This window comes from Leucopleurus acutus (genome assembly GCF_964270905.1).
Source record: "Leucopleurus acutus genome assembly, chromosome: 11".
Classification (NCBI taxonomy): Eukaryota; Metazoa; Chordata; class Mammalia; order Artiodactyla; family Delphinidae; genus Leucopleurus; species Leucopleurus acutus.
The window spans coordinates 97,263,736-97,333,764 of NC_139152.1; the positions used below are offsets into that span (position 1 = coordinate 97,263,736).

A 70,029-nucleotide genomic window follows, 5' to 3' on the forward strand; every position below is an offset into this window, starting at 1 on the left:
CACTAGATTCACCTGTCCCATACTCTCCCCCCCACCCCCCGCCACCGCCTTCCCTCCTCCATTCATTCCCTTGCCTGATGCTGTGAGGCCACTGGGAGCCACAAAGGGGCAGGGGGAGGCAGATCCGGGGGTCCCGATCCAGGGCCTCCTGACACCCCACCCCCAGGTTTCATCTGCGCTCCCCCCCCGCCCCCCGCACCATCCTGGCGCCCTTCCTCCTCCCTGAGGCAGAAGTGGAAGGAGAGAAGGAGCAGGGCTCCGGGCTTGGACCAGACCCGGCTGGAGTCCCCTCAGCCGATGACCAGCGCGTGTCTGGACACCAAGCTGGCTCTGCCCCTCACAGGTGAAATGGAGATGCCCCAGGCTTCAGCGGGGACAGAGCAGGCGCTGGGCGGACCTGCCTGAGAGGCTCGACATCAACCTCTGGTTTTCCTCTAGGGCTCAGTTCAGTTACTGCCTCCCCAGCTCCCTTTGCCACCTCAGCTGCAGAAGCTGAGGCTGGGGTTTGGGCTTCCCCCAGGGCGCCTCTGGCCCGGGGAAGCGGCTGAGGCCGGCGGCGGCGAGCGGGGTCCCAGCCCCAGCGCGGCGCCTCCGTCGGCACGCGGACCCTCCGTCCGCGCCGCGCGCTCCTGCAAACTTTCCGCGTCTGCCACCCGCCCGCGTGTACACCTGCTCGTGGTTCTGCGGCGCGGGTCCACACAGCCTCACCTGCCCCCGGGTCGCTGGAAGGTGCCTCAGTCATAGTCCGAGTCTCCAGGCTCGCCCGCCGCGAGTTACGAGGACCGTCAACCCCAGCCTTCGGGATCAGTCTCCACTACCTCGGGATTTCGGGGGTGCCTCAGCCCGCTCACCTGCGCTCGTCTACACCGCCTCGGCAGCCCCCAGGTCACTGAACACGTCTCATGAGGCTCAGAGGCCGCGTCCACACCGCCTCGGAGATGCCTCATCTCTGGGGCCGCGTCCACACTGCTCAAGCCTCACGAGACCCTTCAGAGCGCGGACCGGGACACAGACCCCGCGACAGCCACTCAGCGTGGAAGGTGGTGCCCCGATCTTCTCCGGGCGCCCCGCACGCCCGGAGACGCCCGCGGGGGGCTGCTTACCTTGCCCGCGGCCTCACGCTCCTGTCCAGGCGATACCGTCTCTTTCATACATTGGTGCAAGATTGTCGATGGTGAAAGAAAATGTTGTATATCCTCTGCCGGTCACTTGGCAGTTCCCCACCCTCCCCCCTTTCCTCTTTTTTCGGCCCTTAAGACAATACTGGGCCCCAGCGGCCGGCCGCCGGCCAGGGAACTCCGGGCAGGCGCGGCTGACCGCGGCGGGGCGGGCCTTAGGCGGGGAGTGGGCGGGGAGTGGGCGGGGCCGGGAGGGGCGGGGCACGCGGGCTCCGGCCGCCCTCCCTGGGGAAGCCTTGGTCTGCGACTCGAGCTCCTGTTCCGGCTCCTGATTAGTCGGCAGGCCGGCGATGCTGGCGCCTGATTGGCTAAGGCAAAGAAGGGGTGCAGACAGTGGGGGTGTGGGGTTGCGGGATCCATTCTTTGCCTTTTCTTTTCCCCTGTGTCCGCCACTACTCTTTTGGGTCCTCCTGAGATCTGTATCCTTTTCCTCACTGCTTCTGTACACCCCATCATAACACTTAACTACCTCGAGGGTAATGCGTTTCTTTGTCTTTTTCTACAAAATAGGTAGCACCTTGAAGTCAGGACACCGGGTTTGTGCCGCTCACCGCTGTATCCCCAGGACCTGGCACCCAGGAAGCGCTCAGAACATGTTGATTGAATTCATGGAAAATGTACATACAGGTTTTTAGAGCTGTCTTTAAGGCTGGTAACATCCCTAGAGGGTGGTATTACTATTCTCCTTCTAGAATGGGGAGACTGAGGTGCAGAGAAACGCTGTCACTTGGGACATGCTTACATCACTGGACCTCAGATCCCTACACAGCGATGCCCAGTGGAGTGTCCGGGCCTGAGTTTCCCATCTATCAAAAGGGAGTGGATTAGATCAGATGGGTTAGAAGGTGAATCGTTTCAATGAACAGGCTGCACCGAGCGCTGTGTTTGGCAGTACAAGTGAGACGGCCCTGCCTTCGTGTTAAAATCCTGGTAGCCTGCAGCGCCCTCTCCCTCTCTGACCACCCCCTCCCCCCCCAATCACAGCGGAAGTTAAAAGCACTCTGCCCAAACCAGTGTACCTTGCCCGCTTCTGAGGGTTTTGCGGGCATGTGGGAGGATTTTCCCGGGGGAACCACAGGGGTTATCATTAAGCAAACTGACTTGAGCAGGCACGCTGTTCTGGGGGGAGGGCAGTACTTGGGAACCTCCACCTCCCAAGAGAGTCGTTTTGATTGCAGGGTGGTCTCTGATATGGGATAGGGGAGAGAGCTTCCTCTGACAGAGGAGGATGTAGGAGCTGCTCCTGGAGTTGGGTGGGGGAGGGTTAATCGACTAAAGAAATGCTGAGATCCTGGGCAGTCAGATCCAGGTGTGCAGAGGAGCCAGCTTGGTGGCACAGTGAGTTCTCCCTGTGTCTCTGTCTTCACATGCCCTTCTCACAGGATGCCAGTCATTGGATTTAGGGCCCACTCTAATCCAGTATGACCTCATCTCAAAGTCATTACATCAGCAAAGACCCTATTTCCAAATCAGGTTACATTCACAGGTACTGGTGGTTACGGTTCCAACATACCTTTTTTGGGGTCACAATGCAACCCACAACCAGACCCAATATGGAAAGACCATTCTGGTCAGAGGGAAGCAGAGCAGGGGCCCTGAAGCTGCACAGGGTAGGTTACCCTCCTAGCTGCCCACTGCTCTTTTGGGACTTCTCTCCAGCTCATCTCAGTTCCTGGTACCTGGCAGCTACCTAAACAGAGCCAGGAGGGAGCTGACCCCCTGGATATCAAGCCTCTCCTTCCAGCAGACCCTGCTCAGCCTGGGACCCTGAGGAGAGCCCAGCCTGCCTTCCCTCCTCCCCCTGCCTGCCTGGCCCCCACCCCCACCCCCACCTGCATCCTACATGCAAGATGGACAAGGACAATAAAAGCTGTTTCACCAGCAGGTGGTGATTAATTGCCAAGTTAATTAAAGAGGCAGTAATTACTCTTGGATTTCAGAGGAAGGAGTGATGTCTTAGGCAGGGGTGGGTGGTCAGCATTCAGGTCTCCCTGAAGAGGTGGGGACAGAAGATAGAATTTGAAAAGCCAGGAAGAATAAACAAACAACATTTTAAAAAACAAGTAACATTTAAAAGCTTCAGTCTTAGCTATATAGCTATGGTTTTATTTGACAGAATCAGGTGATGGGCTTAGATGTTTAAGCCTGTCTCCGTACTTTCCCATCTTTGAAATATTTCATTAACAACAACCAAAAAAAAAGGCCGCGGGGAAGTTAAATATTTCTAAACTCCAGTTTGGGATTTATAAATGTCCTCAAATACACATTGCCTCAGTTTACACAATGGAGAGGACCTTAAAATTATGTGTAAATCAAATCCCGTTTGCCCACCCTGTACATCTTAACGCAAGTGATGCTCTATCTTCATTTCTGATTGATTTTCCCTGGCAGAGGCGCAGAATTCTTTGCTTTAAGTGTCAGGCTCTCTCTGTCAAGTAGTTAATGACCTATAAAGCACTTAAAACGTACTGGAGGAGATGCTATTTGGAGGCACCCCGTGGTGTACCCTCTCCTATTGTCAGTAATCACCCCTCATTTATTTGTGCTTATTGGTTTGGAATTTGCTATCAGGTTTCCCTAAAGTGGAGCCCACCAGGAAAGGTCCAATTCCATATGGACCCAGATGAGTGCTGGGGTTGGCACCCAGGGGCAGCAGCAGCAGCTGAGGAGGGAAAGAGACCTTTCCTTAAGAGCCTTTCACCACGGGTGCCCTGGTCACCTCTCAGCACACCTTCCCTGATTACCTCATTCCTCCTGCCGCTGTGGCCACCACAGCCTTCCCAGTTTCTCCCCATCCTCTGTCTGCAGCCTCAACCTATCTCCTGAGTCCTGACCCATTCTCTCGGCTGCCTTCGGGACACCTCCCCCTGGTTGCCACCTGGATTTCCCCCCATGTTGCCTCTCTACTCCTGTACATCTGGTTCTGTTTACTGAAACCAGCCTCTGTCCACTGGATGGGGGCATGGACATCCCTTCACCCTTATGCCTTGAGGCCAGTAGGTCACCAGGTCTTGTTGTCCCCTCTCCAAAGTGGCTCTAGAGTCTGCTTCCCTGCCCCAACCTCTACCTCCTCGGTCTCAGTCCGAGCCCCAAAGCTTTTGCTTTTGGAGGCAGCAGCCTCCAAATGGAACAGGCCACCCTCCCCAGAGCCACTCAGTCGAGTTGCCTCCTAAAGAATGATGTAGGGGATTTCGCTCTCCTGTTGCCCAAGCTCTGTGGGCTCCTCAGCCTCAGCCTGGTATCCAAGGCCCTTCATGACCTGGGCCTGGTGTCATCTCTCCAGGCTCCTCCCAGTGCTTCACCTTTCCTGCCATCTCACTCCTTCCATCTTCAGGCCTTTGCTCATAATATTCTCTACCTGGAGTGCCCTCATCCTTCAAGGGCACCTCTTCCAGGAAGCCTTCCTTGGTTTGCTCAGGCACTGTTACCACCCTCCTTGAAGATCCCATAGACCTTCCCATGATGTGTTTTCCGTGGGTTACTGTGTCTGCCTGTCTTGTCACTCACTCAGGGACATTTACCAAGTGTCCACCAGGAGAGTTGTTGGGAACACGAGCCCTGCTATCAGACAGGCCCAAATTCAAATCCAGCTTTGCCCCTTGCCAGCTAAGTGACCTCAGGCATTCACTGCTCCTCTCTGGGCCTCAGTTTCCTTCTCTGCCATGCCCTAGAGCTGGTGCATGTCCTTGGGCAACTGGAGGATGACGCCAACCTGGCAAGGTCAGTGCTGGGAGTGAGAGGAGAGGCCAAGGCTAGGGTGAGCGAAGAAGCTGTGGCTGCAGCAACCTCCAGGGTCAGAGCCGTGAGGAGGCAGCCGTGTGCTCCAGCAGCACAAGGAGCACAGAGTGGGAGTGAGCCACTGACCGGGGGTGGTGGTGGGGGGGGTGACTAGGAGGCTGAATCGGCTCTTTCAGGAGGAAAAGTATATCCGACTCCTAGATTGCTATAACCAGTTGCCACAAGCTCGGTGGCTCAAAACAATATCCACTTTTCCTCTTACAGTTCTGGAGGCCAGAAATCCAAAATCAGTTTCAGTGGGCTGAAATCAGGGTGTCTGCAGGGCCATGCCACTGCACAGGCTTTGAGGAGAGCCTGTTTCGTTGCCCTTTCCAGCTTCTAGAGCTGCATTCCTTGGCTCAGGGCCCCTACGTCCAGCTTCAAAGCCTGCAAGGTAGCATCTTCAAATCTCTTTCTCTCCTTCCATCATCACATTGCCTTCCGCCTTCTGTCTGTAATCTCCCTCTGCATCCCTCTTATAAAGACACTTGTGATTGTACTAATCCAGGATAATCTCCCCATTTTAAAATCCTTAATCACAAGTACAAAGTCTTTGCCATATAAGGTAATATTCACAGGTTCCAGGAATTAGGAGGTGGACATCTTGTCGGGGGGGCATTATTCAGCCTATCACAGAAGGCAACCAAGCGAAGAGGTTCAGATCACTGACTCTGAAGCCATTTCTGGGGGCTTGAACTCAGCGGCACCATTTGCCAGCTTCCTGGCTTTGGGCAAGTTGCTACATCTCTGATACTGTTTCCTCGTCTATAAAACGGGAACAGTGCCTAGCTCCAGACAAGAATTCAGTAGGCATTTAAGTATCTGTTGGGCTGAGGGAGCTGCATGTACCAGGGCCTGGAGGTTAAGAGAGACCCCGGAAGGGCCCTTCTGTAGAAAGAAGGGACGAAGGGCAGGAAAGGGAGCAAGGCAGGGCAGGCTGGGGTGGAGGAATGAGGGTGGAGCCGGGCCATGTCCCAGGGAGGAGGGAGAGAGAGAGCGAGAGAGAGCGAGAGAGAGCGAGAGAGAGCGAGAGAGAGCGAGAGAGAGAGAGAGAGAGAGAGAGAGAGAGAGAGAGAGAGAGAGAGAGAGAGAGAGGGAGAGGGAGAGAGCGAGAGAGAGAGAGAGAGAGAGAGAGAGAGAGAGAGAGAGAGAGAGAGGGAGAGGGAGAGAGCGAGAGAGAGAGAGAGAGAGAGAGAGAGAGCGAGAGAGAGAGAGAGAGAGAGAGAGAGAGAGAGAGAGAGAGAGTGTGTGTGTGTGTGTGTGTGTGTGTGTGTGTGTGTGTGTGTGTGTGTGCAGGGCAGTTTTAGGATGGAGCATCGTAAGGCTCTCTTTAGTCTCCAACTCTGGGCTTGAACCCAGAAAGAAGACAACAGCGTCCTGAAACACTGAGATGTGGGGTAGGAGTGCAGGCCAAGGGGCCAGATTAAACCTGGGGTCAACTCCCTCCTCGGCCCCTCCCAGCTTCCTGCCCTTATCCAGAGAAGCTGGGCTTACCCGCGGGCACAGGCTGAGGGAGGCTGAGGCATGGGAGCTCAGGGCTTGCTTTGTATCGCTACAGTTACCATTTTTCTTTCTGGACCTGGGCACTCGGCTCCAGAATCTCCCTCCCCTGGGGACTCACTGCACAGACTTGTTCTAACAGATCCAAGGGGGCTACCAGCAATCTTGGCCCCGCCCCCCAAAAGGCACCCCCCCCCCATAGGAAGCAGTAGGCTGTGGGGCTGCAGGAGGAAGGTGGGGGGCATTTGAAGCTGGGTCTTAACTGGTTCCCAGGAAGCCAGAGTAGGGGACCTTCTAAAGGCCTGAGCACCCTGAGCCTTCCTTACCAAGCCAGCCGCTCTCAGGGTGATTGTGACCTAGCCTGGACACTAGGGACCCACAGGGCTTTGTCAGTGTTCCCACCCCGCACTCCCCACTGGGCTCAGTCCTGCTGGCTGCTTGGAAGGTCCCAGGCCCCGCATGGTCAGGGCTGTCTGGCCTGGCCTACAAGCCCCTGAGGCAGGACATTGCTGAGTCGGCTGAGACATCCCCCTGGCAGTGACAGAGGCTTCTGGGATCAGTTAGCAGGACCACCCTAACAGGGCTCACGGGCCCTGATGTGTGCTCCACAGGCACGCAGCAGCAGCATCGACTGATCGGAGCCCCTAACAGCCTCCACGGCCCGGAGGGTGAAGCGAGGGGCCGCCGCTGGCCTGTCTGATGCGCCTGGGCTTGGCCTCCAACAATCCAGCACAGAGCTTGCCCCTTCCCATCAGGCGACAGGGGGCTACCTTTTCACCACGTGCACTTTCATGGCCCTGCCTATCCTGGTGGTGCGGATGCAGCTACACGTCTTCCTCAATTTTCACATACGTAAAATGGGTCACCTACTAATTAGCGATCGCTTTCTGGAAATCTGGGAGAAAAATCATTCTCCCTTTTTCAGCAAGAACCAGCACTAAATCACCAGCAAAGGAATAGCTGAATTTATTCTTTAAACAAATGGCTCTTGGGTCCCTGCTATGAGTCAGACAGAAAGAGAGACGAGTAAGGTATCTGCCATGCTCAGAGAGCTCAGACCCTCCTGGGGATGTGTGTGAACTGATTCAATGCAAGGAGGTCAGAGCAGTCAGAGAGATGAAGAAACTGCTTGGTGGGGGGAGGGAGTTTTAGGGAAGGCTTCGTGGAGGAGGTGGCATTTGAGCAGGAATTCCTGCTCAGGTTCAGAGGTGGGGAGTTTGGCCCCAGGGGGAACAGCAGCCATGATTGGAACATGGACAGGACTTGGGGTGACTCTGGGCCAGTGGGAGCTGGTCAGAAAGGAGGTTGATGGACTCCATGAGGACAGAACTGTCTGTCTCTTATCCCAGCCCCAGCACGGGGCCTGGCACATAGGCGGAGCTGAACAAATGTTGAAAGAATGAAGGGATTGTAAGAGCCCTGTATACAGGTCTGAGGGGTCAAGCCTCCAACCTGTGGACAGTGGAAGCCACTATGAGGTTTTGTACAGGTTGTAAGGTAGGGGTCCTGCTTCATCCTTTTGCATGTGGATGTCCATTTCTCCCAGCGCTATTAGTTGAAAAGACTGTTTTTCCCCATTGAATTATCTTGGCCTGTTTATTGAAACGAATTGACCATAAATGTAAAACTACTGCAGGGTTTTGAGAGGGGAGTAACATGGTCAGATCTGTGCTATAGGAAGATCAATTTGGTGGCAGAAACTGGGAAGGGCTGGAAAGAGGAGGGGTTGGAGACTAGATGGGTGGGCTCGAGGGAGGAAGGAAGGGGGAACTAGGGAGAAAAGCAGTCCCCAGATCAGCAGGGGCGCATGGTGGGGAGCCAGGTACAGGGCTGTGCCGGAATGTGACCTGCGGAGGGGCCTGTGGCACTCACTGGGGAAGTGGGATGGGGCGGGTAAGGGGGTGACAGAGAAAAAGCCTGTGCTCCTCAGCCCCTCAATGTCCCAGAGTGGGAAAATTAAACCCTCTCTAGATATGCCAATGCGAGTAGGTTTTCAGGTAACGAGAGGATTGTAAATGCAAAACAATGCCAATTACAGCAGCGTGACCCCAGATTATAAAGCGTCTAAGCAGCTCACACCCCCAGGCGTGCTGTGCCTGGAAATTTCCAGGGGAGGCTGGGGATCTAAACATCCAGGCTGCCTGAGGCCAGGCCCCACAGCGGGTGTGGGCAGCTGGGCAGGCCTGGCCCCGTCACTCCTACTGACCTGCCTTCATTTCCCCAAGGAAATAGACCACTGACAGGCAAGAGGACACCCCCGGGTCCCCACAATTCTGAGCAATATTCTTAAGGAAATTTGTCCCTTCATGGGCCCCCCAGCCGGGGGGTGGGGCACAGAGTCCCTCCATGGCTCTTTCTGCCTCCCCCCCCCCCCCCCCCGCTACCCTTTGCCTGCACACAGTTGGAACCAGCCCAGCGCTGCCCCTTCTGTGCTACAATGACCTTTAGCCGGTCAGCTTTCCTGAATCGCAGTCTCTGCTTTGGTAAAATGCAGAGACAAGCCCACACACACACACAGACACACACACACACACTTCGCAGTGTGTTTTCAGGATTAAATGAGATCTTGTAGATAAAGAGTCTGAACAACAGAAACCAGTGCAACCTCCATGCACCACGATTTGGCAGTGTCCGTTAAAATAGTAAATGTCCACGCCCTGGGCCCCAGCGATTTCTTCTCGCCATTTCCTGCAGAGAAAGTTTTGCAGATGCGTCCAAGGGTGTTCCCTGCAGCACCTTCTGTGAGGTTAGAAAATCATAAACAACTGAAAGGGGCATTAACAGGGGCCTGATTAAATTAGGATCCATCAGTCCTGTGGAATCCTTTGCTGTAATTAAAGAGTCTGGCAGTTCCTGTGTGCTGTCACCGGCAGATCCCCACCACGTGGGACTCCATGAACAAAGCAAGAGCAAATAACACCTACAGATGATTCCATTTAAGCTTTGCAGAACCCCACACAAACACTAGATATTTTATGTTTGTCTATGTGCATATATGTATGTAGATGCAATAAGAACAGCCCGGAAGAAAATATGCCCCAATGACCCAGGGTTGCCTCTGGGGAGGGGATTGGGATGGAGGCTGGGAGGTGGCAGGAACATCAAAGAGAATTTCGCTTTGCTGTAGTGTCTACGTGTTTTACTGCAGTACATGCCTGTGTCCCCTGCAGAGATACACACATACAAAACACACGCCAACACCAAGTGCAGAGAATAGTAACGGTTAGCCTGACCCACGCACCATCAAGGTCCAGAGGCCACAATTCTGACTGCCGGTCAAGGAGGGCACCTAGGAAGGAAGGTGTCTCAGTGCCTCCTGCCACTGTCCGCAGCTCTTACAGTCTGGATTCGGGTCTGGGGAAGCCCCTCAGGTGGGCCAATGACATCCCCTGGCGTGCGGGAGGGACGCACTCTGTTAGCCTGGCTGGGCCAAGGCCCCAGCCCGCCTCTCCTGGCTGGGCGTTCTGCCAAGAAAACTCTTGAACTACATAAAAATCCATCCTGGAAATCCGAGAGGCATCCTTAGAACGGAGCGTAGCCTTTCAATTCGAATGGGGAAAAAAAGGCAGATTTGCCTGTAAGTTGATTTCAGGTGAGTGAGGCCCGGTGGCCAAAATGCAACGACTGCATCTGGCCGTGGCCCTCACGCCAAGGTCCTGCCATGTGCTGTGAAGGGGACCCCAGCCCCACCAAGGTTTCCAGTGTAACCAGCACGTGTTCCCATGGAAACTCTGCTTTGCAGAATCCTTTGGAAATTGTTTCCGAGGAGGGGGAACCGCTTCCCACACCCGCTTTGCATTCCTGGGTTTGGTTTCCAGGGATGATTTTCTCCAAGTGCTGAGAGGGGCAGGAGCAGGAGGGAGGGCTGGAGGCTGAAACCTGCCCGAAGGGGCAGAATGGCCATTTCTAAGCCGCTACCCTGGAGAGGCCAGTGGAGGCTGAGGGTGTCAGCAGTGGGTGAGATGTTTCAGATGCCCAGAGGCCTGGAAGAGGGTGGCAGGGGTGTGACCTAGAGATGGTAGGGAATCCCAGGTCAGAGCTAGGGCAGGTCAGGCAGAAAGAAGCATAGGCTGAGACCATGACATACATGTCCGCCCCCCTGTGGTGAGGCTGGGGCGGGGTCCGGACAGGAGGAAGCAGTGCCCAAGGCCTGGCTATCAGGGGCTGCCAGGGGCTTCTGCTACAAGCTCCAGGGCCAGGGGTCCACCCTCAGGATGGCTGCCATCCACCCTGCTGGTCTAAGGCTCCCCTTCACCTGGGTCTCACCTATTGCTCCTCAGCCTGCAGGGGGCCAAAGAAGGGGGTCCCCACCTCCAGGGAGGCCTGCCCCTCGTTTAGCAGATTCCCTCCGCACTGCCCAGTGGCAGCCTGTTTTTCCTGAAGGATGAGTGGAGAAGGAAATACACACCCGCTGAGCCTCTGCAGGGCAGGGAGTTCCCCATCTGTCCTCTCTGAGTAACACTCAGCGACTTGATTGTTACTGAAGCCAAGGCTCGGGTGGACATGGCTTCTGGGAGGTGGAGCTGGGATTCGAGAGAGGCCAGCGGCCACCCAGCCCCCGATGACCCCCAAGGGCGGTTCCTCTCTCTTCTCTCCTCTGCCCACTCAGAGTCCACGCGAACCTGCCCTCCAGGAGCTCAGTCCGAGCCCCCTCTGCCGCCTCCTCCTCTCTCGTGGCCACCTGCGCCCCCTGCAGTCGTCTGCCACCCCTCAGCCCTGCGCCAGCCCATCTCCGCAGGCTCCCAGTCCCGGGGGCTGGGGGAGGAGGGGTGCTTAGCCTTCCTGGCTCCGTGCCGGGCTCCCAGGACGCTCTCCTCGGGGCCCCCCGCCTTGACCCTCCTCCCTGCCTCTCTCCTTGCTCGCGGAAGACCCCAGCGCCTGCCCAGCCTTGCCCTGAACTGAGCTCGGCCACCACACTTGACAACGTCTGTGTCCACAAGAGGGGCGATGAGTTGGTCCCTGAGGGCCTCGCAGGCCGCAGGGAAGAGGTGGGATTTTGTTCCAAGTGAGATGGGAACAGTGGGGGGTTTTGCACACGGGGAGACCATGGTCCTGTGTAGGTCTCACCAGGATCCTTTGCTTCGTGGAGAGGGGACTGCAGGGGGCTGGGCCAGGGCGGGGGGCGCAGTCTCTCCAGGCTCCCCGCGCTACCCCAGGGGCCAACTGGAAAAGGCTGATTCCCAGCCTGAGGGTCCGGGGCCAGGGGCTGAGGACGCTCTGGGGCCCAGCGAGGCGGCCTCCTCCTGTCTTGCTGCCTTTGGTCTTCCCTGGAGAGGCTCCGCTGCACGCTGAGCGGCCTGCCTCCCTCACCCGGCCCCCAGTCCCGGCCTCTGCCTCAGGCTGACGGAGTCAGGGGCCTGGAAGGCAGCTTCGCCTCCCTAAACAGGCTAGGAGTTCGTTAAACTGCCTTCTGGCGAGCGGGGGCCTCTCCCCGCAGCCCCGTGTTCCCGCTCAGAGCCCTCCTTGCCGTGTGCTCCAAGGCCAGGCTCAGAACCAAGCTGAGATGCTGTGAACCGTGCCACAGGCCCAAGGGGGCCACACACAGCCCTAGCGGAGGGGCTGGGGCTTCTTCCTGACGTCAGCCCAGGCCCACCCTGCCGGCCCCAGCCCTTACCCTGCGGGGGGGCCAACCTGCAGGGCTGAAGGTGCTACCCACAAACCAGCCGGGGGTCCGGCCGGGGCCTGCGCCTCGGGCCACCACCCTCCTGGGCACATTGGGGTTTGTGTGAGAGGGCACCTGAGGGACCTCTGGGGACAGCACTGGGTGTGTGTGGAGGGAGGACTGGCCTGCCCATTGCACGAATGACCAAATAGTGGAAAGCAAGGGAGGGATGGGGGACAGCAGGGGAGGGAGGGCTCAGAGCCTGACAGCCTGGGTGAGCCCACCCTTAGCCCTGGTCTGCCTGTGAGGTAGGTTACAGTGCGGGGCTGCCGTGAGGTGAAATGAGGGGTAACGTGAACACTCGAGCAGCAGAAATGGCTCAGGGTCAGACACTGAGGGGCCATGGGGCCTGAGCTTCTGCAGCACAAAGGGACCCCTCTGCCCACCCCAGGGGAAGGCCCAAGAACAGAGCTATGCAGCTGGACCACGACAGAGAGGGCTGGCCTCCAGGCAGCTGGGACCGGGCCCGGGGCAAGGAGGGAAGGGGCCGGGCTGGCCTCGATCCCCAGGGGCCGGGGCTGGGGCATAAGGCAGACAAAGACAGAGGAGGTGGGAGGGGTCGAGATAGGCCAGGTGGAGGGGCTCTGGGGAACTGGGCTGTAGGTAGACCAGGAGCAGCGAGGCCCTGAGGCTGGGGAAGGTTTGAGGTGGTGGTGAGCAGGGCGTGGTGAGGAAGCAGTTGGCACACAGAGCGTAGGCGGCCAGGCTGATGGGAAACAACCTTGGGGTCCTTGCTGGGGGAGGCAGAGAGCTCCCTGCATGTGCCCGGACCCTCACAGTCCCAGGCCCCCACTGAGCCGCCTCCCCGGCCTCCAGCTCTGTTCCTGGGCCCAGCCCAGCCTCTGCATGGTTTATTCTTGCCCACGCCCCATATCCCCCACGCCATCCCCCGATCTACTTTGTGTGGTCGGCTCGTGCCTTTGGCCTAGTTGGGTGGGGGGCGGGGAGACGGGGGCCCTTTGCCTAGTTGCTCCTTTATTCACCTACGCTGGGACCCCTGTGCACACAGTGCTGACGAGGGTCCCTGGCGGGAACCTCCTGGTGGTTCAGGCTGGTGCAAGAGGGCCCGTGTGTCTAGAGAGGGTAAGAAGGGCTCTGGGTGGCGTTCAGGAGAGCCCTTGGGGAGGGAGGGAGGGCCCGCCTGGCAGAGGGAGCAGGTCGGGCAAAGGTCCGGAGATGTGGCACACTCGGCGGGTGTGGCCGGGCTGCAGAATGGGGGGGGGGGCAGCCAAGGCAAGAGGGCAAGTGAGGTGATGGGGCACCCCTGGGGCCTCGCTCCTGCTACAGATCGAGTCCTTTGGAGGGAGAGGCTGCCCCAGGGCCTCTGATCCAGGGCAAGACCCAGGGGCAGGCAGAGCTTGTCCTAGAGATTTTCATAGACCAGGTTAAATTCACCGTCACCCTCAAATCCATGTTGTTTCTCCTGGAAAAAAAGAAAAAGAAAAAAAGAAATAAAAAACAGTAGGGGGCTTCCCTGGTGGCGCAGTGGTTGAGAGTCTGCCTGCTGATGCAGGGGACACAGGTTCGTGCCCCGGTCCGGGAAGATCCCACATGCCGCGGAGCGGCTGGGCCCGTGAGCCATGGCCGCTGAGCCTGCGCGTCCGGAGCCTGTGCTCCGCAACGGGAGAGGCCACAACAGTGAGAGGCCCGCGTACCACAAAAAAAAAAAAAAAAAAAAAAACAGTAGGGAGGGAAAAGAACAAACTTGCACAACTTTAGTTTTAGGCAGAGGCAGACAAACAGATGGCTTCCCAAGCAGCTTTGACAGGGAGACCTGTCCTTGCGCCCAAGCCCACCGCACCAGCCTCTTCTCCCATCATTCCAGCCCATGCCCGCTCTCTGCCCTCCAACTCCACAGACCTCTTCTCTCCTGCCTTGGGCCTCCCCGGGTGCTCTTCCCTCTGCCTGGCATGCTCCCTCCATCCTACCTGTTCCCTGGCTACCTCCTCCTCATTCTGCACCCCCGAGAGCCCCCTTCCCAGCTCTGGCCTAGTCCCTCCCCAGAGCCCACCCTTCACAGGGGGCTACAAATGTCTCTGTGTGTTTGTAAGATCAGGGACCCTGTTCCTGCAGACCCAAGGATCCTGGAGGGCCGGAACATTTCTAGTCATCCTGCCAGGACTTCAGGGCCTGGCACATGGTGGGCACTGCCTGGGATGGCCCAGACATCCTTGGGGAAGCCCTGCCTCCAATCAGAGCCTAGTTCAGGGATGAGTATACAAAGGGCTTTGAGAATAGGAGATTCAACAAACAGAGTCAGCCTGGGCCAGCGGGGCCAAGCACTTGCTCCCCTCACTTCCTGATGGCTTTTCCAAGGTGCCTACCCACAGCCCTTGAGCTCCTGAATCCAACCTTGCACTTGATGGCGTCCAAAGCTCTGGTGTAGATGCTACTTAACTTGGAACTCATTTGAATTCAGGGGCAGTTGATTTTGCAGTAAAGTGTCACTCATCCACTTTACAGATGAGCAGACTGAGGTTTAAGAGAGAATCATGATCGGGGCTTCCCTGCTGGCTCAGTGGTTAAGAATCCGCCGGCCAGTGCAGGGGACACGGGTGTGAGCCCTGGTCCGGGAACATCCTACATGCTGCAGAGTAACTAAGCCCGTGAGCCACAACTGCTGAAGCCCGCGCTCCTGGAGCCCGTGCTCCGCAACAGGAGAAGCCACCGCAGTGAGAAGCCCGCGCACCGCAATGAAGAGTAGCCCCCGCTCGCTGCAACTAGAGAAAGCCCGTGTGCAGCAACGAAGACCCATCGCATCCATAAATAAATAGATAAATGTATTAAAAAGAGAGAGAGAGAGAGAGAGAGAATCATGATCAAGTGATATGCCTTAGTTCCCATCGTGATAATAACGAAGCCCTGTCCAGACCCTCCCAGGTTGGCATCAGTGTAGACTCCAGCTCCCGGCTTTAGCCACCTTCAGCCTGGGGAGAGCTAGGAGCCAAACACCCCTGCTTTACTGGCCAGTGTAGACACTATACCGTGCGCAGTGGCAGTTGCGATTGCTCATCTTGCACGGCGCCTACGGGGTCCCAGTACGACATTTGATCCTCATGGCAAATCTAGGAGGTGAGTGCTGTCAGGCTCCTCAGTTTACAGCCGAGGAGAAGCAGGCACAGAAGAGACCCTTGGCCAGGGCTGCACAGCTGGTAAGGGGTGGAGCAGGGGTTCGAATCCACCAGACCTCCTAACCACTAGGCCAGCTGCCTCGCAGAGAGGGCTCTGATTCGGCAGCAGGTGGCTCCCTCCTCTGGTCCTATGTACCCATTTCCCAGATGAGGAACAGGACAAACGGAGTAAGATGAGGCTCGCTGCCCAGCCCCTGCGTACCTGGGAGAGCAGGTCCTGGTTGGAGGGCGGGCTGCTGGCCTCACTCTGGATGCAGTCGTAGACCTCGGTCTCTCGGCGCTGCAGGTCCTGCAAGAGACGTGGGAAGGTCAGAGAAAGGTGAACAGAGGGGCAGGGCCCCGGCCGCAGCGGCCTGCTATACCTCCCCGCCGCCCGAGGGAGCCTAGGGGCCGGGCAGACCTGTGAGGGGACACCCACCACCCCCAGCCTCGCCACTCGCGATGACACGGCTTCACCTCTGCACCTGCCGTTCCCTCTCGGAACCATCTTACCCCTCCCCCGCTAGTACAGTGCCACTCCTCTCTGTGCCCCTTGCCAGCCCCTCACATCACCTCAAGGCTCTAGCAGAGCCTGTGCTCAGCCCGGTGGGCTCTCCAGGCCCCCAGGTAGCTGGCAAGAGGAAGGGCCCAGGCCCCCTCCCACCGTCCCTGCCTGTCCTTAGGTCCTTTGGTGCAGCCAGCAGCCCCCAGATGTGACTCCCACGGCCAAGGCTTCAATAGGGTGCTCTCCTGGCATCCCCCCCTCACTCCCCTGGGCCAAAGCCCTGTCCCTGTGAGGGTCCCACCCACGCATCCACCCCTGTAGGTCTCCCTTCACCCCTCACCCCAGCCTGTGCTCACAGATGACCTAGGTACCCACTGGAGTCACACTCGTTCCCACAGCTGTGCTGGGTTTGTTGCTGGGTCACTGTAGCTGTGGTTGGCACACTTGGAGAACACCACCAAATGAGCTATGATGACGGGGCTCCTCGCTCAGCTAGATGTGTGTCTTAGGGCCACACTCACTCTTGGCCCAGCTATGAACAGCCTGACCAGAGGCCTCAGGATGGTAGAAAGAGATGGAGCTTTGAAATCAGACAAGCTTAGGTTCAACTCTCAGCTCTGACACCTGCCAGCTATGGGCAACCCCGGAACCTCCCTGTGCCTCAGTTTCCTCATCTGTAAAATGGGAATAATTGTATCTCTCTTTCAGGCTCAATGGATGATTAAATGAGATATTGTACATAAAGGGCCCAACAGAGGGTCTGGCGAATCACAGGTGCTTAATAACTGTTGAATGGTCATCAAGGGAGGCTTGATGCCTCCCTCCCCTCTCTGCGGTCACAGCCTGGACCCTTCCTCAGACCCTGATGGGCACCGGGGTCCCAGGCAAGGGGCAGATGCTGCTCCTTGGGGGATGTCGGAACAGAGCTACTAACAGCCTAAGCAAGAGGCAGGAACCTTTCCTTCCCACGTGTACATGTCATATGGATGCCGGCTGCTTGCCAAGGAGGTGGTTTCCCTGGCAACAGGCAAGCAGGGGTTGCCGAGGCAGGCTGCAGAGACAGGTGGTGCTCTGAGGCAAGAGCAGGGAGGGGAGGTGGGGTGGGGGGAAGGAGGCTCCGAGAGGTAGTGGGGCATGAAAACCTGTGTAATAAACCATTTGGCACTTGGGAGACCCTCACTTCAAGGGCATCACACACAGGGATGGCAAGGCTGCCCTAGGGATCTCTGCGTCAGAAAGAGGGAGGGTCAGGACTTCTGTGGTGGCGTAGTGGTTAAGAATGCACCTGCCAGTACAGGGGACACGGGTTCGAGCCCTGGTCCGGGAAGATCCCACATGCTGCGGAGCAACAAAGCCCGTGCGCCACAACTACTGAGCCTGCGCTCTAGAGCCCACAAACCACAACTACTGAGCCCGCGTGCCTAGAGCCTGTGCTCCGCAACAAGAGAAGCCACCGCAACGAGAAGCCTGCGCACCACAACCAAGAGTAGCCCCTGCTCGCCGCAACTAGAGAAAAAGCCTGCACGCAGCAATGAAGACCCAACGCAGCCAAAAATAAATAAAAATTTAAAAAAAAGAAAAAGAAAGAGGGAGGGTCTTGGAAGGTGTGCTTCCAACCTGCCTCTGGGTAAGGAAGGGGGCAAGGCTGTCCCAGGGAGGAGCCCAAATTCCGGTGAAAGGCATTTTCCAAGGCCTGCTCTGGCCTGTTGGGCTTTCATGCCTGCCCAGGGCACCAACCACTGCCGGCAAGCCTGGCACACGGGATGGGAATCTGCTCCTCAGCAGCCCTGGGCCTCCACCGCCTGTCTGCCCAGACCTGGATCCACAGATCTGACAGCCCCCCAAGCTGGATGCTTCTGGTCACAGAGTGAAGGGAGAAAAAGGGCCTCCTGGCTGACATGTCAGCAGGAGAGCAGATCTCGGGTCCCACAGATGGTTCCCTTCTCCCTCGTGTCCAGTCCACGCAGGCTGCCCACCACGCATTAGCCCAGAGAGGCCCAGAGATGTCTCAGGTCACACAGCCCCTCCCGCCCTTCGCTCCATGTGCTCCCACTGGCCTGGGCACACAGCTAAGTGATTTCCCAGCCAGAGAAGAGCATCCTGACCTGGGACCCCACAGGCCTGGGCCCCACACTGCAGGGGTCATGCTGTGGGTGGGAGCAGCTGCAGGGCTGAGGGCAGGGGAGGCCGCAGAGGTTGCTGCCAATTAGCAGCTGCTGAGTGAAGCCTCTGACAAGCCCTGACCTGCTGGGCTGCGTTTGCATGCAGGGAGTGACCGGCATCACTAGGCTGTGAAATGCAGGGCAGCCTTGTCAACAGGATACCTCCTTGGCCTTGCTTGCTGGTGATGGGGACTGCCTCCCACAGGGCACGCCCGCGGGGAGAAGGCCAGGCCTCTGAACGGGCTGGGCTGGGCTGTACTGGGATACGGGTCTGGGATCCAGGCCCTCTGAGCCCTTTGCCTCCTGCTGCCCAGTATGAGCAGTGATGCTGGGCCGAGTGGTCACCAGCCCTGGCAGAGGCGTGAAGTCCGTGCCAAGGCTTTTGTCCAGGTGGGCTGAGGCCAGAGCTGAAGTCAGCTGCCCTGGGCCAGGACCTAATCTGAGGGTCTGGGGCATTGGTCCCCCTGTAATACCCTCCCCTGTCACCAAGGAAACACAAGAGCTGTGGTCTCACGGACACCTGCATGTTGAGGTTTGCATGGTGCCCTCTGCAGGGCAGACGGCTGAGACCTGGGGGCCTTGTTCAGCAAGGAGTGGTACTCAGGAGAGACGGAGCACCTCTGCTCTAGGTCAAGGTCCTGGCGTGTGTGAAGTAAACGGCCCACGGCAGCGACAGGAGTCTGGTAAGGCAGGGCTGGGTTTGGCCTCCAATGAAGGCCTCTCGTGCCAGGCTGAGGAGCTGGCAATGGGGAGCCCCTGGGGGTTTCTGAGTGGGAAGCGACAGCATCAGTGGTGTGTCGGAAAGGCCCCTCCTGCTGCCGTGAGGCGTGGGAGGGCTGGAGGCTGACAGCAAGAACGAGGCGCTGGGCCAGGCAGAGGCTGGAACACAGCTGGGTGGGGGGCGGCGTCCAGATGCTTCTGGGGAGCGTGAAACTACAAGGCTGATGCCCCACATTCGCCACGGAGCACCTACTCTGTACCCAGCACCGAGCCCCAGGGAACCCCAGCCAGCTGGGAGCTAAGAACAGGCCTCCACTCAGCTGTCGCTGAATACCTACTACGTGCCAGGCACTGGGCTGGTGCGGGGGAGGGCGCCAGGCAGACCACGATCAGAAAGAAATCGGTGGCCGAAAGGGCCACGGAGAGACCCAGAGAAGGAGGATGGGGATGTTGGCTCATGGAGAGGGTGGGGAGGTCAGAAAGGCCTCCTGCAAAGGTGCCCTCTGAGCAGAGAGCTGGGGAGTGACAGCAGCCCCTGGACGGCTCCAGAAAGGACACTGCGGAGGGGAGGGTGCAGCCAACACCAAGGCCCCCCTGCGGGGTGGGCATGGGGGGCAAGCCTGGTGCATCTGGAGAACATCAAGGAGGCCAGTGGCCTGGTGCATCTGGAGAACATCAAGGAGGCCAGTGTGCCTGGAGCGAGTGAGTGAGGGGAGAGACGGTGGGAGGGCCTGTGGGCAGAGCTCTCAGAGACCACTGTCAGGGCTCCGGTGTTGACTCTGAGTGAGACAGAATCTATCTCACTAGACGGCCGAGGTGGTCATGAGAACGTGATCCGCAGACCTCCAACTCCAGGGATCAGCATCGACCCGGGGCCCCAGCTGCTGGGCTCTAAAACCCATCATTGCATGTGCACAGAGGGCCCCCCCTGCCACCGTGGGCTACCGCCAGCCAATGGCTGAGCTCAGCAGGGATGCCGTCACAGCCTCCCGCCCTGGGAGACCTGGGACTCCTCTGACTGGGCTCCCCATGGCCTGCTGAATCTTCCCTAGATGGTGCGGTGGTCGGTGCATCTCTCTGCCTTCCTTCACCCTTTCCTTTACCCAGGATGAGATCTGCAAGAGTCTAACAACTCTCCCAGTCTTCTCCATTTTCTCTCACAGGTGGTTTCCCTAATAAAACTATCACACATTTACCCCCGTCTTGGTGTCTGCTTCTCGGGAGACCTAGACTCACCAAGGGCTCTGAGCAGAGTGGGATGTGATCTGTGTTTGGGTGGGATCACTCTGCTGCTCCTGGGCGGAGCACAGACTGTGGGGCAAGGATAATAACGGGCCAGCTGATTAGAAACCAATTGCAGGACTCCAGGCACGAAATGGTGGTGGCTCCCACCAGCGTCAGCCCTGGAGGGGTGAGAAGGTTGGATTCTGGATATGTTCGCAATAAGATGTGCTGATGGATCCGATGTGAGCAGTGATGGAAGGAGAGAAGGAAAGGGCAATTTCAAAATGTTTAGCCTGAGCATCAGGGGGGATGGAGCAACCATTCACTGCATGAGGAGGACTGTGGGAAGAGGTACTTCGATGGGTAAAGAATTGGAGATTGGTCTGAGAGAGAAGCCGATACGGGGTCCAAATGCAGTTGCTTCTGGTGTTCAGAGGAGGGGCCTGGGCTGGACGTATAAATTTGGGAGTTGTCAGAGTGTAGAGGGTCTCAAAACCTTGAGGCTGCTTCACTCCCAAGGAGGAGAGTGAAGATCAAAGAGAAAGGGCCCCAGGCCTGGACTCTAATGTTTAGAGGTCAGGATTTCTCTGGTTCCTAAGAAGGAACCAGGGATGCAGGCTGAGGAGGCATGGTAGTGAGTCAGAGGGGCATTAGGAGAGAGTGGAATGTTCTGGAAGCAAGTAAAGAAAGTAAGTGTGTCTAGGAGGAGGGAGAGCTCGCTGGTTTCACATGCTGCTGCTCATCAGGAAAGAGGAAGACTGGGAACTGACCACGGGGTTTAACAACGTAGAGGTCAACGGTGACCTTGAGAAGGAAGGCTTTGGGGGGCAGAAAGAAGAGGTGTGCAGAAAGCCTGACTGAGTGGGTCGGAAAGGAGAGCCAGAAACTGAAGACAGGGAATTTTGACAGATCTGTTATAAGGAGTCGTCGAGAAAGGACAGGGTCCCTGGAGGTGGCTGTGAGCTCAAGATAAGGAATTTAAGATGGAAGAAATCATAGCATGTCTGCAAACCGGAAATGTAATACTGTATCATTAGCCCTATATTAAAGGTTATGAAACCAAGACTCAGAAAGTTTAAGTAGCAGAACCTGTGAGCAAAAGAACTAGGCCTTGAACCCCAGTCTGTCTGGCTTACTCCAAATCCATGCTCCTTAATAGGCCAACTTGGGCTTCCCTGGTGGCGCAGTGGTTGAGAGTCCGCCTGCCGATGCAGGGGACACGGGTTCGTGCCCCGGTCTGGGAAGATCCCACATGCCGCGGAGTGGCTGGGCCCGTGAGCCATGGCCGCTGAGCCTGCATGTCTGGAGCCTGTGCTCTGCAACGGGAGAGGCCACAACAGTGAGAGGCCCGTGTACCGCAAAAAAAAAAAAAAGGTCAACTTTTCACACACAAAAAAACTGGAGTAGTACAGCTTTTTTTTTCCTGTCACAATATATCATGAACATTTTTCCACATGAATAAAAAGCAAAAATTGACATAATCAGAAGGAGAAATATACAATCTACAAGCAAATGGGCAGATTTTAACTCAATTCACTCAACATCTGATAGACAAGATAATCAATAAGGATATGGCATACTTTAGCAACACAATCAATAAACTTGACCACGCTGACACATATAGAACACTCCCTCAGCCATGCACAATGCACACGAAATATAAGCCAACAATAAAGCGAGTCTCCAAAGACTTCAAAGGATTAAAATCCTACCAAATGTATTCTCTGATCACAGTGGAATTCGTGAGAAACAAAAAACAGAATGATAACTAAAAAACAAACGTTTGAAAATTAAGCAAAAGACTTTTAAATAACTCATGGGGCAAGTGGGAAATTTAAACTGAAAGACAACAGAACTATGACATATCAAAACTTGTGGGATACAACTAAAGCCATACTTAAAGGGAAGTTCATAACCTTAAGTGCATAAATTAGGAAAAAAGAAAGATTGAAAATCAGTGATCTAAGTATCCCTCCAAAGAAAGTAGAGGAGAAGTATACAAAAATCCTTCCCTGGGCTTCCCTGGTGGCGCAGTGGTTGAGAGTCTGCCTGCCAATGCAGGGGACATGGGTTCGTGCCCCGGTCCGGGAGGATCCCACATGCCGCGGAGCGGCTGGGCCCGTGAGCCGTGGCCACTGAGCCTGAGCGTCTGGAGCCTGTGCTCCGCAATGGGAGAGGCCACAACAGTGAGAGGCCCGCGTATCGCAAAAAAAAAAAAAAAAAAATCCTTCCCTGGATGTTGTCCACTGTCACCACTCTTGTTCACCATCACTGTCTGAGGCAGTGCGATAAAACAAAAAAAAAAAAGAAAGAAAAGGTATGAAGATTAAAAAGGAAGAAATGAAACTTCCACTATTCATAGATGACATGACTAGGTTCATAGAAAATCCAAAGGAACTTACAGAGAAACTATTAGAATTAATTAGTGAATTCATCAAGGTTACTCTCTATATAAAGTCCATATACAAAAATCAATCGTATTTCTACATACCAGCAATAGACAATTAGAAAATAAAATTAGGGACTCCCCTGGTGGTCCAGTGGGTAAGATTCCGCACTCCTAATGCAGGGGGCCCAGGTTCGATCCCTAGTCGGGGAACTAGATCTCACATGCATGCCGCAACTAATAAGCCCTCATGCCGCAACTAAGGAGTCTGCATGCCGCAAATAAGAAGACTGCATGCTGCAACTAAGACCCAGCACAGCCAAAAATAAATGAATAAATTTAAAAAAAAAGAAAATTAAAATGGGGACAACACCTGTACCCTGAAGCCCTATTATGAGTATTAATGACATAACAGGTATAAAATCCTACAACAGTACCTGGCACGTAGTAGGTACTCAACAAATGACTTCGTGACATCATCATCACTCTTGTTAACATATTCTTATCTGCCCAGGTCCAACCCCAGCAGCTGGGGACTGCTCTCAAGGGCTAGCAGAGCCTGCGGCCTCCCTTCACATCTCCTTTCCAGCCCTAAAACCTTTTGAAGCCACCCTGCAACCTGGCAGGGCCTTTGGGCCTCTTCCTCACGCTCCAGAGAAGTCTAAACACGGGCAAGAAAGACATTCCATGCAAAAGTGAGTCTCTTCCATTAAAAGTAATCTTGGAGAAGGATATTTATTCATGTGAAAAGATGTTCATGAGATATTGTAACATGAACAAAACTAGCTGCACTACTCCAATTTTTTTTAAAAAAAGTATGTGTGAGTGTGTGTATGGGTCTCTTTGTATGTGTTTACAGAAAAGACTGGAAGGTACAGAGGTCAACGCTACTAGTGTTTATACTGGAAGAAGATAGGCCTAGGATGATGGTTATTTTCCTCTTTTTGATATATATAGAAAGATCTCGTGTGTGTGTGTGTGTGTACGGAAAGAGAGAAATGTTTTCATTTAACAGTTGACACCAGAATTCCTCCTAGGGAAAATACCACGATGAGTTGCTGGGAGAGAAGAGAGAATATGGGGAAGTCTGGGGCCATGTGGGAAGCAGTGGCTGCTGGAAATTCCCTGGGGTGGAGGGGCTGAAGGTCCCATGAGAGCTGGCCGTGTTACGTTCTGTTTGGGGTTATGGGTGCTGCCCTGTAGGAATGCTGCCTTTGCCTCGTCCCCATCTGCCTCATCCTCAGTAAACCGGACCATATTCTGAACACCCTCTGCACGGGGTTTTATGGACATCGAGGAAGGACCTGAGTTTCATGTATGAGTCAGGGTGGTGGGGACAGGAACAGCTACAGCCCATACAGGCAGAGTCCCGGAACATGCCCTTGGAGGACCTGCAGGACCCAGACATGGCTGTGCACCTCCCAGGTGCTGAGTCAAGAACCCTACCTGGCGGCTGAAGGCCCCGTGGAGTTGAGACCCCAGCTGACACTGGGTGGCATTTATTCTTCACTTTCTCCACAATAAGCATATGTTATTTGTTCAACTAAAATAGATGTAACTGAAAAAAGAATGTCTGTCACCATCCCAGCCACCGGGCAGAGTGACCACGTGTTGACCAGATGGGCAAGCCAGGCTGGGGGAGCGAACAGCATCTCAGCCGTGTCTCTGCTTGACTGTAAGCATAAAACAGTGTGTGTGTGTGTGTGTGTGTGTGTGTGTGTGTGTGGTGGGGAAGGGGGGTGTGAAGAATTGAAAACCGTTGGTGTGTTACGGGCGTGGAACACTGCCTGACTCTTTCCTCTTTTTGTGATTCCTGTTGCTGTGGCTCCGATGCTGTTTGTGCAATAAAAACAGGAAGGAGTTGGTGAGCGGGTCAACGTCACTTGGTCAGATGAAGGGACTTTCTTCATTCCTCACCAACTGTGCCCTCACTGGCCCTCATTCCAGAAGTGGAGGGGCACGCCAAGGAGGGGACCCCAGCGGCACCTCGCACCTGCACTCCTTCCAGGGCCCAGGGCCACACACTTGTAACCTCGGTTCACCTTCACAGAAATCCCTCCAGGCAGGAATTCTTGTCCCCAGTTTACAGGTGAGGAAGTAGAGGCTCCCAGAGAGGTCACACAGCTGGTACACTGGCCGAGCCAGGGAACCAGACCCCGAGCCAGGCCTCGGAGGGCGGAGGACTCACTGTGTAGACGGATTCGGGTGGAGGCTGCTCCCGGCTGCTGGCAGCGCTGGGGCCCTTCTGGGCAGTGTGCTTCCGTGGAGCCTGCGTCTGTCTCTGTGGGGAAAGGAGTCAGGGCTGGGGACCAGAGGCTCTCCTTCTTCCCACCCCCGACCAGACCCCACCAGAGGAAAGGATGGCAGGTTGTCATGAGGCCACTCAGAAGTGCATCACTCAGCACCTTCCATGCACCCTCTCCAGGGAAACGGGGCAAATACCTGCAAGACCTACATCAAACCGCTCGTCTGCCCGGGGACACCGGACATGATAAACATCCCGGCGAGGCAGCTGCCCACCACCCAGTGCCAGAGCACAGTGCCCACAGTGTGACAGGGTCCCCGGCTGCAGCCGATCACTGTGGGTGCTGCTGAGTGAGCCAGCGCAGGCCAGACCAGGTGTCCAGTCCCTCTCTGCCCCTCACTGGCTCTGCGGCCTCACTCAAGCACTTACTCTCTCCGGACCTCAGTTTCTCCAGCCATCACCCTCCTTTGCGAGATTGCTGCACAGATTCAGGGAGGTGATGAGGGAGTCAAGCACTCTTGACACTCGAGGGCCACTTATGTGGCCCTTGGCCAACCACACACACTCTGGTTAGCCAGGTGGTGTGAAGAAGGGGACACCATCCCTGCCCTCCCGGAGCTTAAGACTCGGTGGGGAGACGGACAACGAACCAGCAGTTTTACCACGTGTGGTTCATGCGCTGACCCACGGGGACAGAGCCCCTGGCGCACAGGAGGGAAAAAACGCCTCGCCTGGCAGGGAGGCCGAGAGGAAGGCTGTTTAAGGCTGAGACGTTCGCTGGGAAGAGAGGGAGGAGAGGCAGAGGGAGCAGGTCTGGAAGAATTTAAAGACAGTCGGCGTGGCCCGAGAGGCGAACCTGCCCTGGTTGGGTCAGGACGGCCATGCTGGGCTTCGAGAAGAGGGTGGACGGTGGAAAACCTCTGAGGGCTTTAACCAGGAGGCGCCAGGATCAGAAAGTGGTTTCAGAAAGCTCACGCTGGGTGCTGCGTGAAGCGCTAATGGTCGTGGAGGCCAGGGCAGTGGGCTTTCGGGAGGGTGAGGGCTCAGCTCCTTCCAAGTCAGAGGGAGGCTGTCCGGACGCCCCCCTCATCTCAGGCACACCACACTGCCAACAGTGAAGCAACACAGCCTCATCTCGGGGCAGGACCTAATTAAAAACCCTAGCCGCCTGCCAATTCCCAGACCATTTACTTGGGATTAGCTCTCGAGAGCTGCTTAACACTCAGGCAGAAGCCAGCGCCACCCCCAGTCGCAGCATAATAACGGCTCGGGAGTACCTGGAGCCTCACTGGGTGCCAGGTGGGGCTCTAAAGGCATCACTTGCCTTATCTCCTGTGCCTCTCAACAAACCTGCAAGACCAGTCTTCATATCATCCCTGTTCCACCCATGAGGCTGTGAAGGCTCAGAGAGGGCTGACAACTTGCCCGAGGTCACAGAGCCAGAAGTGGCAGGGGCAGGATTGGAACCCAGGTCTGTGTGACTCACCAAGATGCTGATCTGACAGTACCTGGAGTTTTCACTCCCCTGTTTTGTTTGAAAGTGCAGGTCTCACAGAGAGATGGGTGCAGGCATCCAGGCAGCACTTCACAGTTTACAAAGAACTCTGGGACTTATTGTCATTTAATTCTCATAGTAGCCTAAGGAGGTGGGCATGGACTTCCCACTTGCCAGAGGGGGAAACAGGTTTGTCCAGCTAGTCATTGACTGCCCTTGGATCAAACCCAGATGCCCTGTTCTCAAATCTAGTGCCCCTGCCCTGCACCACCTACTTCACTGCCAAGGCTGGCGGTGTGGGCTCATGGGCAGGGGCTCTCCTGGACCCCATGGGGAGCAGCACCCAGGCCTGGCCTCGTGGCATTCCTGTTGAGGCTGGTGGGGCCGCCAGGGAGGTAACTGCCACTGTGAGTTCGTGAGGAGTCCACATCTACCAGGGGCTGGGGCAGACTTCTCAGGGTTTGCTTGTGCCCTGAACATGGGACAGGAGTCTGCGGATGTGTCCCAGGCCATGGAAACAGTGCAGTGTTATTACTGGGGTGGTGATGCTCCTTGGAGCCAGCCTTGCCCCATCTGGGTGCCCTGTCCCAGACCATCAGCATTTACCCTTCCAGTTGTGATTTTCAAATGAATAAACCAATCGGCAGCTCAGGAAACCTGTAGAGCCTCTGTTTCCCCCTCTGTAAAATGGGAGCGATACCATCACCTTGCCCACCTCACAGCCTGGCCACCTCTGACTCATCTTTCAGGTCTCAGCTCTCATTTACTCCATCACTCCTTCCATAAGCACTATGTGTCAGGGTCTCCCAGACACTGGGGACACCAAGTCCCTTCTTTCTGGGGCTTATGCTCTGGTGGAGGAGACGGTAATGACACAGAAGCAAGGGTGTGGGCAGCAAAGCAAGAAGAACCAAGCGAGAAGCAGGGAGACCCACATTCTGGGCGAGGGGTGATGGAAGCCGGGGCTGGGGTTGGGGCAGGAGAGAAGGAGCTGGATCCTGGACAGACTGTCGGCAGGACTTGCCGAGGGATCAGCCGTAGGGGGCGGGAGGGGGCGGGCACGCAGCAAGCCTTCTGGCCTGAGCATCTGGGGGCCTGGTACCATGTGCTGAGCTGGGGCCGACCTGGGGGGACTAAGGAGTGCTGTTCCTGACCAGGTGGGTGCAGACGCCCGTGGGTGCCCACACGGAGTGGACGTGATCTGGGGCTCGGGGTGGGGGGCTGGGGGGCTCTGGGCAGCCACATTGGGTGGGACTGTAATCCCAGGAGCAGAGCCGTCACGGAGGAGCGTAGACAAGATGAGGAGATCTCTGAGGAAGGGGCCTGGGAGGTGCCAATGTTCAGAGGCCATGAAAATGTGGGTGACCCAGCACAGGGCCACCGGGGGATCCTAGGACCAAGGAAGGAGTGTGCCGTGGAGGAGGGAGACTGTGTCTGATGCCCTGCGAGGATGAGGACGGATCAGCATCGGAGGCTGCCTGCTCCGGGGAGCCAACCTTGACCCCAGGCTGAGTGTGAGCCCTCGAACCTGCTCTCAGGACAGGAATCATCTGCGTCTTCTGAGTCAGTGGCTCCGGCTTCGATTCATTCATCAGATGTGCTGCTGGCGTCCTCCATGCCTCTTCCTCCTCGGCCCTGTCCTCCCGGCCCCCGTGGCTGGCTGCCGGGCCTGTCTCTGGCCGGGGCTCCCACTGCATGCTTTGTTCCTGCGCTCAGCTCATGGTTCAAACGCTGGCCATCCAGTTCTGGGGCAGCACCTACAGGGGCCACGTCCGAATTTGGATCCAGCTCCGGGAAGCTCTGGGAACTTCTCTGGCAACACAAACCCAGCAGCAGCTTCTGGCCTCCTGAGTTCTCTCTCCTTCAGGACCAGGTTCTCACAGCAGCCCCTCCTCCCTCAAGTGCAGGGAGGGACAGCAGGAAGTGTCCATGCACTGTGCTCCCACCAGGGGTCGGGCACCAGCTGGTGACTCGCAAATGCGGTCTCTTCCACCCTTTTCGGGTAAGGGTGGGGATCCATCCTTATTCCCATTTCTGGAGGAGAAAACAGACTTGGAGAGGGTCGAAACTTGACAAGAGGACAGGGGCTGCGTCTGTCTTGCTTTCCACTGTGTCTGACGATTAGCCCAGTGCCTGGCACAGACTAGACACTCAACAGCTATTCCTGGAAGGAGAGGAGGGAAGGCGAAAGGGAGAGGGACGAAGGAGGCAGGGTCTCCGAGGCCGTGTGGCAGGAGGAGGGGCTGGGATCTGAGGTCAAGCTGAGGCTTCGAGGTTCACGCTCTCCCATCCTCCCTTCGAGATTTTACTGAGCACCTACTCTGCACCACTGTCTCCCTGGCCTCTCAGGACACTGAGATCCAGTCATTAAAATCCTCTTTTTGGGGCTTCCCTGGTGGCACAGTGGTTGAGAGTCCGCCTGCCGATGCAGGGGACGCGGGTTAGTGCCCCGGTCCGGGAAGATCCCACATGCCGTGGAGCGGCTGGGCCCGTGAGCCATGGCCGCTGAGCCTGCGCGTCCGGAGCCTGTGCTCCGCAACGGGAGAGGCCACAACAGTGAGAGGCCTGCGTACTGCAAAAAAAAAAAAAAAAAAAATCCTCTTTTTGCAGAGCAGGGGCTGAAGTGAGGGCTCAGGGTCAAGGTCTTGCCCTGACCCTGCTCTGCCCTCACCGGCTGTGCTTCACACTTCATGGGAGGCGTTTGTGTGGTCATACAGTAAGCCAAGTGGCGGGGGGTCCACAGACGGAGTAGGAGTCCCTCAGCACACCTGCCTGAAGCCCAGTTACTGTGTCCACACCCAAGTTGAAGCCTGGGAGCTGCTCGGTGAGGGCAAACAAGAGCTGTCCTGCCTGTACCCATCCTTGGAGGAGCAACAGGGTGGGGAGGAAATATATTAAGGGCCAGTCACCGCCTCTCTGAGCCTCACTTTTCAGAGCTGTAAAATGGGAAGAAAAGTCTCTCACCAGGTGACGCTGGGACGCGAACCAGAGCACGCCTGGGAGGGTGCCTGGCACCCAGCGGCCCTGAGGAAAGGTATCTTCCTTCCTTCTGGGCTGCCGGGGATTCAGAAAATCTGAGATAAGGTTTCCTAATCTGGAGGGCTAGAAATGGTAAGCACGCGGGCTCATGGCTTCCATCAGACACTCAGAGGGACCCGTGGCCCGGAAAAGGCTCAAGAGCCCTGATTTCTTGCAACAAGATCACAAAGGACCTGGTGGTGGTGAGTTGGCAGCACAGGTCCAGCCACAGCGCAGGACGAGGGAGGGGGCCCTGGTGCAAGTGGCCACGAGGAACACCTATTCCAGGCACCCCCTCATGGGGTGGCATCCCTAAGCCACGGTGAGTGGGGTGGGGGCAGCGTCGCCATGTGCCCGCAGCCCCTACCTTCTTCCAGAGCAGCAGGGCCGTGGCCAGGATGCCAAGGACAGCCAGGAGGCCGATGAAGCAAAGAAGCAGGAGGTCCTGGGGGCCCTGCGGGGGCTCTCGGTAGCCTGTGTCTGGGTGCAGGGCAGGGAAGCAGAGACGTTAGTTGCCTGGGAGAGACACCCCCCACCCCCCAACCCTACTTACAACTCTCCCCCACCAGGACCCCCAGACCCCGCCTCTGCTGAGGTCCTCCTTCCCACACTCGCCTTGGCTACGTTTCTATGTTTGCTGCTTTGATTCCTGTTAGGAGTCAGGACTACATCCTTTGCTTCTTAGGTGCCCCTGCCTCGGTGACTTGGGTCCACCGAGAGGTGCTTATGGGACCTGGGTGAGCCATTTCGCCTCCTGAGGCCTCCTCCTTTCCACACGTGAAGTAGTGATCATACGGGCAGGAGTGGTGACGGTGAAGGGGGTGGGCTTGTACAAGGCCTGGCAGGTGCTGCCGGCACCAGGGGTAGGTGAGAGCACAGCCCAGCCCCTTCCCTTGAGCCATCTAGCCTTTCATCCACCACTTTCTCCTTCCATGCCTCTGTCCACCCCTCTGTCCAGCTGGTTGGCCCAAAATTGCAGAGTGCCAACCACATGCCAGGCTCACGAGCGTCTGTTATTTAACTAGCACATCCTGCTACCGGGCGCCAGCCCTCGCATTCAGGATCTCACTCATCCCAGGAAAAGCCTCTGACAGGCAGGGTATTGCCATGAAGAGTAGGTCCAAGGTGATATCCTGGCAAGCAGCAGGACTGAGGGCCAAACTCAGGTCCGTGGGATTCTGTAACCCTGGCCCCTACCAGCGGGAGTCGCAGAGGTGCCTCAGAGAATCGCGACTTCAGTGATGGGCTGTTCTTAACCTTTTGGAGTCATTACTCTTTTGAGAACGTGAAGAAAACTAGGAATCTGTCCCCAGAAAGATATACACGAGCCGTGTCTTTGTTCACAGGTCTCTGCAAACACACGTGCACATGCCCCATTCTGTGCTCACCGAACTAATAGTGCCAAAGGGACACTGAGAAAAGGGCCTGCCAGAGGTAGTCAGACCCACACCCCAGGCCTCTGCCCCTGCCACACAAAGATGGGCGTCTTGGCACACCTGTGTGGCCAGGGTCTCCCCGAGGCTGCTCTGTTCTGTTTTGCCAAAGCTGAACAATGAGGCAAACGTTCCCCACTTCGGCTCCTGTGCCCCAAGTCTGCCGGCTGAAACCTCCGGGCCCTTCGCCCTGGGAAGAGACGCGGAGGAAGCTCACCTCTGACCAGGATGAAGGTGCCGTTGCCTGTCACCCTGGAGCCCGGCCAGCGGACGGAGCAGTAGTAGGTGCCAGTGGCAGCTGCGTCAGGCAGCTTGGGGGTGATCTGACACTCTTCGGTGTGGGTCTGGTTCTCTCTGCCTGGACCAGGTTTGCAGCTGGTCTTCTCCTCAGAGCTCGTCCGGCCCAGGAGGTCCACGTAAAAGTAGCTGACTGTGAAGTGCTTGAAGGTGGGGGTGTATGGGTAGGTAATCTTGCAGCCGAAGGACACGGCCTTGTTGGCCGGAGATACCACAATGGGGAGGCCGGTGTGGGTCACTGACTGCCCTCCTGCAGGGGAAGGAAAAGGAGAGAGTGGTAACTTCGATCCCCTGCTTCCCCTTGAGGACCGTGCCTCACACTCACACGTCCCACGCCCTCAGTGTGTGCAGGTGGTGTCCAAGTGCTTTACACGTGATGACTCTATACTTCCCAACACACCCAAGGCACAAGTGTGTAAGGGCTCCATTTTACAGAGAGGAAGAGTCTGGGGTCAGGGAGGTCAAGCCTCTAGCTTTCAGTTTCTCTGCAGGTATGGAGCGGAGCTGCCACCCCCCCAACCCCGGGCTGGATGACCCCAGACCCCACGCTTCCAACCACTCTCCCTCCCAAAGGTCAAGAAGCCACGTTGGATAAAATCACAGGTCTGAGACAACCCGAAGCTGGTGAAGGATGAGAAGTAAAGAGGAAAGAGGCAGGAAACAAAATAATGAAACCCTTCCTGGCAGGAAGAAGCACTTCCTGGCATAGACAGACGCACAGAGGGAGGCAGGTCTGCCCAGGGCTCTCCCCAGCCTGAGGGGGAGGCATGCCAGGGAACAATCAGGAGAGACACACCTTTCCCTGAATCTGAGCTTGGAGAATTTGTCAAGTTTTTATAGACTATAATAAGCAATGCCCCAGAAGCAGTTTTCCAACGACGCAGAGGTGCTCCTTATGCAGCCATTTGGCCGTGAGCATGACGAAGGCAGTTCTCCGGGAGCTGTCTTCTCCCCCACCCCCGTGTACCACCCCCCTCTCATCAGAGGCACCTAGGAAAACAATTTGAAAGCCCCCAAAGCAGCAGCCTGCCTGGCTGGGCGGCCCGCCCTCCCGCAGGCTCTGAGGCGCTGGTCAGATCCTGTGCAGGGTCAGCACAGTTGCCACCTCTCCCCCCCGCCCGCCCGGACTTCAGCTGCACAAGCCACGCCCAGCTTCAGTACGCCCTGCGCCCCCCCCGCCCCCCCCCCCCCCCCGGCCCGGACTTCAGCTGCACAAGCCACGCCCACCTTCAGTACGCCCTGTCCCCCAGCGCCTTCCCTCTCCTGCAGATGAACGCCAGACAGTTCTAGACTGAGGTCGGCATCGAGCAGCCTAGAACATGCTGGCCAGGTTGCTAATCGGGAGAAGATGCGTTGGAGCCACTCGCGGGGAGCAGCAGGGTTTAGGTGGCTGGGGAAGTGAGGCGTGGGCCTCCCACCTGCGGTCCGTGTGGCTCTGGCGAGAGGCCAGGCCGGTTTCTTTGGTTTCTTCTTGGGTCCTTTCAGCTCAGCCCTGGGCCGGATCCTCAAGGGAGGTGAGGCCAGGCCCCCTGGGAGACTCGGGGGCAGGGGCGGAGAGGGTCCTCCACACCCGCTAATCCCTCCAAGCTTGGGCCAAACAGATATTTTGAGCTTCCTGGGGAGCAACTAAAGAGACACGCCCTCCCCCGAAGAACTCAAGCCAGTTCCAGGGAATCGGCTGGCGTGTCTGGACGTCACAGTGGGTTGACTCTGTCCTGTGTGATGCTCACGCGTGGAGACGCCACTGAGCCGCCCCGGGGGCGCCCCTCCGGTGAGCGGCGGGGAGAGGACTTCACACCGCACCGTGGACCTCTGGGCTGCTAGTGGCTGCTGTTTAGCTAGAACGATATATTCATTTTGTCATAAAACAAGGAGCCTTGATTCAGGCCTGAGGTTGGAGGTGTGGCAGGGGCAGGGTAGGGGTGCAGAGCCGGCGGGAGAGGGGTTGTGCATGACCCCCCCAGGGTCCCAGGTGGGCCGAGAGGACAGGAGGCGAGATGAGCAGTGCTCTCCAGCCCATGCTGTGTCCTTCCTGCGCACAGGCCACCGCCCCCCTCTGCAGCCACCTCTGCCGTCCTCTCTGTCTGGGACCGCCACCTCCTCACCCGGCCAACGCCTAGTGAGTCCCCCAAACTTGGCTCAGGAACCACTTGCCAACTCTTCCGTACCTCCCCTCATCTGGTTCTCATGGTGACCCTGCGAGGCAGCCAGCCAAGCGCCAGCAACAGGCTGGTGTTTCCTCATGAGGGTCGGCAGGTTGGAACCCAACCAAAACCACCGGGAAAGTGGCTACGCCGAGGCCTCTCCCCCTCCCCCAGGGCCGCTTGCTCGTTCTCTCCCGTATCTAAGAGGCCCCTCCAGGCCCGGGGAGGCTGGACGTGCTGTCTGCACGGCGAGGCCACCTTCCTGTTTGTCCTGGCAGGAAGATGTTCATCCAACTGTCTTAAAAAATTATCCCCATTTGAGGTGTCTTTCTAGAAAATGAAGGAATCTGCTAGTGCAATTAAGCCAATCTTTTACATTTCTGGGGAAATCTATAAAAATAGATGATCATTGTTCTGTATTCTTCTGGGATTTGTTATTTTAAGGTCAGAGGGACAGGACTGTGGAAGTGTATGGTCTTGGCTCAGGTCTGCCACAGAGAGAACCTCAGACCTCAGGTGAAACTGCTGTCTCCAAAAAGTGAAGGGATGAGGCCATCTCTGTGGACCAGTAAGGTCCATCAGTCAGGAGACAGCAGGCCCAAACAAGGAGGAGGACGGGAGGCCTGCTCTTGCAGCAAAGGTGATTGGGTTCTGACCTGATGATGTAGCTAACTGCTTCCAGGGCCCCTTCTTTTTACTGGGTGTCAGCACCCCAGAGCCTGGACCATGGCAGCCCAGCTCCCACCTCCTCTCCTGGACCTGTGCCTCCAAGAAGCCCCTCTGGGGTCCAGGCTGCTCCAATCGGCGGCCACCTAGAAGCATCCACCAGTTAAGGCCCCGTGCTACAGACAGGTTCAGAGTAATTTCTGAGTCCACAGATGCTTTTCAACTACCAGTTGTTTGCAGCTCCAGCAAACATTTAAGAGTATCAGTTAGATCACAGGCCCTGTTTGAGGTCCAGAGGGGCTCCCTGCCCTGGCAATGTCCCCAGTCTAACAGGGACGGGAGGGAGCCTGGAGTGGGAAGCCTGGTGGAGAGGGAACCACTAACTGTGACTAGGGAGGAGGCGAAGGGGTGGTGATGCCCTGGGGGTCTGGAAGCAGGAACACACACGTACAGTGAGGCCTGAACTGGCCCAAGGACAGAGGGGAAAGAAAACGTATAGAAAACGTATTCTGGCTCCGTGTGGCACAGACCCTATGTCAACTAAACACTGTGACAGGACTTCCCTGGTGGTGCAGGGGTTAAGAATCCTCCTGCCAGGACTTCCCTGGTGGCGCAGGGGTTAAGAGTCCTCCTGCCAGGACTTCCCTCGTAGCACAGTGGTTCAGAATCTGCCTGCCAGTGCAGGGGACACAGGTTTGAGCCCTGGTCCAGGAAGGTCCCACATGCTGCGGAGCAGCTAAGCCTGTGTGCCACAACTACTGAGCCCGTGTGCCACAACTACTGAAGCCCACATGCCTAGAGTCCGTGCTCCGCAACAAGAGAAGCCACCGCAATGAGAAGCCTGCGCACCACAATGAAGAGTAGCCCCCACTCGCCGCAACTAGAGAAAGCCCAAGTGCAGCAACGAAAACCCAACGCAGCCATAAATAAAAAAGAATCCTCCTGCCAATGCAGGAGACACGGGTTCGAACCCTGGTCCGGGAAGATCCCACATGCCGCCCGTGAGCCACAACTACTGAGCCCATGTGCTGCAACTACTGAGACCTGTGCACCTAGAGCCTGTGCTCCGCAACGAGAGAAGTCACCACAATGAGAAGCCTGGACAACACAACGAAGAGGAGCCCCCTGCTCGCCGCAACTAGAGAAAGCCCGCGCACATCAACGAAGACCCAACGCAGCAATAAGTAAGTAAGTAAATAAATAAATAAAATAAAAATAAACACCGTGACAATCCTATGAGGCAATGATTGCAACCCCATTTTGCAGAAGAAAAGAAAACAGAGGTCTTAGAGGTCCAAAGCCACAGAGTTCCTAAATGGTAGAGTTGGGATTTGAACCCAAGTTTGTCTGACTGTGCTTAAGGAAGAAAAGCCAGCACTCAGGCCAGGCAGCGGAGTCAGACCCAGCCAAGTGTGACCGGTGCCAGACTGTGAGCGTTCGCGGTAGCACCAAGCACAGGAGACATCAGATGCTAAGAGAGGGCTTTGTCAGACGCCTGGTAGGAGGCATACTTTTCCACAGTTGGAGGCTGACAGGTGGCTGCACGGCTGCAAGATCACATGGAAACCACGGACCAGACAGTGTGGGTGAAGAGAGGGCTTGGACAGAGCTGCTGGGGCACCCAAGCTGCCCTGCGGGGGCCTGCTTCTCACCCTAGATGCAGAGGGGCTTCCTTGGGATGCTCACAGAGCTTGAGATGTGCCCCCTGAGTGCCACAGGGATGGCACGCGGGCTGGCGCCTGTCTCAAGCCCTGTATCAGCTGCATCACGCTTTGGCCCTAGTTCAGCGAAGGGAGTGTGTCTCCCGGGGGACAAGGTGGGCCAGGGCCGAGTGGGCCAGCCTGGGGATTCTCTTAGATTCATGGGCTGTCAAGAGGGGCAAACGGCCCAGGGAGGAGGACTGGGGCGGACCTTGGATTCCTGAGGCTGTAGCAGGAGGGAGAACCACAGGAGCCCGGTTGGGGGCCCCTGAGTGGCCACGAAAGTGCCCAAGAGAGTCCACCCCACACCCTGCACCCAGAGACAGGCCCCGTGTCCGCAATACCTGATGGGCAGGGCTTCTCGCTCCTTCCCCCTCCACCCGGTTGACACGTGGGGACGCTCGAAGAGGGGATCTGAGCAGAGAAAGAGGGAAGAGGGCCCTCACCCCTTACTCTCACCCCATGGCACCAGGAATGAGTTCGGCGTCAGTCAGTTCTGAATCTTGGCTGTGACTCGGGTTTGGAGACCTGAAGAACTCATCTGCGACGGTAAACGACCGCAGGGCTCTGCTGTGCTCAGGATGGCTGCAGCAGCTCCAGGCGCGGAGGAACCTCCGCACACCGAGAGATCTGGGCTGCAGCAGCATCACAAAGCTGCTTTTGGATAATTCTGTGCATCCCGGTGCAGCCTACAGGCCCGGACAGGCACTTGAAGGGAGGAAAGCACTTCAAGGAGCCTGGCGTGTTTTCTGCAGGAGGGACGGATTGGTGGCACAAGGGAGAAGGGGCTGGAGGTGGCTGTTCTTCCCAATGCAGGTCTGAAAGGACAAGAGGGGGCGGGAGGCGCAGGGAGAATTTGAAGGTTGAGTCCAGGGGGAGTTTTTCTGGATGGGACAACTGTGAGCCTGTGTCAGTGTGGATGGTTCGGGACCCGGGAGGGGGTGCAGCACTGTTGGGTGAGGTCCATGGTGAGTCGGAGGAGAGAAGGATTGGGAAAGAGTTGCAGCAGGGCGTCTGGGAGGGCTCCACTCCCCAGGGCCACCACCCCAGCCCCACACAACTGCAAGCACCCAGAAGCTTGCACTGGGCAGCACGGCTACACCTCAAGCCCTGCCCACTCCTACTTTGCAGGAGATGGTGTTTTCAGGGATGGTACATCCTCCATCCCTCACTTACTGGCAGCTCCAGGGACTGCTAGGAAGCCTGCGGCCTGAACAGAAATGGCGGGGGGGAGGGGGGCGGGGGAGGGGTGCCTGGGAGAAGACCAGTTTCCGGAGGTAGCAGGCCTGGGTTTGGATCCTGGCTCTGCCATTAAAAACTGTGCAACCTTAGGCAAGTGACTTTACTTCTCTGAACCTTGGTACCTTCCCTGCAACAAGGGGAGAAAACAATGCCAAACTTGCGGGGCTGTCATGAGGAAAAATGGGCCCAAGAGCACAGCATGCCTGCCGCAGGGCCAGGCCGCCTTTCCCCAGCGACAAGGAGGCAGGGAGGCCAGGCCAGTCCTAAGGCCTCACTGTGAGCGCGGAAAGGCAAATGCCAGCCTGACTCTTCTGCCCACTTAAGTGAGAAGCCCACAGCACAGGGCACTGCAGCACAGGGCGGCCTCCGGGCGTGACAGGACCCCCAAGGACTCCCTGCCTCCTGCCCCAAGCCTGTCTAACACCTCAGGCCCTGTGCTGGGCCGGATACCAGGGGTAGGCGACACCGTGGGGCGTGGACCCTGGCCTGGCCCTCGAGGCTCGCCTGCCTGGGAGAGCGGTGTGTGCGCGGGGGTTCTGAGCCGGGAGGCCCTCCCCGCCCCAGCAGCTTCCAGCTGCTCTTCCCCCATCCTGCCTGCTCGTCTGCCGCCCCTGTTGGGAAAGACTTTATCTACCACCCGCCGGCACCTGATTCCTCCCTTTTCCGGTTCTTCTTTTGAATCTGTGGGCGCTTGAACTGTGGGTTTGAGAGCTGGCTGGCAGTCGGTGCCTCACTCCCCACTCCAGCCCAGGGACTCCATGCTGAGTCTCTGGGGCAGGGATCTGTAATCAAGGAACTTGACGAGGTGTGTGTGGGGGGGTGCCCACGCCATCAGACCTTTCCATCCCCAGCACAGCAGCCCCCTCTTCCACCTTGGCAGCTCCAGCATCCATCCTTCTCTTCTCCCCAGCTAGGCTTGCCGGGCACTGCCCTCGAGGGGGATCCACCAGCCATCCTCCTGCCCTGCCTGGCCCTGCCTGGACCCCTCACCAGAGGAGGCCCAGGAAGGAGTCTGAAATCAATTTACAGGGTCAAGACATGCAATTAAAAAAAACAGAACATGGAGCATCTCGTTTGTAGCAAGGACGCTGTTTGTGACCTTCCGGTTTGTTACATTCCTACAACTGGATTCAGACAGGGTCACGCTATAACGTGCATCCCTTAACTTTGGGCCACTGTTAAAAAAATTTCTTTTAAGTCCTTGTCCTGGCGGATCCAGTTAATTCCCTCAGGCCCTGCGCAGCCCCACTCAGCTGCCCTTGGTCCTCACTCACTCGCTCTCCGACAGATGCCAAGTCTACCAGGCTCTTGAGCCTTTGCCCACACTATTCCAGCTGCTCAGAATGCCCGTCTGTTCCCCTCCTCTCCCCAGGCTGTGGAGTCACCCTCTCAGTCTGCAGGACTCGCTCACCTCCTCCCTGAGCCACTCCTGGGTGCATGGCCCTGCCCGTAGAGCACAGACCCTCAGTCTTCGCTGTCAAGCCTCCGATGACAAGGACTAACCTCCACTGGGCGTGTTCCCTTTTGCAGATGAGAAAACTGAGGCTCAGAGACGGGAGGAGGTTTACCCAACCGGCACAGTAGTTACTAGTGGAGGAAATGGGATTTTAAGCTGTGTCTCTTCGAGCAGATAACCCCACACTCTTATCCACTACCCTGGGCTACAATGTTAAAATCTCAAAGCAAGCAAAAGAAAAACCTTTCAAACGAAAGAACTGCCCTCTTTTAAAGGGAGATAAAAATTCAGAGGCCTTTCCTCTAAATTCGGGTCATCTAATAGGGAAACACATCTGACAGCCCGAAGGGGGTCTGAGGGTGGTGAGTAACCCTGCAGCATTAGGGGGACCGAGACCATTGCCCAGCTCAAGAGAGCCTGTGGCTCCCAGAGCAGAAACCAGTGGCCCCATGAGCCCTGTACAGACTGGTGCTGTGGCGGGGCCAGCCAGAGCCCCTCCCTCACCGCAGCACAGACATCCTCTCACCCCTAGAATCTGGCACTCTCCCCCACACGCCCCTCCCTCCCCAGCCTCTCCAGCTGTCCTGGGCCACTCACTGTTCCTCTCGCCATCCAACCCCAGAGCCAGGCCCTGGCCCCAGCTTCCCCCTCTGCCTGGAACTCAATCCCTTCCAGGGCACCGAGCCAAGGGTATGAGAGCCCAGAGGTGGTGATCAAAGGTATCCGTTCCAACTTAGGTCGATTTTAAATGAAAACGCTTTGTCCAGCTACAGAAGAGAGCAGTTCCCACGGTCTTTATTTTAGGCATGGAGCTTTGCCCTCCAGTTTAATTCTGGCATCTCTCAGAGCCATGCCTTTTTTTCAAGGCCCTTCTGATGGGCTGCTAGGAAGACACAGATGCGGGGCTGCTGGTTTTATCACAGAGCTCTGGCCATTTGCCTGAGCCTGAATCCCGGGATGCCACAGAAAAACAGGTGAGTCCTTCAGGACACATGCATCAAACATGACGGTGCGTGGCCAAGCAGCTGATTAGGGAGAAGCACAGAGCAGGCGTTGGAAGGCAATCTTTGAACAGAGCGTGTGTATCCTGGAGCTTTTAGCGCTGATGCCCTCGGAACACTGCCATCAGACTGGCTGTCACATCTTTCAACACCTCCGACTGACAAAGATGCTCACGGATGTGGCTTGCCTGGGGGTGGGGGGGAGGGCATTTCCATGCCTGCCTGCATGCTGTTCTCAGGCCTCCAGACTCTGGACCCTGGTGCACAGGGACCACACGGGGACACAAACCGAGTGCAGAATGTCAAATGTTTAGTCCCAGAAATGTACAAGTTTCACCGTGTTAATTGGTATTTTTATAGCAGTCACCTCCCTCCTGGCCTGTTTTGAAAGGCAAGTTGCTCAAACTTTGGAGCTCGTTGGAGGGTGTGGCCTGGGGACTCTGTTTCTCCCTTTACAACTGGCTTTACCCTTAAAGTAGGGGGTCAGGATGTGGTTGGAAGCATCATAGAGCCAACGGCTGGAGTGAGGTTTTGCTCCTTGTCTCTGAAAGGGGAGAAATGGAGCAAGGGGGATAGACCCCACCAGGACGCATCCTTCAGCAAGGAATGTGTGTCCCCCCCCAAAGTCCCACTGCCACTGGGAAGGCACCTGCCGGACAAAGCTGCAAGTGGTGAGATAAAGGGGAGTCTCAGGGATGGCAGAAACCCAGGGGAGGAGACCCAGCCCACACAGAAGGGGCAGGGGCTTCCTGGAGAGGCGACCCTTGGAGCTGGTGCTTTGTTTTTTTAATTATAACTCTTTAGGGCACACCCCTCCCCCCACCCCCGCATTATGAAAGCGCAACATGCTCACTGTATAAATTCTAGAAACCGCAGCGAAGGATCATAAGGGCGTCAGGCTTGTGTTCAGTTCTCTCCCCCCACCCCCCGCCCCCGTGACATCACAGCTGTGAGCATTCTGGTCTTCCTTTCCCATCTCTTTACCGAGCTGAGCTTTGGAGAAAGAGTCATCGGAGGCAGCCAGGTTTAGGGGGGAGGGTCCGCGCGAGGGGGTTTAAGCACAGGAAAGCTCCTGGGCGAAGCTTCTAGAAGGCTTGAAACAGGCCAAGGAGTTGGGGGACTCCAGAGCCGTGGTGGAGTTGAAAGAAAGGGTTGGAGTCGGGACCAGAGGGAGGTGGGGGGTTGAATGTTGTCCTGGAAACCTGGGGAGCCTCTGTGGGCCTCAAAATCGGGAAGTGACACGCTCACACTTGATGTTAGGGAAATGACAAGAGAAATACTAGAGAGCTCCAAGCAGCCTTCCTCAGCTGCCTAAAACCCTCGCGTCAGTGACTCGTTCTGTGGGATGCGGCGCCCCCACCTCCAGCCTCCTTTTAAAATATAAATGCTTCTGGCTGACAACACACTAACTCCTTCCTGTGGATGCCTCCGCCAGAGCACACTTTTATCCTGACTTCTCTTAAATCTCCCCCTCCCCAAAGATCCTATACCCTCCGGGCACAGAATCGCTCAACTGCCCTCCATCTTCCTCTCCCACCCCTTCCGCATCCTCCCGTCTGCCAGCCTGGTCCTTCCCTCTTGTCCCATCCCCTCCCCTCCCAACATCTGATGCTTTCTGCCCAGGAGGTCAGCAAAGACCCTGGTGGCTAAGCTGTGGCTCCTGTTCTTTCTGGCCTTGACCCTGGCCCCGTAGACCCCTTCCTCTCCAGCCTTCCCCTTCTCTCTTTCTTACACAGCCACCTCCGAAGGTTGGGTACTTGTTCCTCGGCTGTCTGTACCCTCACCTGCCCCAGGTAAGCTCAGTCGTGCTCCACACCTCTGAGCTCCTGCACATTCAGAACCACAGGTGAACACCCTGGGGAGCAAGGCTGGTTCATCAGGGACTGGGAGAGTTGACCAGAAAGGGCACCACAGAGAAAGTAAGAAAAGTACCAGAGCTTGACCTTGGCCAACAGGTTGGAGTCACCAGGTAGGCAAGTGAGAGGACACCTTCCAGGCCAAGGGAGCAGCAGGAATGAAAGCTCAGGGGCAGACAGTCACCAGCACAGCTCAAAGTGGGGTGTGGGGAAGGGGGGCAGGAACCTGGGAGGAAAGGGTAGCCCAGGGCCAGGGAGGGGGGTATGGGGGAGGGGGAGGGTTCTACCGAAATTCTCCACAGCAAGAACCAGCTGATGGCAGTGAGGCTGTCTGCAGCTGTGCTCCATGGACCCAGGGGTGATCATCCTTATATATACACATTCTCTCTTGGGCCCCTAGCTCCATAGGACAGGTCTGAGAAGGGGAGGTTCTGATTTAAAGGGTATGCATGTTTTACATTGTGGTACGTGTTGCCAAGTATGAACTTGCCTTCGGAAACGTGCCCTTGGACCCTATGGCCAACGCTGTAGCAAGTGCCTCGCCTGACTGTCTGAGGATGGGCTGCCTGAGGGGAGGAGGCCAAACCTGCACTTGAGCTTGGGTTGCACCCACTTGGTGCCTCCTTCCTGCCCCCACCCCTACCCCACAACCTGCCCGTGGGCAGCAAGCAGGGGCCAGGCCTGGAGCCTCGAGAGGGCGCCAGCTCCGGCCCTACCCTGCCTCCACCACAGCCCACGCAGTCTTGGGGTGGCTGTGTGTGTTGACGGGGGAGCAGATTCTAGGCCCACCCCCTCCTCCAGGCAGCCTGTCCCCACGATGGAGACCCACGAACCTTCCCTGAGGGGTCCCAGGTGCCAGCCCTGGGGCCATCGGTGGTCCTGGATGTGCCCTCCTCTTGCCACTGGCAAGAGGCCTGCATAGGAGGGTGCTGAGCGCCATGACAGGGACATAGGAGCTCAGAGCGGTCAGGTGACTCGGCCAAAGTCTTCCAGGACTCAAACCCAGGTAGGTCAGGAAGCCAGGTAGCTGCTCCACCTGCCAATGTCACACCTACTCCCTCTCCCTCCAGGCTCATTTCAATCGCCCCTTCCCTTCCTCTGGCTTTGGCCCCCACCCCAGTGCCTGACACCCGCACTCCCACTACCGTGCGGCCCCACCTAGATCCTTAACAAGCAAGCAGTCAGGTGGAGGGTCAAATCCTGTTTCCCGGCTTACGTTTACCCAGCACCCCGACATCCACCCCCTCATTCACGGATCAGGAGGGTTCTGTCACTCCTCTCCTGGTGGCATCACACCTCCACCCTGCTCAGAACTCCAGGGGTTGTCTGGCTGCGAGTTGAATTCATCCTGTTACTGTTAGTGTCTCCTGGGCATCCTCTGGGTGCCAGGCCATGCTGGGAGTCAAGGATTCGAAGCCAGGTAAGTCCGCATGTGTTCTGCCCTCTCGAAGCTAACAGTCCATACAGGGAGGCGGACAGCACAGAGAGAAGCAGCCTTAATGGGAATATACCCCCTGGAGGCACCGAATACACGTGTGCCTGGAGACCACACATGAGTGTTCACAGCCACAGACGGGAACACCTGGGACGTCAATCATAACTAAATAGATTGCAGTATATTCATTCAATGGGACGCTCCACAGCAGGGGTTGACAAACATGTTCTGTAAAGGGCCAAGTACTAAATACTTTACACTTTGCGAGCCATATGGTCTCTATCACAGCTACTCAACTCTGCTGCTGTGGGGCAAAAGCGGCCATAGATGAGCCGTGAATGGCTACGCATGGCTCTGTCCCAATAAAACTTTACTTGTGGACACGGAAAAGGGGATATCGTCATCACTCGGTATCCACGGGGGATTGGTTCCAGGACCCATCATGGATACTAAAATCCACAGATGCTCAAGAGAGGGGGTATCTTGTGCGGGTTGAGGGGTACAGGGGCTTTGGGACACTAGAATGTTCTCTCTCTTGAGCTGGGTGGTAGACACACAGGGCTCTTTATTTAAGATGTATTGTACTTTTCTGTGTCTGTATTATTTTTCATGATATAATGGCATAGGATTCATAAAATGGCATAGACCGTCAACTGGATATATCTTAAAAAACATAATGTTGAGGGACTTCACTGGTGGTCCAGTGGCTAAGGCTCCACGCTCCCAACACAGCAGGCCCAGGTTCAATCCCTGGTCAGGGAACTAGATCCTGCATGCATGCCGCAACTAGGAAGTCTGCACGCCACAACTAAAGATCCCACATGCCGCAATGAAGATCCACGTGTCGCAACTAAGACCTGGAGCAGCCTAATTAATTAATTAACATAAATAAATAAAATTATTTTAAAAAACAAAACAAAAAAACATAATGTTGAGTGAAAGATGCAGGTCGCAGACACCCACAGTATCATTTTGATTATACAAAGTTCAAAAACAAGCCAGACCCATCTATAGTACTTGGGGACACAAACTAAAGGACACAAGTATAAAGAAATGCCAGGAAGCGATTGCCCCAAATTCAGGATCGCGGTGCCTCTGAGGGGAGAGGGGTTGTCTTGGGGGTGTCCAGAGGCTTTGGGGCACTAGCATGTTCTCTTTCTTGACCTGGGTGGTAGACACACAGGATTTTGTTTTATAATATCTATTGTACCTTCCTGTGTACGTATGCTATTTCACAATTTTAAAAAAGAAAGCAGTGACAACAGGACCAACTGGAATGGCATCTGAACCCCTACCTGACGAGCATTTATAATCCACCTGGAATCATATCTCAGTGGGAGTTGTATCCCACAGCTCTGCTAAGAGACCCTCCTCCCCAGTCAAACTGAACCTCTCACCGTTCCCTCGCCCTGGCTCTGCCTTCCGACCTCCCAGCCTTTATTCATGCTGTGCCTGCCACCCACCCACCTGCTCTGTCTCCTCCCTGTCTCCCCTTCCAACACTCCCCCTGCCCCACCTCCAGCAGAGAGGTGCTTCTCGTCTGCCAAGACTTGAAAGCTCTTTATTGGGATTAGACGAAGATGAAAAGCAGAGGCCAGTCCTGACAGAGGCCCAGAGCTGCGGGAAGGGAGGCAGCAGGGCTCCCGAGCATCTTGTGGACAACAAAGGGAGCGGTGACCCTGAGCCCAGAGCAAACGGGGGAGGGGAGGCAAGCCTGCATCGGTACTCTGGCCTTGGGTCTTGTGCTGCGGGTGAGTCTCACGGACTCCACCAGGCTTGGGGTGGGGGCTGTGGCTTGTTCACCACCAGGTCCCCCCAGTGCCTAGAACTGGTCCTCTTCAATGAATATTTGAGAGATAAATACAGCCCAGAGCTCTGGAAAGGCCAGGGAGAGAAAGAAGACTGACTTTTTTGAGGACACTGAGGCTCAGAAAGGTTAAGTAACTTGCCTGAGGTCACACAGCAGTCAATATAAGAAGGCAGGACTTGAACATGGTCTGTCTGGCCTCAGAGCCCTTGGAGGTGACTTGAGGCTTGGTGGAAGCAGGGCTAGAGCAGGTGTGCAGCTGCTCCCAGGAGAGCTGAGCCTCAGACTCAGATGATTCACCTCTGAGGAGAGCAGGTGTCCACGAGACCAGAGGTGGCTTCTAAACCCTTTGAGAAAAGTAGAATTTGCCGAGGGCTCAAGAGACCAGAGCAGGAGGAGGAGGGTTGGGAGCAACAGAGGTCCTGAGGTGCCATCCGAGGGTGTGTTGGAGACCCCTGGAAAAGTCGAAGTGACCCCAAGGAACCCGTGGGCTCCCCAAGATGTAGAGCCAGCCAACTGAACCTTGCATTTCGATTGGCTCCTCTAGGCTGGCAGGTGGCTGACATTCTCTGAGCCCTAACCACATGCCCTAACCTCAGTCTGGGGATGGGCCACCAGCAAGCACTCCTGTCGCACCCACTTGACAGATGAGGCCATCGAGGCACAGCAACATTAAGAACCTGCCCAGGGGCCCAGGATGAGTTGCAGAGCTCAGACCCAAACTCAGGCTGAACGCCCCTGGCCTGCACTCAACGCTGCATCAGGCGGTGCAGGGAAACGGTGCATTGAGCCAAAGCTTCATGGACAATATGCTCCGCAAGGGCCCCGGTGGACACAGTTGAGGCCACAGGCTGGGTCTTGGAGCTGGCAGTGGTGGAGCTGTTTGCACCAGGCTGATGGGTGAGGTCAGGGGAGGTCTGGGGGACATGGGAGAGGTAGGATTCCCTCCACCAGACCCTCAAAGCTCAGAGACAAGAGGGTGGGGAAGGGGTGTGGCACAGCAGAGAGACAGAGCCAGGTGCCCACAGGGGAAGGACCAGGAATAATGGGGTGCTGTCTGCTGCTCCAAGAGGTTCTAGAAGGGACCTCCCTGGTGCTCCAGTGGTTAAGACTCCACGCTCCCAATGCAGGGAGCACGGGTTTTGTCCCTGGTCGAGGAACTAAGGTCCCAGATCCCCCATGCTGCAAGGCGCTGCCCCAAACTAAGAGTTTCTAGGAGACCACAAGGTGTTTCCACCTCTTGCGAAAGAGCAGAGTTTCTCTTTTGCATGTTTGCTGCAATACTGGGGGGGGAAAATCTGTTGCTTCTTTCCAGTCAAGAGAGTTACAGAAATGCTTCTCACAGCAGCACCCCGAAAAGCCTCTTCCATACAGAAATGCTTCTCACAGCAGCACCCCGAAAAGCCTCTTCCACTCAGGCACTAGGATGTGCCAGGTCCCTTCTGGGGAGGAGGGACCACACAAAGAGAAATGATGGGAACTGGGGGGAAATTAAGTTAAAAATGAAAAAGTAGGAGTTCCAACACATTGTCACCAACAAGCCACACTTCCTCAGGCCATCTTTGCATCTGTCCATGGGTGGGTGAGTGGGGGTGTGTGAGGTGCCCAGATGAAAGGAGATGACCTCACAGGGGGCCGGGCCTCGAGGCCTGCAGTAGGTGCCACACAGTCAAGTCTTGCCTCCCCAGGGGGGCAGATCTTTCTGTGAAGAATGTTCTTTACAAAGAAAGGTAAGAGGACCCCCCAGAGCCCACTGCCAAGAGTCCTGGCTCGGGGCTGAACCTGGCCTCTACTTACCCTCCAGGCCGTGGGCAAGCTACCTGGCCTCCCTGGGCCTCAATTTCCCGGTTCCTGAATGGTGCCAGTGGGGACAGCACCCCAAGGGAGCCTCGAGGGGGCCTGAGTATGCATGTGAAGCCCAGCTTATGTGCTCAAAGAGGCTAATTCGTGATAATAAGAATAGCTGTTATTGTTTATGGTATAACAGAAAGGCAGAGGATGAAGTAGAGGGTGGAGAGCAGTCAAGGTGAAGGGGAAGGAAAGCACCCAGCCTGCCCCGTGGGGGGCAGGGGGAGGACTCCTGGGGCTGCAAGAAGGTCGGCACTGCCCAGGTGAGACTGAGCCTCAGGGACTCCGGGGTGGGCAGCCCTGGCGAGGGACGCTCCTGGGAGTTCCCTGGCCTGGATGAACTCGCCCCAAAGCCACTCATCCCAGGGCTTGGCTTGGATCCAGGCCACCCAGCTTCTGAGGGAACCTGGGACCAGGAAAGGGGCACAGTGTCAGCCCCCGGAAAGTAATGATGTGGCCTCTGGTTGTATTTCAGGAAGTGGGAGGTGCCCCCCTTTCTGGCAACAGTAGCAATTCTGTGCCCCAGGCATTGTGCTCCCATGGCCAGCAGCTGCCTTCCTCCTCCCCCAGCTAAGAGGGGCCACACCTGGGCAGGTTCCATGCGGTGGCTCCACTGTAAGCCGCCTTGGGAGGGAGCTGTCCCTCCCCAGGGATTGCCCACCCAACTGGATGCCCCCAGGCCGCAGCAACGCCCACCCACCTCTTCGAAGGGCCAGGAGGTCAGGCTGTGCTGGGAGGGAGGCTGTTTCAGCAGCGAGGGTGGGGAACGCTGCCCCCGCCTCTTCAAAGCCACCTTGGCAAGGCCTCAGCTAAACATCTCCTGGTCCCTGAAGGCTTCCCCTGTGAAGTCTGCAATGTTCAAACGCAACCAGCAAATCCCCCGAGACAGGTCCCGGGAACTAGCCGCAGGGCAACACGAGCCAGAGAGGAGCGCGTGGGAAGGAGGATGGCGTACCTGTGCCTGCGAGCTGCAGGGTCCAGGGGAGCAGGAACAAGCCCAGGAGCCGGGGGGCTGGGATGGGGCCCGGTGGGGCCCGCCACCAAGGAGGCCGGCTCTCCATCGGGGCCCCCGCGTCAGTGTCCCTCCTTCCTCTTTAGCTCACACGAGGAGACAGCCTGCTGGCATCCACAGTTCCCCTTGGCTTAGCCAATAAGCTCCTCCCTGGCCGCCCTTCCGCTTCCTCAAGGCCTCAGTTGGCCCCCTTGTCCTCTCAATAACCCCAGAATTGGGCTTCCCTGGTGGCGCAGTGGTTGAGAGTCCGCCTGCCGATGCAGGGGACACGGGTTCGTGCCCTGGTCCGGGAGGATCCTGCACGCCGCAGAGCGGCTGGGCCCGTGAGCCATGGCCGCTGAGCCTGCACGTCCGGAGCCTGTGCTCCGCAACGGGAGAGGCCACAACAGTGAAAGGCCCGCGTACCAAAAAAAATTAAAAAATAAAAAAAATAACCCCAGAATTTCCACTCAAGTAGTGGGAACAGCCCCAGGCCAGGTGGCCGGCCTCCAGGTGAGGATCTTGTCCAGGGGAAGAGTTGGGTGGGGCTAGGCCTCCCAATCCCCCCCGGGGGTGGGCTTCTCCCTCCTCAGCCCCTTTCCAGCTAGTGGCCTGTCCAGAAGACACTGGTGACAGAGGTGGGCACAGGATTTCCATGGGATTTCCAGGGCTGGTTTAGCTGCTCATGCCTGAAACTCTTAACAAAAACAAAAACCAACCCCATTCACAGAAAGTTCCCCTCGGAAATAGTCCAGGAGCCCGTTGGATTAAGGTGCTCCTCCGAGAGTAGGGTTTTGGGTGTGGGAGCAGGGGGTGGAAGTGGTCGGGAGGATGGGACTGGGCAGGCCGTCAGGGGGAAGGCAGGAGCCACAAGTTCCCAGCTTTCCACGGGGCCAAAGAGCCCGTCATTAGTCCAGTGAAGGCCACCCTGGGTGCCCCGCAGAGGCCCAGCCAACGCCTCCCCTCTGACCGACCTCATGTGAGATGTCTTCCCTCCCTGCAGCTTCCCTAAACTTGAGCCTCCGCTTCTCCACCAGGAGACACGCGAATGTCTTCCCCATCCAGCCAGAACAGCAGCCCCTGTCCCCCCGCCACAGGCCCCAGCACAGGTAATTCTTTGCCGCCTGGGCCCCTTTCCCCCGCAGACTGGGAGCCGCTCGGCCTGGCCTTCTGGAGCCCAGCACCGGGCAGGGCCGAATGTGGGGGGACAGAGGTCTGCCGCGTGTCCGGAGTGGCAGAGGGAAGGGGTCTGGGGAGGTGGTGAGAGGAGCCAGCTGGCACGGGAGGAAGGCGGGCTGAATGGAAGGTGATGTGTTTCAGCGCAAGCTGAGCGCTTCCCCTCCTTTCCCCATTAGTGCCCATCAACCCTCAAGATAAAGGTTTTTATCCCAATTTGACAAACTATGCCCCCGAGAGGCAAAGCGACTTGCCGAGATCAGGGTGGGTACCTGGGGCGGGCATTCAGTGCCCAGCTGTGTGAAGCCGGAACCTCTCTCCCCACCCCTGACGCGGCCCCCAGGGATGGCAGGACGGGGTCCAGTTTCCGCCCTTCGTCTGAGTGCTTTCCCCTCAGCCACTTAGCACACAAACAATGAAAACCAGAAGCGTTTCCCACCAACTCCAGGAGTGCCAGGCGGATGGCAAGCAGCAGGGCCCGCCCACCAGGTGAGGAAGACGTATGAACACAAGACATTTCCTACTGGCTGGGGGGCGGCAGGGACCCCAGTGGTATTGACTGTTGATCTATCACAGTGATACATGATAGCATATGTCACAGCGAGACACAGATAATCTGCTTCACGCTGTTTCCGAGCTCCTGGGGGGAGCAGGTTGTCTAAGCACCTCGATGCCATGGTGATAGACGTCATGTTAATGCCTCCACGCACGGAGGGAGCACTGTAAAGGCATCAGTCTGTGCCTCTGGGGTCTCTTTAGGACTCGGCATCGGAAGGCAGCCGAGCGCCAGGCAGCCTCGGAACACGGACCCGGGCTCTGCCTCCACACCTGCCTGTCCACTCCGGGGCTGCTCTACCTTCCCCTGGCCATCAACACAAGGCCCTGGGCCCCCTAACGGGGCAGCCCACCTCCGGATCTGCATGCTCGGAGCCCCAGGAGCTTTGCCACCTCTGAGCCCAAGTCCAGCCCACGGCCTCTTGCCTGCCTGTGGCCTTCTGTTTGTCTTCTTTACCTCTGACCCCCCCTGAGCCTAGCACAGTGCCGGCACCTAGTATGTGCTCGATAAATACTGGTGCATGAAGGATGCATGAATGAGCATAAGACGGGGGTAAAGTGCCTCCCGCCCAGGCTTGCTCTGAAGGTGGGTGCCTAACATCGAGCCTGGCACATAGTAGCCTCCCTTCAGGCCCCCGAGGGATGGCTGGACTCCAGGGCAGGGCAGGAGGAGGGCCATGCCCTCCCCGGGCAGATGTGACTTGAAAAGAAGTGGCTGGGGGTCTTGGGTCATTGTTGAGTTGCGTAGATGTTCTGAAGCCACCCAGTCTCCTGGGGAGAGGCAGGCATGGACCTTGGGTGGGGAGCCAGAGGGCCCAGGTTGTACTGTCTGGGCCTCAGGAACAAGGGTGATGGAAGAGAAACCACAGCACATCCAGAAACCTCATTTTCTTCAAGACTCTCCACCTCCTCTCACTGAAGTGGCCACCAAGCAATGAACTTGCTGGACTTCGGTCCATAGGCTTCTCCTCTCCCCTGCCCTTGGTAGGAGCTTCGAATAAGTGGGTGAAAGGAAGAGCAGAGGACGTGAGGCTCTGTTGGCATCTCCAGCGGGCAGCCAGGAGCTTCGCGGCCTTTGGGCCAGGCCTCCACAGCTGAGTCTGCAGGCGAGGGCCCTGGGGCCGGCGTACTCAGCCCCTGCTCTTGTCCAGTCATCTGTCTGCCTGTCCACCCATCCATCCATCCATCCATCCCTTCACACTTTGCTGAGCACCTGTTCTTCACCAGGCACTGGCCTCAACAGAAAGATGCAGAAGTGAAAGACCCCAGCTTCGAGGAGCCCATGTCTCCGGGCAGGGGGAGAACTATAATATATATATATATATAGAGAGAGAGAGAGAGAGGCCTAATATATAGGCCTCCAGATAATATAATATAATCCACACAATTATACAATCACATCACAGTTCAGAGCAGTTACTCAATGCCATACACCATCCAAAATGATTTTAATCTACACATCAATTTAATCCTCACTGCAATTCTACGAGGCAGGTACTATCATCACTACCATTTTACAGATAAGGACACTGAGGCACAAGGAGGTTAAAATAAAATTTGCTCAAGGTCACACAGCTAAGAAATGTGTCCAGGGGAAATGACCCAGGCTCTGCTCCTAACCACTGCTCCAGCCCGCCTCAATGGCAGAAGTGTGTACAGAGCAAAGAGGGAGGCAGGGGAAGAAGTGAACTACTCGGGGTGGAGGGAGGAGGGGCTACCCAGGAGGACTTCATGGAGGAGGTGGCAGCTGTGAAGGAAGAGGAAATGGGGGAGCACACACATCCCCTAAAGTCCTAAGGTGCCTTGTCCACACAAAGACTAGAGCTTTCCAAACTGGACCACAATTGCCGGCCTCCATACACATATTAAGTGCCTACTGTATGCCAGGCAGTGGGGGCACAAAACATAAATCTTACTTTTGCCCTTAAGGTGCTCCCTGTCTAGGGAGGAAAGCAGAACCCCCAGACAGGATTTCCAACTGCCCCAAGTGAGTGAGGGTGAGTGATCGAGTGAGGTGAGGCCCCTGGAGCCGCGCTTGGCTCCGACGCTCAGGATCTTCTGTGTCTTCTCTGCGTTTCCATTCTCCCCCCTTCCCACCTGCAGGAAGTCACTTCCTTCCTCGGTATAGACGCCAGCACCAGAGGAGCCCACCAGTTGGAGGGGCCCCCGAGAACGCCCTCTGAACTGGCCTGGTGGTCGAGATGGAAAATGTCCCCCTCTGTCAGGCCTCTACGTGCCCACTGCCCGGGGTACCAGGGGCAGCTGGGTCGGCTCCTTGTTTCCTTCCATCCTCTCCCTCAAGCACCCCCACATTGGAGAGAGCGGTGTGGAGGGCAGCCTCCCTCCTCTCCTAGCAATACTCAGGTTCGCCTTGGAGGCCCCCTTTCTGCACCATGTAGCAGCCTGCAGGTGGGTGGTGCTGACGGACCCCCCACCGCTGACCTCAGTCTGAGAGTGGACCTGACCACCAAGCCCAGGGGGCCTGAGAACTGGCTATAACTCAGTCGAACGAGACCCATCTGATTGTGAACTTTCTCAGGAGGGAACGAGCTCTCTGTTGCTGTAGCCGTGCAAACCATCCACCCGCACGCTGCTGGAAGATGCCTACCTGGCCTGGAATGCTGACCTGGCCCATCTCCAAAGTCCCTTCTCAGTTCAAGCTGCTCCGATTTTGGCCTGTTTATGAAATATTTGTTTCATGCCAGACACCATTCTAAAGGCTTTACGTGTATCGAATACTTCAGTCCTCACAGAAACCTCATGTGGGTAGGTGTTATTATTGCCCCCATTTTACAGATGAGGAAACTGAAGTTCAGAGACTGTAAGCCACTTAACCTAAGTCCACACAGCTAGTAAGCAGTGGAACAAGGACTTGAGCTCCCCGGCTCACTTCTAATCACTATGCTCTCCTGCAATTCATTTGATTCTCCCGGGGGGGCTCGTATTACAACCCTCATTTAGTGATGGAGAAAAATAAAGTGGCCTGCTTGGGGGTCCCAGAGGGGACCACAGTGCAGGGTTTTCCTATTGGACATATACTCAGAGTTAGATAAGACTTTCCTTGCTAACTCTGTTGGGGGGAGGCAGCAAGGAGCTAGTGCCCCCTCCCCAGCCCCTGCCACACTGAAAATAATCCTGAAGATCTGAAAAACAAAGGTGGCATCATTTTTCAACCTTTATTCCATGTTCACCACGTGCCAAGGCCTTGTCAGGATTAGGCTCTTGGTACAGTTGTGTCCCCAGCAGAGACAAGCACCGACCAGGAGGCTAATCACTGGAGGTCCTTGGGCGGCGGGGACCAGAGCTTGAAGGTCCCGTACTCAAGCCGCCACCCCCTCCAGCCACGAGGACAGCCCCTGGGTTGTCCTGTGCTGATGGTGCCACCTGGTGGCACATGTGGCTCTCACCTGTGATGTCTTCCTCTCCAGGTCACTTCTTCCCTCTCTGGGGTCTTGGGCTGCCCAGAGGCCACTACTCAGCAAGGTCAGAGCAGGACTTGAGAGGCCACGTGATAAAGTCGCAGGGGGCAGGGGGTGGACAGGGCCGGCAGGGCCAGGCATGCGCTGGGGGCCTGTGGGAACAGAGGGCAGGGCATGCGGCTGCAGGGCCCCAGCCCGCCTGCCTCCTTGATGTCTTTTCTGGGCACCCACAGGAGCCTCCTTCAGAGCCCGCCCCACTCTGTCCTAACAGCTGCTTTGGCGGGGAACACCTTAGAAATTCCTCTTGGAAAGCTTCATAGGAGCCAGTTATTGGGCGCCAGGAAAACCAGTCCATGGCTCCCAGCAGGGCTCCCCACAGAGTTCAGCCAATTAAGGAAGCAACTAGCCTCCCCCGAGGCTAATTCATGCACTGGCACCTCACACAGTTTTATGGTTCTTTGGGACAGAGGGCCTCAGCTCCCTGTGGGCAGAGTGGGCTGTGTGGCAGCCACTCCTTACAAAGATTCCTGGTCCCACACCAGCGATCCAGCTCCACAAGGCTTCGGGAGGCCAGAGGACCTGTGTTTTAACAGATGCTGGTTGTCACACTTGAGAAACTGCCCGAAGTGCTTCCCAAGGCAGATTTCCAAGGGGCTGTGGGTAGGGTGATGGGCAGCTCTCCAGGGGGCCTGCTCTGAAGGGGCCACTGGCCAGGAGGAGCCCTTCGAAGAGGCTGGGTCGTCCCTCCTTCCTTCTTCTCCCCCCTTCTCCTCCACTTGTCCTCCCTCCCTTCTCCCTCCCCCTTGGAAGGCCGGTGTGGTGGAACTGGAACAAGCCCCCTCCATTTGCATCCCAGCCTTACCTCCTAAGCCAGTGGGGGCAGTTTCCTCACCCACAGTATGGGGGTAGAATACCCACCTTGCACGGATTGGATGAGGAACAGTTGTGGTAACACAGGTGAGAGTGCTTGGCAAAGAACGAGATGTTGATTGAAAGTAGTTGTTTTGCCTTAGCCTTTGAGCCTCTCTCGAGTAGGTCTCTTTACAAGAGATGGGCCGGCGGCTCAGAGGGGAGCAGGTTCTGCAGAGAACAAGCGTCCAGCATCAGGAGATGAGGCAGGTGTAGCCCCCAACGGTGTGCGGTTATGGATGAGGAACTCTGCCTGGGGGGCGGGTCTGGGGGCAGCAGAGAGACACGCGGGTAGGTTCCAGAGCAGGGTGCAGGGGGCTGGGCAGCATCCGGTGACTCTCCCACCAGCTGACCCCTCAGGAAAGCTCTGCTCTCCCCTCTCCTCCCTGCCCAGAGGTACCTTTCCTCTCACTTCTCTTCCCATCGAACTGTGTCTAGGCCCGCTCCCTCATACCCTCTGCCTGGGGAGACCTGGGTCAAGGTCAGAAGGCCTTAGGTCCACAGACAGCAAAGAACCCAAGCCAGCACCTCTAGTTCCTACAGGAGTCCAGAAGTCCCTCCAATGGCCCACAAGGAACTTTGGTTCGCTCATTCATTCATTCAGCAAACATCTCCAGGGCGTTGCTCTGAGCCAGGCCCTGTCCTGGGCACTTTCCATCTAGGACAGAGCTTGACACCCACACATCTAAGTCACAACCCAGTGGGAACCCAGTGTGAAGGGGACACAAGCCCAGATCAGGCTGAGCTCGCCATGGAAACCAAGGCCACAACATTCACAGAGTCTTGGTAAGATGCTCCAGGAGTAGAAGAGAGAGGGCTGGCAGGAGGGGCTGGGACGTCAGGTCCAGGCTAAGAAGCTGAGACAGGACAGGGGTCCAGGGGAGCCAGACTGGGACGGACTCCCTCCTCCCCCATCCTCTGACGAAGCTACCTTCTCTCTCCAGTGTCAACAATCAGATGAATGAAACCATTTATTTTTCTATTAAAAAATTACTGGTATTGCAACTAGTATAGATTCCTACTGTTTTCACTTCACAGTACAGATTTTCAGCCACACTCTGAGTTAAGCAGATTCCTGGCTGTTCCTGGAAGCCCGGCATCATTTATGACACGGTTTCTGAGTGGAAAGACTTTCTCCAGAAGACACAGCTCATTTGGAAGTAAAGAGATTTCCTGCGTTCACTGCAGTGAAAATCCCGTGCTTTACAAAAATGCCTGCAACACTGAGGAGAGGCGGTGGGCTTTTTAGGACCAGAAATCTTCATGGGGCGTGCTGATCGAGAAGGACCACAGTCTGCCCTTCCTCCAGGTAGAAAAAGAAAGGGGAGAAGTCAGCTGAGTCTAGACCTTTGGATGCTGCGCCGTGAAATTTCCACCAGGTCACAGCAGATGGGCAGCAGCCTGAGAGCCCAAAGATTTCACTCACCCAGAAACCTCCTCCCCAGGAAATTCCCCCACCACCACGGAGCCCAAAGGAAAGTATTTTCAGGCTTCTTCCATTGGACTTGGGTGAAAGTATTCCTAAGCAGCGGCCCAGCCTGGCTGGGAGCCCGGGCCTGAGTCACTGCATCCCTGCGCCCTGCTGGCCACTTCTTTTCCTTTCTTCCCTCCCTGAATCTATCTGCTGATCTTTGTGTCACCTCCTTCTGGAAGATGAGCCATGCGCAGGCCATGGCCATCCCTGAGCTGCCCATGGGGCTGGGGCTGGGCTCCTTGCCAGATACAGCTGACCTCAGAGTAGGCAGGAGGCCCATTGTCACCTGGCCCAGGGCCTGGACCCAGGCAAGGGTCCCCTCTGACACCATCCTTCCCCCTCCCCCCCAGAGGGGGAGGGGAGGAGACTAGCAAATGGTGCTGGGGTCCGGGCAGCTGAGGGGACAGCTGTGCTTGGGGTCAGGTGGGAAGGGTGGAAGCAGGGGTGAGAGCAGGAGGCCTTGGTTGTTTGCGGAACACACTGGGGGAGGAGGAGATGAGGGGGGATGGGTTCAGTGGGCTTCCTGGGGTTTGCAGGTGGCCTGGGGCTCCTGCCACGTCTCCCTGGAGTCCCTGTGGTTTTGCTCCCTCCCCTCCCCACCCCTCCCTCTGCTTGTGTTCCCTTGACGGGAGGCTCTCATTCCCTCGGAGTTGTTCTTTTTTTTTAAGAAGGATACAAGTCCTCCTTTTTTTTTTTTTTTTAAATTTATTTAATTTTGGCTGCGTCGGGTCTTCGTTGTTGCGTGCAGGCTTTCTCTAGTTGCGGCGAGCGGGGGCTACTCTTCGTTGCGGTGCGTGGGCTTCTCATTGCAGTGCCTTCTCTTGCTGCGGAGCACGGGCTCTAGACGCGCGGGCTTCAGCAGTTGCAGCACGCAGGCTCAGTAGCTGTGGCTCATGGGCTCTAGAGCACAGGCTCAGTAGTTGTGGCACACGGGTTTAGTTGCTCCACGGCATGTGGGATCTTCCCAGACCAGGGCTTGAACCCATGTCCCCTGCACTGGTAGGCGGATTCTTAACCACTGCGCCACCAGGGAAGCCCTTTCCCTCGGAGTTTTCCCTGGAGTTTTCACCTCCAGGTCTTTCTTCTTCCATTTCCCGAGCAGGTCTCTTTCCTTCTCACAGGTGAGGACAGGGGGGTGTGGTGTCCTGCCTCCCCTCTTCAGGCCAGGACATCCCTGGTCCTGATCATTCCCCCCACCCGGCTTCCAGACCCTTCCCCATAGAGGGCTCCTCCAACCTGCATCTCCCTAGTGCCCAGCTGGGGTCTGACCAGGGCTGAGGTCGATGGGACCACGGCCCTGACCACATTCTGGACAGATGCCTCCTGAGAATCCCCTACCTCCTTCTGGGTCCCCTGTTTCCCCTGAGCTGCTGGTCGACCCTCTGCTGTGCCCCCTCTATGCCCCAGAGGCCACCCCCCACTTGGGTCCTCTTTTGAAGTAACTCATGATGTTGACTAACGTCTGCCTCTCCCGTGGCAAAGCCTGCCCTTCCCTGAAGGGGCCCATTAGGGCGGCCCGAAGGGAGAGGCACTGCCGCAGAAGACCCCCTCTTTATCCTGACAGGCTGATCCTAACCCCTCACATCACTGGCTGAGATTGTTCACAGGTCATTTTGATTTAGAAAAAGGCTTTCTCGGGCTCTTGGGATCCGCTCTCTATGCGGAAGTTCAGAGCAAAGGCAAAGATAATACTCACCCTCTTAGCGGGGCCCATGGGAGGAACTGAAACCATCTTTGTGAGACATGCACCAGGAAAAGACGGAGGGAAGGGGCTAAGAACTGGCATCTGTTACGGACGCAGGAGGCCTGCAGGCACTTTACACACGTGATGTCACAGCCCCCCAGGAGGGACGCGATCCCCCTGTTGACAGAGAAAGAACTGAGCTGGGGAACCCGGCCAGCCAGGACCCAGAGCGAGGCAGTGGTAGGAACAAGCCCCTCTCTTCTCTGTAAACCGCCTGCTCTCAGCACAGAGGAAATGGGTCTGAGGCTTACGGTTTCCAGGGGATTTTCACTGGAAAAAATCCCTACAAGTGCAAAGCCAACTTTAGGTATGACTGTGAATATTAACTTCCCCTTCTTGTGAGAACAGAACTCACAAGTTACAAGTTCTAAAAGGCTGACAGAACCATCACATTAAGCAACCCAGGAACATAGACTATTGTGTATGAACTGTCCGCCCACCTCTACAATGCATTCCCTGTGATTCTGTACACTGATCACCTCTTTGTTGGACAAGGATTCTGGAACGTCATATTCTATCGAGAGAATCTAAACTTCGACCAAGTTTCCTTCATAGATGAGCAGGAAGAATTCAGGGCATGTCCAGTTTCCTCACGCGGGGACTCCCCTGCTCCTTGGATGGACGACCCTCCTTACCCAGTGTGGCTGTGCTGTCCTCTCTGCAGGGACCTATTGTGAGTTATGTTCACTGATGTCAATATTTCATGTCGAATCACCAGGAGATTTAAACCTTATTCCATCGTGTTCATCGGATGTCCTCTTCTTCATTCATCGGTGGGAGAATTCCTGGAAGCCATCTGGACCCTCAACGGCCCAAGAACTGGCCTCCACGTGGAGGTAACTGGGAGCCACATAACCCAGGGCCAGTCCAGCGCCAGCCGCCTGGAAGAGAGAAGAGAAGGGAATCGAGGGGAAAGAGGTTTAGCTAACTGAGGTTGAAATGTCTCACATCTGCAAACCTTACAGAAACCTATGGTCACGTGAACGCAATGCAGTTACATATTGCAATTCAGTGGCCGAAATAAAGCCTGTGTTTTGACTGAATGGCACTGACTGAGCAGGTACATCCAGGCAGGCGGAACCAAGCCACTCCTTGCCTGTTCCAGAGAAAGTGCCCCAAAGAGGATGCGGCAGCCAAACTCCTGCTAGTTTTCCGTCTCTCTCAAAAGGCGCAGCCTTGGAAATAACCCTTGCAGGTAGGGGTGGCCTCTCTGCCTTATAGGAAACTGAGTCTGGACTTGGAGGCAGGAGTTCTGGGTTCAAGGCCCAGCCCGGCCTCTTCCTACCTGCGGGAACTTGGGCAAGTCATGAGGGTCCTCTGAGCCTCCCCTTCCTCCTCCATGAGGCCGATGAAAAGAACAGCCACAAGGAACGGGAGTGCCTGTGCGTGAGAGCCCGTGGACGTGCACGGGGCTGTTCACTTCTGTCCGGGGATCCTGCCGTCTGGGGCTCTGCAGGGGGGCCCAGGAGCCCGGTTCTGGGAGCTCCTCTGTCTCCCCAGGCATGGAGAAGGGGGTGATGTCTCTGATCAGGATTCTGAACCAGTTCCAACTAGGCTGTGGTTTCCCAGCAGGCGGGGCGCCAGCCTCCCGCCCTGGCCTCGGCCTGCCCTCCACACGGGGGCGCTCTGACCAGCCCACCCGGCCACCTCGGCAGCCAGGCCCCGCCTCGTTTCCTTTCCCTTTCAGACCTGACGGATGACTGACGGCTCCTCCTCCAGCTGTAGAGAACTCCAGCCCGCACTTTGCCTCCAACTCGATCGTGCAGGACCCAGCTCCCCTTCATCCTGGCACCAAACGTCTGTTTGATCAGCTTTTCATCCGTTTTCCGAAAATGTGGTGATTTGAGGCTATTCTGAATCTTGCAGAACTGTACGTGTTGCACCCTGGCAAGATATTGATGAAGCCCCAAAGCTGATACTGGAGATGCCCTGCTCTCTGACAGCCCCTTCATCCCCTCACGGCCCCCGCCATGGCCCCCACAGCCCCTGGCTCTCTCCTCTTTGCCAGGGCCACCGTGAGGGACAGAGGGTCAGCTGAATGCGCTTAGCAGAGGGTCAGAGAGGCGGTGAACGTGTCCTCACCGGGTGGGGATCCTCTGTCCCGCCCCACCCCCAGGTCATCTGGGAGGGGAGGGGTGGGGCGGGAGGGGCGTTGGGGTAGCATACAACAAGGTGGCATCTCCGTCCTGACATCCTGGATTCCACGGCCCCTCTGCTCAGCCTTCGTGACAGTAAAAAAAAAAAAAAAAAAAAAGATTGTTTCAGTGCTGGTTAAGTGTTCTGCATCTCACATCTTTAGTAATAAGCTTTCTCATTTGACAGCAAATCCCAGTTTTACAAAGCACTTTTTCAACCATTTTTTTCCCTTGTGCACAGACCCCTGTAAGGTAGCAGCTCCCCAACTTTTCAGAGAAGGGAGCCAGGCATCGGAGAAGCTGTGGCAAGTTCATGAGTTACTGTCAAGGATGCTCATAGGTTGATCCAGCAACAGAAAAGCCAGGGGTACCCTGATTGGGAGCTGCGGGCGTCAGGGCAGGGAGCCAGGGGCCTGGTAGGCAAGGTTGTGGGTGGTGGCAGTGGACCTTGGACCAGGGCTCAGGATGGAAGCTCTGAAATCCCAAGGGTGAGGAAGGAGGAAGAACAGAGCAGGGCAGAAACAAGGGCCCAGTGAGGATGCTGGGGGACAGAGTGAAATCAGAGCTCAGAAAGTGTAATAATCAAAGATCTATAAAGACAAAGCTCATCACACCCGCCCTCCCACCCCTCAGTCCCTCTCCCCCAAAGGGGTCTACACCCTCAGGCTCACCTGCAACCTTCCTCACTCTTCTGACCTGCAAACAAATAAAGCACAGAGCCACACACAGCCAGGGAACTGGGTTTGTTGGTTTTTACTGCGGTGGGGCCATCCTCGCCCTTTTCACCTGAATGCATCTTGCTTCGGGCCGGTGGGCAGGCCGGTGTGGGCTGCTCCAGCCTGCACCTGGCCGGTCAGCTAAATCGGGAGGGAGGGCCAGGCAAGGCTGCAGAAAAGCAAAGATCTGTTGATCTGCTCTGCCCGGGGTGGGGTTGGGGGGACTGGCCCTGGGGGAAGAGGCAGAGGGCAGGGAACTGAAAGAAGCCAGCTGCGGTGGGGACAGCCCTGCCTGATTGACTGACCTGGAGAGGGCAGGAGTCCCCACAGGACAATCAAAGCTGTTCCTAGGGTGGGGTGGGGCGGCAGGGGGAACAGGGGAGGCCCAGCAAAAACTGGCAGAACCGCCCCCATAATAAAAGGATATGTTCTCGTCAGGCTCTTTTCTAATCCAGACTCCCCTCCCCCCCATTTCTCCCGGTCGCCTTGTTTCACCACAGACACCACTGGGGAAATTGCTGGGAGAAGGAAGGAGGGAGAGGCAATGGGGTTTATTAGGAATGGTGACTTTGTGATTTTCTGCTGCTAAGCGGCAACACTAGCTTGCCCTCCCCCCGCCTGCCGGACAGAGGAGAGGGGAGAGGGAGGCGCAGCCCCAGCCCGAGGTCTGGGCGGGGCAGCATGGGGCAGTGAAGGCTACAGGGCCACCAGCGAGCACCAGGGCCCCAGTTTCTCTCTGCCCTCTCTGAGACAGTCTTACTGAATGTAGTCAGTTGAACTGTGTTCCCCAAAAGATATGTTCAAAGACTAACCCCCTGTGAATGTGACTTTATTTGGAAATAGGGTCTTTGCAGGTATCATTAGTTCCTTTCATCTTGAGATGAAATCATCTTGGATTTAGGGTCGGCCCTAAATCCAGTGGCTGGTGTCCTTGTAAGAAGAGGAGGGGACACACAGAGACACAGGAAGCAAGTCCACATGAAGATGGAGACAGAGACTGGGGTGATGTAGTTACAAGCCAAGGGATGCTGGGGGCCACCAGAAGCTGGGAGAGGAAAGGAAGGATTCTCCCCCAGAACCTTCAGCAGGAGCATGACCCTGCCGACATCTCGACTTTGGAGCACTAACCTCCAGAACAAATGTCTGTTGTCTGAAGCCACTCAGTTCGTGGTACTTTGTCACAGCAGCCTCAGGAAACGAATCCACTGAATAAAGAAACCAAGCAGGGATCGTTAGGGAGGATGATGACTCTCCTGAAGAAGAGGCAGGCAAGGGATTTTAAACACCTCTGAATCCACTTGGGAGCAACCCTTTTACAACAAGGAGTAGTAAGAGAGAAGTCGGTAACCTTTTATTGTAAAGCCACATAACCTTATGAAAAGTCTGGAAAACAGAAAAGCACATTTACCTGTTATCCCATGATACCCTTCGGAGTCTACAGACCCGGGTTCAAATCCCTGCTCCATCTTCCTTTTGACTTGAACGTAATTCACTTCTCTGAGCCTCAGTTTATTCATCTGTAAAGTGGGGATAATAATCCCGCCCCCCCCCCCAAATTTATTAGAATTAAACAAGAAAATACACACTAGGTCCTAGCACGTGCCTGGCGACTCACCAAATCTTAGTAAGGTGCTTGTTGAATACTGGTTCCTCCCCCTCTCTGATAAAAAGCTCCAAAATGATGAGCTTGAGTTCATTTTAAAATCCCTAAATGTGGATGTATCACAACTTTCTTCTTCCTTTATTTGGAAACAATGAAGATTTTGTGTTTTTTTTAACTTTTAGAAAGATTTATTTTTAAATTTACATACAATAAAATTCACTCTCTTGGGTATATAATTCTCTGGGTTTTGACAAGTGCATAGAGTCGTGTAACCACTACCACAGTCAATATAAAGAACATTCCAGGAACTTCCCTGGTGGCCCAGTGGCTGAGACTCCACATTCCCAATGCAGGGGGCCGGGGTTCGATCCCTGGTTAGGGAGCTAGATCCCGCATGCATGCCGCAACTAAGGAGCCCGCCTGCCCGACTAAAAAAAAGGATCCCGCACACCGCAACAAAGATACCTTGTGCCACGGCTAAGACCCAGCGCAGCCAAAATAAATAGATTAAAAAAACCAAAAATCAGTCCATCACCTCCCCAATTCCCTCCTGCAGCCCCTTTGTGGTCAGACCCCCACCGCAGCCTTCAGGAACCACTGGCCTGTTCTCCTTTTGTCTTTTCCAAAAAGAGGTTCATAGAAGTGGAATCGCAAGCACGTGGCCTATCGCGTCTGGATCCTTTCACTGGACATACGCTTCTGAGGTCCGTCCATGCTGTCGTGCGGCTTCCCCCGTATTGAGGAGGGGTTCCCGCCGAGTGTGCTCCTGTGTGGTTGACCACAGTGGCTGATCCCTCCAGGTGAAGGATGCGGGCTCTTCCCCGATTTCAGTGACTGTGAATAAAATTGCTATAAGCATTCATGTCTGGGTTTTCGTGTGAACATGAGTTTCCATTTCCCTTGGGTAACACCTGAGAGTGGGGTTCCAGGTTCCCATCAGGTTTCTAATGGCCTCTGAGTCAGACCTGCTCAGAGGTGGGGTAGAGAGGGGAGCACGGTCTGGGAAGATCTGGGTCCCTGTCGCAGCTCAGGGATGACAAAGGTCAACCAACTGAGGAGCCCTGCTGTCACTGCAGCCTCCTCCAGGTCTGCTTCCCTTCTCTTGGAACGACCAGGCCAGGGTGGGGAGGAGGGTGGCCAGCGACGGGCCCTGGGACTAAACCGAGCTTCGTGGTATAATCCATATGTTCCGCTGCAGCCCTCCGGGGTGGGGAGGTGGGAGCAGCTCTGTTTAGTTCTGGTGCTACTGGGCCTGCAGGTGGGTCTGTGCCATCCTTGCTCTCGCGGCTGTTTCTGGACTATTCTCCTCCCTCTTCCTTACAAAGCCTCCCTCTGCGCCTCCCGCCCTCAGCTCTCCTTACGTGTCATCTGTTACCTCTCCTTGCGGCAGGTACCCAGACCTCCAGGCCACGCCGCCCCCGGTCCTTGAAGATCCTAGCGCATGGCCTCCTGTCCCATCCACCAACTGCTCCTGTCTTCTCAGTGATTCCAGAATCCGTGTCGATAGTCCTTAGGCCTCTCAGTCCTTCACTTTCTCTCCTCCAATGGCTTTGTCCTCCTCGAAGCCCAAGGACCCAAGGCACGCTCTGGACCTTGCACCTGTGCCCAGATCCTTCAGCCCCTCAATCTCTAGCACTTCTTCATCACCACCTCTTACCATCCACTTCCTGCTTCCTAATTCCTGCTTCCAACAATCCTTGGCTACTTCAGGACCTACGAGCCATGATCTTACCCTCACCCCATCCTCACTCAGCACCACAGCCACTCTGACACCTGGAACCCCCCTCTCCATCCTCATCCTACTTGCCTGGGGAGAGCCCGGCTCTGGTTAGATCCCACCCTCCACCCACCTGTGCAGACGCCCACTCTCCCCAAGGTGGCTGGAGGCCAACACACATCCCCATGGACCACTCTCACTCACGATCCAAATCGCCCACCCCGAAGGGGCCCCACTGCCACCTGGTCCAGTTCCTGCCCCCGCTCCTTGGGGAATAACCCCACCTCCCCTCTCTGCTTCGCCCACCTGCTGTACTTCCCTGAGGAAAAGGAGAACCGGCCAGCAAAGAACTCAGGATCCCTCAAGATCCCTTGCCTCCACCCTTCTGCTTGTTCAGACTAAAACCTCGGGGTCGTCCTCACGTCCCCGCCTCCTCTCACACCCCACCCCTCCACCTGAAAGTATCCCCACAATACAGCCCCTCACGTCCCCTCCACGCCACCGGCCCCCTCCGAGCCCCTGTCTCCCACCCGGTTCACCGTGGAGCCTCCCCACCGAGCGCCCGCCTCTGCCTACGTGTCCTTCCCCAGCTTGTGCTCAGCAGCAGAGGGCTAAGCCGGGTCGCGTCACACCTGCACACCCTTCGTGTCACTCGGGGTCAAAGCCAGTGTCCTTGAGCCCTCACAGGCTCTCTAGGACCTGCTGCCACCCCACCTGTTACTTTCCGTCCAGCCTCCTCCCCTTCTCTCTCAGGCTCACCCACTCGCCACACTGGCCTCCTTGCTGGTTCTCCAGCCAAACTCGCTCCCCTCTGAGCCTTGGTACTTGCTGATCCCTCTGCCTTGAGCCCTGCCCCCCAACAATATCCATGACAGTCCCTCCCGTCACCGTTTCCCAGCTTCACTAAAAGGCTCCCCTCCTGGGGAGGTCTTCCCAGGCCACCCCATCTAAAATGGCACCTTCTCCAAGCTGCGTCTCCCTCTCTGCCCGTATTCTTCTTTGGCACTACTGCAGTGTCTTTTTTATCTATTTTTACCTTGTTTGCTGTCCATCTCCCTTTACTGGAACATGAGCTCCACGAGACCAGTGAGTTGTCATTTGCTGAGTTCCCAGCACTGAGTTCCCAGCACTGTCGCAATGCCTGGCACATAGCAGGAACTCAATAAGTTTCTGCTCTCCTGCGCTGCCCGCGCCCACCCGGGACCTCTCCTGGGGCCGTATCCTGTCCTTCTTGCCAACTCAACCCACTGCTTTGGAAATTCTCCCTGGCTCCTGCATCATTCCCCGCTTGCTGTTGGGTCATTTCCATCAGTGTACAAACATGCAAATACACTGGATTTTCTCCTTCTTAAGAAGAAAACAACCAAGGACTTCCCTGGTGGTGCAGTGGTTAAGAATCCACCTGCCAATGCAGGGGACATGGGTTTGAGCTCTGGTATGGGAAGATCCCACATGGCGCAGAGCAACTAAGCCCGTGCGCCACAACTACTGAGCCTGCACTCTACAGCCTGCGAGCCACAACTACTGAGCCCACATGCCACAACTACTGAAGCCCGCACGCCTAGAGCCCATGCTCTACAACAAGAGAAGCCACCACAATGAGAAGCCCGCACGCTGCAACAGAGTAGCCCCCACTCGCCACAACTAGAGAAAGCCCGTGTGCAGCAACAAAGACCCAACGCAGCCATAAATAAATAAAATGCTAGTTCTTTAAAAAAAAAAAGAAAGAAAGAAAACCTAAAAGATAGGATCACACGAAGTGGGAGAGAGGGAACAGTGTAGAGAGAATAGGGGTAGAACTGGACCTCTCTAAACATACCTTGTTCTGTAGTTTTGACTCTGGAACCATGTAACTGCCTTATTTAATTATAAATACATTAAATTGAAATGAAAGAAATCCCCTAAAAAAGCAAAAGGATAGGCTTCCCTGGTGGCGCAGTGGTTGAGAGTCTGCCTGCCAATGCAGGGGACACGGGTTCGTGCCCCGGTCCGGGAAGATCCCACGTGCCGCGGAGCGGCTGGGCCCGTGAGCCATGGCCGCTGAGCCTGCGTGTCCGGAGCCTGTGCTCCGCAACGGGAGAGGCCACAACAGTGAGGGGCCCGCGTACCGCAAAAACAAAAAAAACAAAACAAAAACAAAATTTGTGGGACTATTAGCTATAGATATTTTGCAGATGCTCTTTATCAAGTTGAAGAAATTCCCGTCTATTCCCAGTTTGCTAAGAGTTTTCGGTTATTTTATTTTATTTTTTAAAATTATTTATTTGTTTGTTTGTTTGTTTTTGGCTGTGTCGGGTCTTAGTTGCAGCGTGCAGGCTCAGTAGTGGTGGCGCTCGGGCTTAGTTGCCCCGTGGTGTGTGGGATCTTAGTTCCGCGACCAGGGATCGAACCCCGGTACCCTGTGTTGGAAGGCGGATTCTTAACCACTGGACCACCAGGGAAGTCGTGGGTTATTTTAAAATCATGAATGGATGTTGGATTTTGTCAAATGCTTCTTCTGCATTCATTGATATGATCGTATAATTTTTCTTCTCTAGCCTATTGATATGGTGGGTTACATTAATTGATTTTTGAATATTGAGACAGACTTGCATACGTAGAATGTGTTCCGCTTGATTGTGGTATATAATTCTTTTTATATTTGTTATAAATTTGATTTGTTAACATTTTGATGAGGATTTCTCTATGTCTGTGAAATATATTGGTCTGTAGTTTTCTTTTTTTCATGCTGCCTTTGGTTTTTATATCAGGGCAATACTGGCCTCATAAAATGATTTGAGAAGTATTCTCTTCTCTACTATTTCAGGAAGAGATTGCATCATAATATTGGTGTTAAGTTTTCATTAAATGTTTGGTAGAATTCTCTATTGAACCCACCTGGACCTACAGGGTTTTTTATGGGAGATTTAAAATGACGAATTCAATTTCTTTAATGGTTATAGGTCTTTTCAGATTATGTATCTCATCTTGCTTGAGTTTTGGTAGTCTGAGGTTTTCAAGGAATTGGTCTGTTTCATCTAAATTATCAATTTATAAGTGTAAAGTTATTTATAGTATTCCTTTATTATCCTTTTAATGGCTGTAGGATCTGTGGTGATACCCTTGTGTCATTCCTGATACTGGTGATTTGTGTATTCTCTCTTTTCACCTTGTCAGTCTTTCTAGAGGTTTATTATTTTTTTCAAAGAACCCGTTTTTGTTTCATTGACTTTCTGTATTGTTTTCAATTTCATTGATTTCTACTCTTTATCATTTCTTTCCTTCTGCTTGCTTTGGGTGTATCTTGTTTGTCTTTTTTCTAGTTTCTTGAGGTAGGAATTTAGGTTATTGATTTGAGACATTCCTCCTTTCAAATGTCAGCACTTCATGCTATATATTCCCTTTCAGCTCCACTTAACCTGCATCCCACACATATTTTCATTTTCAGTTCTTTGTAGAGGATTGTTTTTTAAAGTGGCACCAAGATGTTTGGAGGAGACAAAGACAGCTATCTACCAAAAGGCACGCTCTTCCCCTCAACGGCATAGATGTGTGGCCAGGAAGTGGCTACACAACCAGGGACTGAGTTTCCAAGTTGTCCTTGTCTCTGGTGAGGCAGTATGAACAGTTCTTGCCAATGGAGTGTGAGAAGTGCTGTATGCCACTTCCAAGCCAATGCAGTTAAGAAATAAATATTCTTTCTTCATCCTCTCCCTTTCTATGATGGAGGCAGGTGATGAAGCCTTAGGGGGTAGTGGAGCCGAAAGATGGAAAGGCTATGGTCCCTGAATCACTGAATGGAGAAACACCTCCCACCAACTGTGAACGCTCATATCGGTCTGTTATAGGGGTGAGACACATGTCTTTTTGTGTTAAACTATTAACAGTTGGGATTTATTTAGCAACAGCTAGCATTTCCTTGCTGTTAACCTCAACAGTCAGCAGTGTAACTTGAAAGACATCTTGTAATAACCTGTTAAGGGCATGGCATCCATAAATATACCTGAACTTACTGATTTCATCCAGAATCAATTCTTGGGTATGAAAGGCCTTACCGTTTATTGCCTTGTTATACCTACTATACTGAGAACATAAAACAGTAGAACATTTTGGACAAGAGACCCGATCAGAAATCCCAGTTCAAAAGCACTTGGGAGCCATTCAGAAAACCAAAGCCCCAGAGCTATCATCTCTGATAGTGCTGCTCCAGACTTCTGCCTTTCCCCCATGAATGTCTGCTGAAGACGGCTGTCTGGAGAAATGAGAATCCCTGCACTGTCTCGGCAGACAGTTTCTGCTCCCTATGTCCCCATGATATGGGCACATAGATGCCTTGGGAAGAGCTGACGCTCTTAGGCTCTGAACCCGCTCTCCCGAATTTATGTTTCATTTTTGTAAATCAGACAGGACGTGGTCCGGAACCGTCTACAAAACACAACCCCAAACTGCTTCTTGATGTATTTCCAGTTGAAACGAACAGCTGCTCTAGTCTCAGAGCTCCTTTGTATCATTTGCTGTTTGCTGTATCTGTCTCATTGGCCTCCTCTTTTTCAGAAAACTGTACTTACATTTAAAATAGAACGTGGTTATATTTTTGAAAGCTAAATGTCTTCCTCACCAGGCCAAATGGGGGTGCTTCCCCCCTCTTTTTTCTCTGCACTTCCTCTCACATTAAAGCTGTTGAATTTGATAGGAGCTTTTGACTCCTATCTGGTTTATAAGCTCTGATTTCTAGAACAAATTACCTACGTCGCGCTCAGGCAGGCACCCGTCTGTCAGATAACCCTGGAGTTTGACTTTTCCGCCCTGCCCCCGCGCTCGATTATTCATTCATGGCAGGGAGAGATCCGGAGGGCCAGAACAATTTCATCAGCCCTTGGAATTCACGGACTGTGAGCCTCCTCTCCCCAGAGCACGCCGCTACCATAAATAGACGTCACGTGGCTTCCTTTTATGATAAGGTCGGAGGAAACGAGTGCACAGGGAGAAGCCGCTAGGAGAGTCCGAGCTCTGAGTTCCGGCTCTAAAACCTGAACAGAGCTAGTCTTCTTGCCGGGGAGGGAGGAGGGGCGCAGCTCAGAAAGGAGGGACAAGGTGGAAGACCTCGTGGGCGGGCCGCCTCCCGAGGGCTCCTCTGGATACCTGAGCGACTCCCTGACTCCCAGCACTCTCTGCCCTCAGCCATCCCTACCCCTCGCGAGGAGGCCCGCAGACGCCTTCCCGCGCCACCTGCCCGGCCAGGCTCTGCGGCTCCCCCAGCTCATTTTCTGATAGAGCTGTCACTTTTTATTGCTGATGGGAGAAATCATTTCCTCTCTTAGCTGAATGTTAACTGGCCTTTCTCCGCTCTTTCATTCAGTTAGTACATGCAGTCCCCTAGTTTTTTTCCAATCCCCAAGGGAAAAGCACCTTAGTAGAGAAGCATTCCAGCAAGACAAGGAAGGTGTTTCTTGCAAAACTGCTAATTGGTAATTGCTAAATCAGAGGTTAAGAAAAAGCTAAAAAGGAGTGCAAGGAGGGGGGTAACCAGGCATTTCGGTAGTTCCACAGGAGTTTTAACCGCCTGCAGGCTCACCGCTACAGTACCTACCACTGCAGAGGGCTCAGTACTCAGTAGGGAGACCGGGGAAGCCAGCTGGGTCTGGTTGAAGAAATCAACTGAGCATCTTCAAGGGGCCAGGCACCTAGACAGACCCGAGAGGTGCCGAGATAACTAAGATGTAGTCACAGGAGGCAAACCAATAAATAAACTGGGGACACTGGTTTCCATGGGACCACAGCAGCGGCAGAGGTAAGCCAGGATACTGCGGGAGGCACAGAGCATCAGAGAAACTTCCCGGAGAAAGCCACGCTGCAGCTCAGCTGTATAGGATACCTAGGAGGTCAGCAGCAAGGGCATCCCAGGTGGAGGAGACGGTCTGTGCCGAGTCACGGTGCCTGGAACAGGGTGGTGCATGGGAGGAGGTTACGGTCACAGCAGGGCTTCGGTGCCCAAGCAGGTTTTTTTCCCCATATAATTTTATGCCCTTAAAAGAAATAGTCTTATTGAGATTTAATTTATACTCCATAAATTTACTGCTTCAAGTGCACAATTCAATGGTTTTAAATTTTTTCGTGTATTTAAAGAGTAATATTCCTGTATCTTTACAGAGTTGCACACCCATCACCATAATCTAATTTTGGAACATTTTCATCCTCACAAAGAGAAACCTTCTCAGTGGGGTTTTTGATACGGGCCTGGCCAAATTATGCCTCACATCGGTTGGCAGCGGGGCAGAGAGGGCTTTGGAGGGGGAAGCCGGGCCCCTCCCTCATCGAACCCAGAACATGAGCAAGGGGCACAGCAGGGACTGAGCCCAGGGGCTAGAGATCTGCGGCAGCGGCAGGCAACACTCACGCCATCTCTTAGATTCTTCTTTCTTGACAGGAAAGGAACTAGGTTATGAACACTCAGGCTAGTTTTTGCTGGCTGGCTATTTAGTGGTAGTGATACAAATCAGTATGTTAGATGGATGGTCGCCTACTTACAAAGAAAAAAGACAGAGGCCGTACCACAGCAAAATCCAGAATTCTGAAGTTTCTGCAAAATGGGAGCAGCACGGAGCACTATTCGTATGTTTCATACAGCAAAAACCAGGGCTGGTCTGTCCCCAGAAACGGGCAGGGAGGGCTTCCCTGCTGGCGCAGCGGTCGAGAGTCCGCCTGCCGATGCAGGGGACACGGGTTCGAGCCCCGGTCCGGGAGGATCCCACATGCTGCGGAGCGGCTGGGCCCGTGAGCCGTGGCCGCTGAGCCCGCGCGTCCGGAGCCTGTGCTCCGCGACGGGAGAGGCCACAACAGTGAGAGGCCCGCGTACCGCAAAAAAAAAAAAAGGGCAGGGACTCTGTCCTCAAAGTCTCTGTAGGATGACTGAAGTGTGGTCACGTGAACCAGAGTCTTGAGCAGGCCTGCCTCTGTGTAGTACAGATAGACCATTCATACCCAAAGTTCTTAGCAAAGCAAGGACCAGAGGGAATGGGTGCACCTCTGCAGTGGCTTTGGGGGCAGGTGGGTCTGATCTGAGCATGATGCTATGATAATTGTGTGTTATTTTTTTAAATATTTGTTCATTTATTTATTTATTTGGTTGCACCGGGTCTTAGTTGCGGCAGGCGGGCTCCTTAGTTGCGGCATGCATGTGGGATCCAGTTCCCTGACCAGGGGTCAAAGCCGGGCCCCCTGCAACGGGAGCACGGAGTCTTAACCACTGCACCACCAGGGAAGTTCCTAGGTTTATTTTTTAAATTGCAAGTAAGAAACAAAAGCAGAAACAAATTAAACCAGCTTTCACAATAAAGGGGACTCAGTTCTGACAAAATCTTGACCGGTGTAATGTGAAAAAACTCTCCATACAAAAACATAGAAATGCGGGATAAAATATAACTACATAAAGAAACCGTAAGCCCAGGCTGAGTTAGCAAGCAAGAAAGGGATAGCCCCAGGGGCCAGAACAAAGAGGGAGAAACCAGAGTGCTACTCATGTGATCTGACCCCACAGCTGCCTCAGGGAGGGATGCAATCAGAGCCAGTAACCCAGGGGCCTTGGCTTTGGCCTCCAGATTGGGATGAGATGTGGAGATGGAAGGTAGGATCTTCAGAGGACAGGAGGTGGACAGGTGAAACTGACTGCCTGAAAAGCCAGGCTCCTCTGAAGGCTGATCTCTCAGTGAAGGGGTGAAGAGCTAGGAAAACCCTATCCCCTGGC

The 70,029-nt window shown here is 55.5% G+C and overlaps 1 protein-coding gene across 1 annotated transcript; it reads right to left on the reverse strand.

Annotated features, from left to right (window-relative positions):
- Nucleotides 1–13,095: 13,095 nt before the first annotated feature.
- Nucleotides 13,096–46,944, reverse strand: NFAM1 (NFAT activating protein with ITAM motif 1). Its single transcript, XM_082849610.1, has 6 exons — nt 46,823–46,944; nt 30,633–30,962; nt 29,350–29,462; nt 24,413–24,505; nt 15,451–15,537; nt 13,096–13,540 (listed from the first exon to the last, which is right to left on the reverse strand). The coding sequence occupies exons 1-6, from the start codon at nt 46,926–46,928 to the stop codon at nt 13,481–13,483; spliced, it is 789 nt and encodes a 262-aa protein (XP_082705736.1). The 5' UTR covers nt 46,929–46,944; the 3' UTR covers nt 13,096–13,480.
- Nucleotides 46,945–70,029: the final 23,085 nt, after the last annotated feature.

Excerpts from the sequence above, each read along its gene's own strand:
- NFAM1 (XM_082849610.1), bottom strand. The coding sequence starts at position 46,928 with ATGGAGAGCCGGCCTCCTTGGTGGCGGGCCCCACCGGGCCCCATCCCA. Across the intron at positions 15,538-24,412 it reads CACCCGAATCCGTCTACACA|GACCTGCAGCGCCGAGAGAC; the intron begins GTGAGTCCTCCG and ends CGTCTCTTGCAG. Across the intron at positions 13,541-15,450 it reads ACCAGGACCTGCTCTCCCAG|GAGAAACAACATGGATTTGA; the intron begins GTACGCAGGGGC and ends CTTTTTTTCCAG.